Consider the following 69,256-nt stretch of genomic DNA (forward strand, 5'->3'; position numbering starts at 1 on the left):
CATTTATATCTCTTTGTGCACTGTGGTCTTATACGATATCTGTGAACTTAATGTAAAATTAAAATGTAAAATTAAAAATTTAATAAAATCATGAGTTTATTATTATATATATGGGCAGAACCATCTCGATTAAACTAGTCAGTACCGAAAAAACCACGGAAAATGCTTGCTTAAAGGGTCCCAGTAGCAACTGTGACAACTCAAGAAGAGTCATTTGAAGTTGAACAAGAATCATTTCACCAAGAAGTTGAAGCAGCTGTGTCAACTGTCAATGCTGCTTCATCTTCACCAGCCCTGCAACAATCAGATGTTCTTAAGCTGCAACGGGAAATAGAGCTACTGCAAGTACAATTAGCTGACTTGAAAGAAAAACTAAGTGAAGTTGAAAACGAGGGGGATATTTATTGGCATGCCAATTTTCAATTGACAAAATTAAAGATGATGAGTCTGCGGTTCTATTTTATACTGGATTCCCAAACTATGGAGCACTCATAAGCTTCTATAATTTTATTGAACCAATGCTGGCAAAGATGCAGTACTGGAAAGGAGAGAAATTGTCGAAAGAGAGTCAGCATACCAAACAGATGATAACAGAGGTAAGCCGGGGCCTTCAAGAAACTGTCATTCTTGGATGAATTTTTACTCATACTTATGAGACTAAAGGCTGGGTTATTTGTACAAGATCTTGCTGATAGATTTGGGATCAGCAAGAGCCTGGTGTCCAGAATCTGCATTACATGGATTAATCTTAACTATGTGGAACCGAAAGAACCTTTCCCATCTCCAGCACAAGAACTTGTTTACAAGAATATGCTGCAAGAGTTTGCTCAATATGCAAGAACTAGGATTATTTTAGACAGTACAGAACTGTTTATTTTTTCTTCTGTGAATAATAATGTTAATTATTGTCAATAGGCTCTTCGAAATGTTATGTTTGAAGAATAGAATTTTGAAGCTCCTTCCCATAAAACATAGTTTAACTCGCGTTTTATTGTCATGCCAATCACTTCTCTTATTTACACAATGTACAATGGTACCTTATCTTGATTTTACAAGCCCAACATCATCTTTTTTCCCTGAGTACTAACAACATAATATTAATATTTCTTAATGTAAGGAAAGATTACACCTAAATCAATTTGAGCATTAAATTTGAGCTGGTGAAGGTGAAGCAGCATTGACAGTTGACACGGGTGCTTCAACTTCTTGTTGAAACAATTCCTGTTCAACTTCAAATGACTCTCCTTCAGTTTTCACAGTTGCTACCGGGACCCTTTTAGCAGGCATTTTCCATAGATTTTTCGGTACTGACCAGTTAAATCGAGATGGTTCTGCCCATATATATAATAATTAAACTCATCATTTTATAAGTTTAAAATTTTACATTTTAATTCTACATTACAATTTTATAATTTTACATTCAGTTCACAGATATCGTATAAGACCACAGTACACAAAGAAATATAAATATCACCTTTTTAATGAGGAGAAAAAAATCCCCCCCCCCAAAACAAAAATCCCAGCATAAACACTTCAATACCGAAAATCAAAGCAGGCATTTTCTTTCGGTATCCAAGCAACAAAACAACCGTACAAACATTATAAACCTTTCACCAATTTCCAGCGACCTGCCCACGTTTTTTCGCATGTCTTCTGTTTTGAAATGTTCTGAGCACAAAAAAAATTGATTTTGTGATGAAGAATCCGTCCTTTCCATGCTGGCGATTCAGGAGATTGCACCATCTGACTCCTGCTGGAAGTCATTCGGAAACTAGAAGAAATGCAGACCTGTTGAATTGCCTGCTGTGTCATAATAGCTATTAGCACAAACAAAAAGCGGCACAGTGTCTTCCTCTTCCTTTCGAAGAAGAAGGAGGAATATCCTGCGTAGGGAAAGTATCGTTCATTGTCGAAATATCTCGATGAAAAGGACAGTGCAAAACCACATTTCACTAAACTCTCACTAGAACTCGCAACGCGACTCAACACTAACCTCGCTATCATGTTTGCGCGGTTACACATTCAATATGGCGCCGGGAACTGTAAAAAGGACTATTAAGCTTACATAATTTTGTTATGCTTTTGCTCAAACAGAGTATATTATCTCTTGTTATTTTTCTGTTCGTCCATTAGTTATGTCGCTTTTGTGCGAATATTAAACTCACGTATTTGTTATGCAGGAATGTTTGTTTGGTACCAAACAACGCGGTGTCAAATGAATGTGAATAATGTATAATTTGGACATAGTAGCGCCATGCATATAACAAAAGTGTGACGAATCAGCGTTGTGTGCACAACGAAATGATGTTGCAAAAGAAATAAAGTATGCAAAAGAATTCAGATCTCATCATGCGGTGTTTGTTAATCGTTGTGATATGAACAGTGTGATTCAATAGTTGTGGAATATCAGTACAGTATGTCTACAGAAAGGGCTTTTGAATCACTCTTGTCACAAAATTACTCTTCATTTATTATGACAATAGAATGTAAATGGTCTCAGTATCTATCATACTGATAATGGAGGTTATGAGATATTTGATTCTCATGCAAGGGACGAATGTGGTAGAAGCTATCCCTCAGGAACATGTGCACTATTAGAAGTACCCTCTGTTCAGGGCTTAGTACAGTATTTCCAGACTATATGCTCCCTCTGTGACAATTCTGAACTCAGAGGAGTGCAGATAAGTACATATAAAATAACTGCAGTGAACAGTTTGAGAGAAGAACACAACTGCTCTTGAAAACAATGCTCTGCTGTAGGGCTTTGTGCAATGTGTTACTCAGTAACAAAGTCTTGTAGTTATTAGAATTCTTCTAGAACCCTATGTTGCATAGCTGACCGAGGAAATAAATTATATTGTAACATGGGCATCAACAGGCATCTAAAAAGGGAAGATTTATGCATGAGTCTTAATATTTGTGGAGTTGAGATATCATTCCAAATTAAAGCTCAAAGCTATGGGATGTTGTCCAGTGGTTTAAACTATAAAAAAAAAGAGTTGGAAAACTTAATTTTCAACAACTACAGTGGAAATACAGGGTTTTTATAGCAGCTTGCAAGTTACTGTAAGGTATTACTTGTATTTTTCAACAAACAGTCAGAGCAAAGTACATGTTCTCCTTATTGACCTATGAGATACTTGTGAACTTGGAATACAACAAATGAAAATAAGTGGTAAACCATCATTAGAACAAGCTATTTCTAACATTAATATTGTCACAAAGAAACTTAAAGCAGGTATTGTTTGCTATGAAATACAATTTTTGTCTTGCTCATCTAACATGGACCTTCTCACATGCAAGATAAATTTTAGAAACAAAATCAAATCCAAAGTTAGACAACAGCACGAGAGTGAGACAATCCCAACTATTGATATCTACATTAGTTAATTCAAGGAGAAAATCAGGGAAGGTGCTTATTAGGTATATAATTAGGTACATATTAGGTATATAATTGTACAATCAATTGAGTATAAATTATTGCTTATTGTATTACTTTTTTATTGCTTAATTTATTACTTTTTATATTCCTTTTTCCCTCTTTTGTAAATCTTAAGTATAGTATGCTAGCTTTTAAAAAATATTTTCCTAGTGAAATCATGGGGTAGTGACCATCTCAAAAACAATTGCTACTATGGTCACTATACACTTCTCCCTTTCCTACAATATGTAAAATTCTGTTCTCTGTATTTTCTCCTTTTATTTTATCTCACTTGTAGTTAATGATATAAATAGTGCAAAATAAAGATGATGATGATGATGATAAGGTATGCTATGCATACAATGTTTTCATAATATATCTTTTTAACACGTGCATCAATTGGCATGTACTTATCACCCTTGGGAAGGGGACTCCTTAAATAAAAGGGATAGGGGTGCTCATTGTACCTTTTAGGGCAACCTCGTTCCCAGGGCCTTTTCCATTAGCTTGGGGCCAGCTAAGGGAAAAGGACCTGGGAACGAGTTTGCCTTTAGAGGTTAAAAAAGGTGGGTTTGGCACCTCTTAGGCTGTTTAGCCTCAAAAGGTCCACAGTAGCAGCTTCTGTGATGCCTTTTAGGGCATTGCACCAAAAATATGTGAGAGTGCGTTGTTGTAGAATTGTGTCTCGCGTGGGTGAAAAAAAATTTTATGCCACGCCCACAAACCAGGACCTTGGTACCTCCTTATAATTTCTTTTAGAACCACTTCGCACCACGAATGGTCAACACTCATAACAGCACGTCTCCCTGTAGCCCGACTTACGATCTTGGATCGTCTTGTTTGATTAGGGTTAGGAGCTACAGTGTATATCTATTATCAATAGAGTAAAACCCTTCATCATATAGCTAGTAGCGCCCGCGAGCAATTTGAAGCAAATTCTGCGTTTTCATTGGCTACCCTAGTGGGTACGATTAACCCATCTTGCTAGCTCGGGATTGCCTGTATTGACCCCGTGCAAGGAAAAAAAAGGGCTTCAAGCAGACTCATAAAGTTCGTAAGTTTTAGAAAATGTCGGCGATGAAGTCGCAAAAGGCGTCAGAAGAGAGTAAAAACACAGAAAACATAACGACTTTCGGGGGTTTTATGTGCTACAAACACAGTTGGCTTTCTTTCCCGTCTCTCGAAATATACACGTCATTCTTGACTCTTAACTGACCAGGTTTGTTCGGTCAAGGTGAGGAGATATTAGCTTCTTTCTTTTTTGCGTTTTATGGACTTCCAACTTCGTTTCGGTCCATAGAAACGCAAATCAGAACTCGGCTTATAGGTAGCCATTTTGACCTCACGCTGCGGCATTAACGGATGATCATTTATTGTTGCATTTTTCTGTTTGTCCCAGGAATATATTCTTTTCCCCCCTGAAGTTTATTTATCAGTTATGTCACCTAGTGTACAGTTTCACGTATGATCGCTATCTCTAGCGCGAAGAACATATCTTTGTTGTAGAGTATTTTAAAGGATTGCTATTTCGAGTATTTTTAGGTTTACCTTTTGTTTTGATGAGTCTCACCTTTTTGCGTCTACGTCGTTATTTTGGCAGATCTATAGTTTTAATCTTTTATTTTTAGTGTGTGCTTGAACTTGGCTCAGTTCTTACCGTGCTAGACATTTTGATCGCTTGTTATCGTTGAGAATAATTAGTTTCATGGGTGGTCATTTTTGGGTTGGTAGAACTGACCTTGAGTTTTACCCACACTGAATTTGGAAATTCCCACGGTCAGCTTACCCAGACATGTCTGTAATTTTTACATTAAATGCGAGGGCACTCCTTGCTGAAGTTAGAAGAGAAATAGCTGTGGTAGTAGAAGGTAGTAGCAACAATAGAAGAGAAGAGAATAAAAGAAGAAAAGTAGAGAGTCTTGGTGCCTCTTGTTAATTCGCCAAGCGAGTGGTAAAAAGCCCCCAACATCTTGAAAAAATTACTCGTGTTGGGCAGATCAAAATGAATGATAGTCGGCAAATGGGAAGCGTGTGCTTTTGTTTTATAAAGCAAATATTTTATTTTTGAGAATAGCTTTCGGAAACCTCGAATGCACATAACTGATTAATTACGGAGAATAAGAACTGGTAATGGTAAGTAAAATTTGAACCATTCTTCTGGTGTTTTCTTCGCTTTGATGTCAGCGCGCGTGACTTTGAGTAAGGAGTCCTAGATTAAAATTTAGATTTTATCAATTGACCGAAACAGGCAGCAGCCAAACATCTTGTGTCAAACATGATGCCAACCATGAGAAAAGAGCGCAAGCGGTAAATTTCTCAGTACAACTTTCACTTTCCTAGACAACACTTCAGAAACGTACACATTCTGCTAAAAATTAAGTGAAAAAGAAAAGAAAAAAAACTTTGCCCTAAATCCAGAATTGAAATAAATTGTCTTCATTTGTTTATACACACTCAAGCTGGCATGCTCTAAATAAGATAAACTCTCGAACAAATCAGCAAAAGTTTTTTCCGCAAAATGATTAAAAAAAATGAGAGGCTGGCCTTTTAGCAGGTTGGCCAGTAATGTCAGACCACTTTAACCAACAAATCCAGATTAAAACACAAAACGATATTTGTGTTGTTGAAAAAATTGACATCAAAGGAAGCTGCAGTGAAAGGTGAAAGATAAACGTTGGACTGCATCGAATATTCAGCTGCGAAACCAGGATGATAAGAATTTCAATTTGGTTTTGGGTTCAAGTGCACTTTGGCTTTCATCGATGATTGGTATATTGGTGAGTAGAACATAGTCTCTACATTTGAACGGTTGACACCAGAGTGGGCGGTCTCCCTTGGACACAAATACCCCAGAGAAGAACTAAAAAGAAAATGTAATTAAACTCGTAAGTTTATTACATTGCAATAAGACACTATTTCATTAATCATAGATCAAATATTGTCCGTTAGCTTACAGATATATCTTATTCCCATTGCTTCGGAGAGTTGTTCAAAGTAACACTATCGCTTGAAGGTGCTTTATCTTCCTAACTCAAAACGATAAAACAACGGCGAAAGAGAAGACTACAGCATATTACACCCAGAACAAAAGCGTAATATCAATAAGGAGACTGCATTTTGTAGTAAGGTTTTTTTTTTATTACAAGCATATTTTTACTTTCAGATGCAAAAGAAGCCGTTTCACTCGAAAACACACGTACAAACAATATTTGTTTTTTTTTTATAAAGAACAATGATGATTTATTGAAGTCCAGAAAAATAGAGCAAGAATCAAAATTAAACGTGATTCCAGTACTTTGAAATTTTATTATTCAAGCATTTCAGATAGAAGAGATTGATATATCAATGTTTTCAATGAAATGTAAATCCTCGACAGAGCTTGGCTTCCTCTCGGTGACTTTGAGATGTGATTTTCTCTGTTACTTTCCCTTGAGTAACATCAAAATCGACGTCCTCAATGCTTGGTATTTCGGCCGAAATAAGTTCGCACATTTGGGGGAAATTATCATTTTTCCTTCTCAGCTGGTACGTTTTTTGGAACCCTGTTTACTAGCTCATTCGTCATTCAATACTTAAAACAATCACATCTTAACTTGTTTTACAGGAAGAAACAAAATTCCGTTTCTCTTAGAATAGGAAAGACAAGCTGGAGCTCGTGCAAAAAACATGCGTTCATGAGCAAGAGTTGTGCGCCTGTAAATATCACATCAGCAAGGAGTAATATGATAACACATCTAATCAACTTCTCATGTTCTTTCCTTGTGATTTTCAAAACCTTTCAGAAAAAAGAATCCACGGGACCCCGTTTTTTCGCTTTATAACGTACTAATCTTGCCGGTAGATCAGTATTTCCGCTGAAAATGCAAATGTTTGAGTTCGATGTCAAGAATTGTACTTTAACAGCTGAAAGCCTTAGCAATCTCAGCAGTTATTTGTGTTAAATGGAACTTGGAATTTTTCCTAAAATTCACTCTGGGGTGATTCCAACACTTTGTATATTTGACTGCCATGTAAATTTTGTATCTGGCAAAAATATTTCAAAACACTTTTCTTCATACGTATTATAGATTTACTTATTTTTGAGAGTTTTATTGGGCAAGCGAGTTGTCTGCAATGCGTGGTGGTGTATAAGAGAAAAATACTCCAGTCTTATGTTAACCTTAAGGTTGTGTCATGGAAATTCATCAATCGTGAAGACAGTAAAGGCAAAAGAAAGCGCAGAAGGAGACGTTTCAAATCTTCAAGTTCTTAAAATGGAAACTTGCCAAAAACTGGGCTTTGCCTTTTTTTCATTGCACAGATCCTTTCATCAAATCAGGTAAAAAAAATAACAGTTTCGTATCCTACAATGACTGGGAACAGATAGTGTTGATGATGGTCTTTAAAAATGTCATCAAGTATTGTTGTATTCTTTCCAGTTTTCTTCTTTATTTTGCCGCTCAGAATCACTCGTTAACAAATGTTATTTGAGCACATCATGATCATTGACGTCACTTCAACTCAGTTCCTAGATGGATCACGGCAGGCATCGCAACATCTATAGCATTTTAATACACGGTAAACGGATATACTATCCAAAATTGGCGAGCGCAAATCTTCATAGTCATAGAACTCCAGAGCACAGGCGAAATGTTTTCGGAAATTTTCTGATATGGGTTTATAATTGATGTAAATAAGACCAATTCGAAAACATGTTCCCCAGTTGCATAATTACCACGGTGAGTAGTATTATTACGAACCAACAAAATGGCCAGCTCTCGGTATCGCACAGGCCTGACTTTTTTTCAGGCCCAACTTTTGCTACTACTTAATTAGTGTTCATTTCTGCAAATATTGATTTAATATTCAATTCTTAATCCGTGGTTCACATAAATGATTTTCATACAATCACTGTCAGAAAGAACATCTGTTTTATCGTTCCCTTTATCATGTCTTTTTTAGTCTAAACGTTTATTACAAAATGACCATAATGTGAAGGAACTTGGATTCAATTTGGATTGATTTTGAATAAGCGTACATGCAAATGATTACATAAAAAAAGGTTAGGAATTAATGGAGAAAAAAGAAAGAAAACTCTTTATTCGGATATGAAGGTTCGCCATCCTAGATCGATGCTTCTCATTCACACTTAGCTATGAAGTTTCTAAAGCTGGGAATGCAATATTTTTTAACGAATGATTTACAAAGAAATAAATTAGTACATTTAGATTATAACTTTGACATAAATACATTTCTTCCATTCGACTTAGCTACGTCATCAAATTGACACTATTTATCTCCTTGCTCTTTTAACTAGTTTCTAGTAGGCTTTGCTTGACTCCTCATGAAATACTATCATTTTTAGAGAGAGGAGTCGAGCTTCAAGGTTATGGCAATACGATTTACAGGGGAGAATGCTATTCGCTCTTTGTCAAATTTCACAACTTAAAGTAAAATGAAAAGACAACTCGTCATGAGGTTGTGTACCCAAATAGGTAAAGTGTATGTACGTAAAGCATAAAAGGAAATATCTTAATTACACACAAAGACGTTTGTTTGAAAAGATAACGCAATCGATTGCGTTTTCTATTCCAATTATTTGCTTATTTCAGCAGTATGAACTCAGTCATTTGACATCTAGCACGCGAGCTTATCTATCTTAAATAGTGGAGTCTGGAAGCCGTTTCCAACCTTGCACGTAATAAACAATCCCAATCAAATTCTTCTAAAACTGAAGTATTTTTTTTTTCTTATCATTTTTCGACGCCTTTTCAAATATGATGTAACAATTAGAAAACGTATTCCTACAGAGGGTGTTGTTATCGGAAATATGAGCTGATATGAAAGGAAAATGATAATCCTTTTCGAGAAACTGTTTTGAAAAATTTCAGTTTATGGAGCTGAATTCTTGCATCATATGAATAATATTTTTTTTTTTATATTACATCTTATTTTCGGTGAAACCGACGAACTCTTCTTAAAAGCATAGTAGATGCAAAATTTATTTAAAAAAAGGAGATAGTATGACTGATTAGATTCGAAATCCTCTCAGCTGCTTTTACTGCTAATGGAATATATTACTTTCTAAGTATGGTTGGTTAACGATTCTCAGACTAAAATTATTGATTTCTGATCTTTTTTTGACTTTTGAACAATTTCAAGATAGACAAATAGCTTACCTAAAAGTAAACGGAAATTATTTGATAGAGGCCAGGTTATTTGGCAAGTCAACTGTTCCAATGTCTCCGGTCTTCCGATGCACTTTCTCAGTACAAAGGCAAAAACTATCATTAAGACCTGTATTCGACACCTTTATTGGCTCATTCGCTTTAAATCCTTGTTCTCATTTTAGGTAAGAAAATTAGAATGAATTATCCCTTTTCCAATAAGAACAATTTTTTAAGACATACTCCTGCGGAAAGATTACAGTTTTCAATGGTACATCTGATGACAAGAGTAACGAAAAGGTGAAATGAGTCTCAGCGGATACTATTCCATTATGAATAATGAGGACTTTTTTCATGCACGTTAATCAGTTACTTAGCTTCTCCTCTTTTCGGTCGTTGTGGCAATGATATAACACTAGAGACATGCACTGCCAATCATTATCAAAGTTGAGGATCAATTTTAAGTTTCCTTATCGTGTTCTTAGATCATGCTTAAAAGGATGACACTTACTGTGAAACTCAGATGTCGAAGAAAGACATTTGTGGCTGTGGATAGTAAACGACGATGCATTTATTAACTTCAAAACATTTTGGTTTCACAAAGCTGCAGCTGTTTGTTGATACAACGTAGCTTTGAGGTTTTTCCAGTGTTTTGAGGTAAAAGCGAAATTTCTTCAACTGATGAAAGTGATAAACTAAAAGTAAAGGAGATGGCGACCGTAAACACTTATTCCAAATTAACAGGGGAGTTACATTCAGTCACATATTTTTAATAGCTAAAGAAGGTAAGGAGGATAATTTCTGTTTTTGTTGAGTATTGCTATGTACACGCTTTCACCTGCCGGATAAAAAGAATACGCTAAAGAGTCATTTCAGTTGTTCCCCCCAAAAAGGGAAAAAATTGACCGAAAGTCAAGAATTGTACCAAAGACTTTTCATTTAAGCTTGAAACGCTTTTAGACGAAAGAAAATTGTCATTCAAACAGAGAGATCATTGGAATTCCCACGTTTACACGTACGTCAGGTGGGTGACAGTTCATTCCAGATGAAATGAATTTTAGGGTTTAACCTCAAATAACTGATTTCTCTTGTTTTTCTCGAAATTTGGTCAGAGGTATAAATTAAAAGTGGTAAGATGTTATGAAGCAACTGAAGAAGAAAAATTTTTATTGAAAGGCTGGTTGATCAAATTTGAGATTTTATTTGGAACGGATGTTTCATGAAGAGATTGTTTTTGAACTCCGAATACGTCAAAATGCAAGTGAATTCTCAACAGCTTTTTGCTTAACATTCATTCTAGATCGAGTCGCTGTCTGTGTCACAAACGCTTCAAAACTAGGTATTTCATCGGGAAAATTACGTCAAAGACATGGAAATTGAACAAAAAAGACGCCGCCAGCCAGCTTACGGTTGAATTACATCTGAAAGCTTTGCTCGATGGTAGCACTAGTGGACACAATCTGTGACAAAAGAGCGAAAGGAAACGTTGCTTAATATGACGTAAGGCAAACTTTTCAGGTTTTTTTTCTCCATTTATCTTGAGAATGGTGAAGGTTTTGAAGTATTTACCAAAGACGAAGGTCGTGAAATTTTGGCACTCAGTATTGTTGACTTTTTAATGAGGGTACGTTCCCCCTTCTTGCCTTGTTTTATAGCAGAGACGTGTTGAAGTGATTCTTAGAAGTTATCACGATTTTAGACACTTTTAGGGAAAGCTGACGATAGTGAACAATCATTTTATTCAGCACACAGTAGCAGTCAGTGCATAATTAATAGTGTGATTAATCATTCTTTGCTCAAACAAATATATAAAGTAGTTCTTAATATTGTGCAGACGATCCCATGGTTTGAATGAATACAAACGAGTTAGATTAACCTCATGGAATGCCACAGAGCTATCTTTGTACTGGAAAATCTTAACAACATACCGTGGCTTGATTTATTTCCAACTCTGTGGAACCTGTACAGTCTCAGATTTTGGACGGTGGAGAATTTTTTAGGCAGAACTATAGATGCAGCGATCAGGTGACCGGCCAGACAAAGCGACTATTTACTGATTCACTCCTGATATAATTTTGTGCCATTCTTTTCATAAATTCCAAAGCAATACATTTTATGTCGATTTCTACTGTCAGTGTTCGCTATTACAATTAACGCTTAAAAACAAAATATCAACAAGTGATCTTTTCCCTAATGAAAAGGTCATATTTACCAAAGTTGGCATCCAGAGTAATTAATTGGTTGGCCGTTCAGGGTAAATTAATGGAGGGGCACTTTGTAGAGTAGTTTTCTCCAAGAGAACTATAGGCGAGAAAATTAATTGCTAATTCCAGCGGTAATCATCAAATGTTTAGAATGTCTCTATCCAGTAACAACTGAGGGAATTTCGAGACTTAGGTAATGTTACGATGATGTTACGAAACATAGAATCTAGTAAAAGTTGTTTTTTTAGATACAAGAGAAAAAGCTGCCATTTAATCTCACATTAAAGTTTGTTTCTTGAAATCAAAATTAAGCGAGGGCTATGAGACTAAGTGGCTAGCGTTACTTTTTTTTCTTGCAGAAGATGGCAAGAAACTCAACAAAGATTTCAAATAGCACAGGTCAGTCGAGCTGTAGTCAAGAAATACTGGACGGCGAGTCCTATCACTATGATCTAAACATCTCAATTATTGTGATAAACACACCGTTTGCTATATTTGCAATCCTTAGCAATCTTTTGGTGATAAGCACAATCTGTAAGTCTCACCAACTTCGAGTCCCTGCCAACGTTCTACTTTGTTGTTTGGCCATAACAGACCTATTAGTTGGCTTAATTACTCAGCCTCTATTTGTTACGTGGCGCCTGATGTTACACTACCAATCAACCATCTGTAACTCCGAAGTTGTTCATTCTCTTTATGAAGCTTTCCTTCACCTGTGCACGGGTGGCTCTTTCCTCTGTCTGGCATACCTTAGTACGGACCGATTCTTGGCGGTTTCCAAGCCGTTATATTATCGTGCTCACGTCACAAAAGCACAAGCCGCGCGTAATATGATCATACTGTGGCTTGTATGGATTGGTATCGTCGTTCTCCGCTACTCGGGTATTGATGAAGAAACCAATCAAACTATTACCTCGGCCATTGCCGGAACGCTGGTAATATATCTTCTTGCTGCTCAGATAGCCTTGATTATCAGCATCAAACGCAACAGTATTCATACCTTGCTTTCAGAGGAAAACACCGCTAATACCGCTTATAAAAGAGAAGCAAGAATTGCATTAACCATTGTTTACATTTTCTTAGCTCTCCTGGTTTTCCTCCTTCCTGCTGTGGCTGTGCAAATTGTTTTGGGATTCACCAGCAGTAATCAGAGTAAAACCGAATTGAACTTAGCCATTTCAGCTCTTCTGATAAACTCCTCTGCAAACCCGCTTATCTACTTTTGGAGAAGCCGAGACATGCGTAAAGCAGCACGTCTTCTTTTCCTTGGCCCTGCAACCAATAATGGAGCAACCGGTAACAATGGGTCTTCCGATAGAAACAGCGGTGGCAATAGTGGAAGATCTCTTGAGGATGCTGTGTAGAAAAACTAAAAACACTTACTTTTAAAGAAAAAAAAATTAAACAACTTTCGATAAAGTATATATATATGTGTAATTTCTCCAATGGCTGTGTTTCAGCGTAACCCAACAGACAAACTCCAGTACAAGTAAATTCCTGAACTTGAAATTTTCATACGTACTCTGATGAGGGAGATGGTGTACGATATATCACATGTTTCATGCCGGCAATATGTAAACCGGCACTTATCAACAAATAATCCACTCCTTATGCGCACGTATTTAACACACGCTACAAAAATCAGCAATGGCCCGCAAAGGTAAACCTGAGGCTCAGAATAATTGAAAAGACTGAATTGAACGTCAATAGAAACTTACTGGATTGACAAAAAATGAGTGAAACAATTCATGATATGTCGGAGATAAAACCTCTCCTGCTCTATTGATATGTATGCAAGTAATTAAAAACGGGTTGATATGTAAGTAAACCCTGTCACCTGCTGGTGTAAACCATGAAGTGTCAAATGACTTGGGAAAGTCGGTGCAACATAAGCATGAATAGTGAAAATTTATTTTTTTGTTTAGGAAAACGTAAATACGCCTAATGATTTTCAAAATTGTGTTTGCATTTAAAGTGAATAATAGAGGTCACCTGGCAACATTTTCTTTCTACTTTAATTGTTCCATTAAATCTATTTAAGTTGAATACGACTGACGTGAATAATTAGCATATTAAAATTATGTTTAGTTCCGTATATAGGTGTTGTGCATCCGGTCTCGTCGATTGTCGACTGCTAAATGGCAAAATTTACATGCGTATTTCGAAAGGGGAATTCAACGATAACTCTTTTTGAAAAGTGAGGTCTAAATTGAAATGGACGGAATACAACCTGAAGTCCTTGTTGTGCTTCTTTATCTGTCGTTAATTTACGAAATTATCGTTGGCGTGAGGATACGAGGACAACAGTCATATGAAAAGATGAGGAAAGTGTCGGTCAGACTTGGAAAGCCGTCATTCGGCAACAGTCGGTTGACGAACACAAGACCTGAAACTCGACCAGCGGAGAATCTCAATCAAACATATCGACATTTTGTACAGATGAGGATTTTGGCGAGAGATTAGACAAACATCAAGTCTGAAAGTCTCATTTATTGGAGCCTTAGTATTGGAAGATCTAGAAAAGGAATCACAGACTCAGCCATCGAATATTGATAGAGTCGCGCTTTGAGCTTTGGAGTGACATCCATACTAATGAGTCAGCACACATGGAAAACTGAAAACTCTTACTGAAAGATTTATTGTGAATCAAGGCTCGCCTTCTCATAAGAATACAACAAACTATGGCTGTGTGAACACATCTGCATTGTAAGTCCGGATTAAGAAGGCCGCTTTATATATGTTTGTACATCTTTCTATTACTTGATGTCATTTAATATCACGAGCAGTCTTTCTTTTCAAAACAATTCGTAATCCAGCGTTCTCTAAATATATTTCACTCTGGTTCTAAAGAAATGGATAAAGAGTACTTATCGGCATTAGTCGTACACCTTTAGAAAGCAAATTACCGAAAAATACATTTTTTCTTTTTAAGATAAGCCAACATCAACAATCCGCCCATTATAACATATTTAGCTTTCATGATCACAGTAAATAAGTCAATATGTTAACGCAATACATGTCTGAATCTTTTTCAGTGTTCACCTGTTCATGCATCTACTGAATAATTATGCAAGATCTCTCAAAGAAGTGCATTTATTTGTATTCTCCTGAGGCTATTTATTCTACTCTCACTCAATATTCGCTTAAAGCTTTACCTGTAGGGGTATAATACATGTATTCGGAACAGAAGTTTAACATTGCTCATCACAAGGGATTGAAACATACCATGACAACATTTCGTAACATGTATGATTCACTTCTCTCCTCCCCCCCCCCCCCCCTCACCCTTTCTTTTAAGATTTCCGTCTTCCTTTTTTGAGCAGGTGGAGAAGCTAACTTTGACTAAAAGAATAAAACAAACCGGTGATAGGTTTGGTTCGGTGAACAACGAACAAGAACTGTGCTTAATAATATTGAAAAAGAAGTGAATTTTTGCTTCTCCACTTGGTAACGGTACAGTTGTGAACTATTCAGCCATTTTGCCACGAATATATCGAATTAGGCTCACCAAAAGATCGCTATGAGACATCATTAAATAAGCTAAAAATCTACAGGAGTCAAAAGTACCTTATTTATGAACTTTATAGATTCAACATTTTCTTCCTGATTTATAAACTGCTGTCAATCTTGTTTTAAGCGCAGTTAGACATACATTCAATAAGCGCAGCGTAATTTGCAAGAGTCTAGCAAAAAATCGGGGAACAATTTCAAGGTTTAAAGCTTATTAGCTGCTTAATTTTCCCTATTTTAGCCTCTTAGAACCCAGAGGATATTGGGTAAGAGTTTGATAAAATGGATACAAATAAACCTTCTAAACTCTACGCTAGTGGAGTTGTAATTTTATTAAAATACTTTAAGAAATGTCAAACAAATGAGTCTGATTGAAATAGTTCCGAATCAAGGTTCAAACGACCTTTGCCATCCTCCTGCAGCGCAGTTCTCAGGCTAGGAAATGGCCGGAAGAATGCTTGGAAGGAATTTTGTGGCCAAGAAACCTCTCAGTTTTAGGGAAGCGCTTTCTTCTTACCAGTGTATGAAAACGGCCGGAGTATGTTGGTACCAAACATTGACTCTGCCAACTTATCACATTATCCTAAATTCATGGAAATTTGGGTCCTCTTTTTCAACCTTGGAAGGTGAGCGTGAGCCTTTTCCTTCCTCTTGTGAAGGGTCAAACCCAAAACACCCCAAACTCAGCAAGCAACGTTTGAAACTAGCCTCTGCCCCAAGCCTCTCACGGCTTTGCAGCTCATCGCTTAAGCACAAGCAAAAACACTAGCCACACAGCCTACTCGTCTTCTGGTTCTGTTGTTCTTTGAGGTGTTCTAGTTTTTTTTTTTTTTTTTTTTTACCGACTATTTTTGCTCCGTGGAGGCGCGGTGACCTCATGGTTGGTGCGCTCGACTCCTGATCGAGTGGTCCGGGTTCGAGCCCCGGCCGGGACATTTTGTTGTGTTCTTAGGCAAGACAATTTACTCTCACAGTGCCTCTCTTCACCCAGGTGTTTAAATGGGTACCGGCAATTTAATGCTGCGGGTAACCCTGCGATGGACTGCCATCCCATCCAGGGGGAGTAGAAATACTCCTAGTCGCTTCATGCTACAAAAACCGGAGTTAAGCACTGGCCTAATGGGCCACTAGGCTCGTAAACAGACTTTACCTTACCTATTTTTGGTCCTCGTTGCAAATGGATTAATGGCAGTTTGTATCGTCAAATATTTTTCAAGGCCTATATTACAAGACATTGTTGGTTCACTTAAAGAGGCTTTGTTTTCGTTATCGCTAATGGCGACTGATAACATGGCTAGAAGCACTTTCCTGCTAAGGCTGTAGGGTTTCTTTCGCACGAATTCGGCGAATATCTTCTCTTTGAGGGGTAAGGTGATTCCTACAGGGCTCTCCATATCCTCAGTACACTTTTGATTCTGGTATTGCTGAGAATCACGAGATCCCTTGAAAGTGTAGACAATTCATATATTTGGATATCTCAATTACAGAAACATGTTTTAATGGATTTTTGCATAATTATAAGATTGCGCCAGGTGTTTTTGACAGCCAGTTAGCATGATTGATCACTAATCAATACCTTTCTTTGCAAATTTTTGATAACATGGTAAAAGCCGCAAGTGTTTAAGTGGGTCACTCCAAAGGGATTTGAACTCTTCTCTTAGGTAAGCAATCTCTTTCAAATTTTACACTTAAAACTCTTCAACTCTGAGCTTTGAACTTCGCTCCGTCCTCACCCTGGGATTTTCACAGCGTTGTATCTTAAAAGGATTTAAATTGCTGAATCGTAAACGCTTTTTATCACCAAGCAATTCATTCGGCCGTTCAAAGTAAACAAAACAATGTTTTTAACAAATGATGTCGTTAGTTTTAATTCCTGTTAACGAAAAGACCAAAAAGTATGTAGGAATTTTAATATCGCATTAATACTTTGGACATAGTAACAATCAACATATATGTTATTAACCAAGCGTGAGGTCAAGAGGGCTGGATATTGGCCGAGTTTTTTTTTTTTTAATTTTTATGGACCGAGACGAACACGAGGTCCATAAAAGTGCGAAAAAAGAACGAGGCTAATATCCAGCCATCTTGACCCACCGAACAAGCTTGGTTAATAAAGGATTTATCATATTTCAAAAAGATTTCGCTTTATTAAGAATTAAGAATCGCTTGTTTACATCGAGAGCCGGGAAAGAAAGCCATGCTAGAATATGAAAAAAATATGAAATATAAATATGAAGGTCTACCAACCCAGGTTAAAATTGTCTTTTACCGCAATAAATAGCATTTTCCTTCTTAGAAATTGTTTTCAATTTCATAAGAAATCATTTTAAGCGACAAAAATTACTGTTTAAAAAAGAAAAAAACAACTGTCATTTCAAACGCAACATATTAGTTAAACAAAACCCAACATGAAGATCTGTGAAATTCTAACAAATTATAATTAAATGAATGAGGTAAACAAAACGAACTGTAATAGCACCTGACTAACAGCAATATGAAAATTAAAAATTTAACATTAAATATTTTGAAAGTCATTCAGCTGTTTGCTTTACAACATTATTGATATCGCTAGGTTGTAACGGTGAAGATATTGGAGGTAAACTTCATTACCTTGCAGTACAATTACTCTATGAATATAGGAATAAATGCCGCGAGCTTGTAGTTCTGAGTTGATTGTTCAAATGTTGTGCATGAATTGTAAGATACTCACCTCTCCGAGGATTTGATTTCTATGCAACCTGCAATGTGTGCCAGACAAAAACTAAATTTATGAGGCACTGAACATTTCAAAGTAAAATCCTTCAATAAAACCTACACTTAGCGTCCATGCTTTTTGCTCCGACAATCGCGTTCGGAGAGTACGTGCTCAAAACTAGTTGCCAGACCCTTTTAGTTCCCTTTACTCAGCCATTTTGAATTCTTCGGTGGGTTACCGCTGTACACCCGTTCCCCGTTTCCTGTTCCCCGTTTCCCATTACCAATTTTAGTAACATCCATTGTCATTGATGCCAGGAGGTCTAGTCTTCTTATTGGTTTGTGGTTTCAGGAGGCGAGATAATCTCCTGGCGTGGCGCGAGTTGTTTACAAACCTTTAGGAGCTAAAATCTCACATTTGTTTTGATGTATAGTTTGCGACAGTTTTCTTCAAACTAGCGCGTGTACGAATTTTTCCCGATGGACACCCGCGAAGGTAGAAAGTAACCTCATTCCAATCCAAGAATGTAGCTGCTAAATATCTCTCTCGGCTTTGTCTTCAGTTTGAACGTTGATCAGTTCAAAAATAGGTTCGCAAACACTCTCAATTTTTCCTTTCCTTTCCAATTTACCTCACTTATGAGTTTGCAGCCTATTGTAAACGAGCTTGTAACTTGCTCGACCTATAAAATTGTGTCACCAAAATAATTTTTATGGCTGTTTAAAGAGAGAATGTTTTTTATCAATTGTAGCCAGAGTGAAGCCGCTCCCTTCTCTCCAAAACAAAATCGGGAGGGTGAGGGGGGAGGGAGACGGCTGTGCACAGGCTATGACAATTGATGTTAGTAACAACACCTGTTAAGGGGAAGATTATAAAAGTACATTAGAATTGTAAAGAATATTTTGATTTTTAAAAATCATCTCGCTTAGCAGTATAGTATAAACTATTCTAAACATTCGTGGATCTAAAACAAATCTAAACTAGATGAAATATTCCACCTGATGCGCGTAAACGAATTGGTGTTCCTTTGAATTTGTCTCTTGATCCTGCTCTGGAAAGAATTCCCTGGTTTGTGTGAGACAACACAGACAACAGATCAGCTAAGGGTATTATAGTCCTTTGAAGAATATTGAGCCTTTCTGATATTACTGTTCTTTGGATCAACGTTTATCATTAATAGTGAAAGCTTTTTACTCAAAAAAGATTAGAAAGAAACCAGATCTTAGTATCTAGTATCTAGCTTTATTGCTAATTTCATCCTTAGAAAGGCTAATAATGTAAACACCAAGTTATCAAAGAGTTGAATTTGGACAAGGAATCCCAAAACCTTAAACAGTTTTCGATGATTGAGGAAATACTATCACTACAACTATGCATAAGCAGTTAAGACTCTTGGTCATCACGCTTTTCGTCTTTTGTCCCAGTCCTTAAACCCACTTATATAAAACGCTGTTTATGTTGTACCTCTGATTATAGGAATTCGCCGCTGCCAGATAAGTGTGTCCTTTGTACTCAAATGATGTCATATCATACGCTCCATGCGTGGAAATCTCTTGGTACTTAGTGAACTGTGCTCCAGAGGCCTGGTACACAGTGGACTGAGTGTTGTGTTTCTGGCTGCTGTCGTAGTAGTTGGCCACACCTAAAAAGGTATGACCGCTGATCACGAATGGATGCCAAGCCAAGGCCCCACGAGTAGGAATGGACTGGAACAGAACGAACTTTGAGCGATCCCATTTGTAAATAAACGAGTCAGTGTTGTAAGAACTTCCAGAGAAGTGGCAGGAAAAAGCGAGAAATGTGTGACCATTGATGGTGACACTCTTCACGTCAAATGCACCGTAAGATTGAAGAGACTGTAGTTTGACAAAGTGTCTTCCTGACCATTTGAAGACAGTGGACTGAACAGAATGCTTTTGTTTAGAATTGTGATAGTTGGCGAAAGCGATGAAAGTGACATTGTTTATTTGAAATGCCGTACACCCGAAGGCACCTTCAGTTGCTATCTTTTGGAACTTGTTGAATTTGCCGCCGTTCCATTTGTAGATGACTGATTTTATAGAGTAGGTACTTCCGTCATAATAGTTTGCAACTGCAAGATATTTTTCATCATTCAATGTGAAGAACTTGAAGTGTGAAGCTCCTTTTGTTGGTAATTTCTGGAATACCAAAAACCGCTGTCCATTCCACTGGTAGACTACAGAGTCAAGTTGGTATGTACCATCCCAATGATTAGCCACAGCAAGGAAATGTTTGCCAGCGATAGAAAAGTACTCAACGCCATGTGCACCTCTCGTTTGCAGGTTCTGGTACAAGGTGAATTTATTAGTCGTTTCATCCATCTTATAAATCATAGAGCTTGTCTTGTGTTTGTGGATATCTCCACGATTGTTCCCAAAGGCGAGGAACAGACTTCCATTGATGGTAAAATGTTGAACAGCTGCAGCTCTTCTGGTTGGTAAGTCTTGAACTTTCTCGAAGAAATGGAAACCAGTGGAACATTCTTTGATAAAAGCAAAACAAATGGTTGTCTTATTTTAAAGTGGCCAAAGATGTTTTTGATTTTGTTAATCACCATTTCTTCACATACTGCAGCTTCCAAATTCTTTCTTTTTTCTGAGAAGTAAAATGGCATTATCGTTTCATAATCTTTCTTATATCACTTAAAATTATCATAGTCATAAAGAGCCTGGTCAAAACATGCCCACTTTTTTTGTTTTACTCTCCTGTAACTTGAAAACGAGCCCAGTGACCTCAGTTCTTTACCACTGTATTGCAATCAGCGTGTTAGAAGAATTGAAGAATTATACCAAAATTCTGTATGAACTTAGGCTGAAAATTGGATCTTTATCACGTTTATTATAATAACAAAACCAATGACAAATTATTCCTACCAACTTTACACCCTTCTTTTTTCGTGGAGGAGGAGGACGAGGAGCCCTAAAAATAATCATTAAAAACGGTATGTCAAAGAATACCAGAGCGTGTTATTTTCCCCGAAAAAATCTATTATGAGATGACATGACTCTAAAGGGACAAAAGGACTGTCACACTTTTAAGTGATGATATTTAAGCCAATAATCTTTTTTTATACCTGGTAATTGTAGTATACTAGGACAGCGGTTGTTTATGTAAAAGTATACATCCGGAAAAGTGTGAGCGCGGGAAGATTATTAAAGAAACGTGTACTGTGTGTACTGTTGTTGTTCGCCTTCGTGGCTGCCTTTTGTGGCATACTTCTTCATTTTTAGACACTACAAATTGGCGACGAGGATGTCGAATTCAGTAGAAAGGGCGCTTCCGCCTCTAGATTTAACAGGGTCTTCCTCTCAGGTCGCGGAACGATGGCGACAGTGGAAACGATCGTATCAGTATTACATCGATGGCAAGGGAATTACGAATCCTTCTCGGAAAACAGCTCAGTTACTTCATTTAGCAGGTATGGAAGTACAAGATATTTACGAAGATATTCCAGGTCCTGGACCACTGAATGCTAACGAGGATAATGAGTATGTGGTGTGTCTGCGAAAGTTGGATGCTCATTTTCGAGCCGAGGACAATGTACCGTACGAGCGTCATGTCTTTCGTCAACTTACGCCGACAAAGGGAGAGACCGCCGATTAGTTCATGGTTCGTTTACGTAAACAAGCTCGTCATGGTAATTTTGGTCCAACTTTGGAAGAAAATTTACGGGATCAATTGATTGAAAAGTTGCCTAATGTTGAGCTAAAGAAGAAGCTATTGGAAGTCGTTAATATTACTCTGCAAGCAGCAATGGATAAAGTTCGAAAGTGGGAAGCCTCACACGAGCAGGCAAGTCAAATGGTCATGCCAAGCCAAGAACCTGGAGCAGGTACTCATGCAGTTGAAGAACGTCCTGGGCGTGGAGACAAAGGGAAAAGCGTTTGTTTCAACTGTGGTAAAGAAGGTCATTTTGCTCAAAGTACAAATTGTCCAGCCCGAGGTCGCAAGTGCAGCAAGTGTGGTAAATATGGTCATTATGCAAGCACTTCGCAAGAGAGTCGTTAGTTTGGCACACGAGGGGCACCAAGGAGTCACAAAGACAAAGGAGAGACTTAGAACAAAAGTCTGGTGGCCTGCTATGGATCGTGATGCCGAGAAAAGATGTGCAGAGTGTTACGGGTGCCAGATGGTTACAAAGAACGTTCCACCCCCACCATTGAAGTCAACACCGTTACCCAACCAACCATGGGAAGAAGTAGCTGTGGATCTAATGGGTCCGTTACCTTCTGGGGAACATTTGTTAGTTCTCGTTGATTATTACAGCCGGTGGATAGAGGTTGATGTTATCCGAACAACTTCCAGCAAAACCATCATTCATTGCTTGAATGCCCAATTTGCAAGACATGGGTTGCCTAAAGGTCTGCGTACCGACAATGGCTCAAATCTTGTATCTAAAGAAGTAGAAGATTACCTGAATGAAATGGGGATTGATCACCATTACACAACACCTCTATGGCCAAGAGCTAATGGTGAGGTAGAGAGGCAAAACAGGTCGCTTCTGAAGTCCATGAGAGCAGCCCATGCAGAAGGAAAGAACTGGAGAGAGGAGCTAAACAGGTTCCTTTTGGCATACAGGTCCACGCCACATTCAACCACAGGAAAGAGTCCCGCCGAGTTATTGTTTAGGAGAAAGCTGACAACTAAAATGCCTGAGCTAGTCAATGTTGAAGAGGAGGAGGTAGAAGTGAGCGACCAAGCCGTTCGTGATCGGGACAATCAGAGAAAGCAGTTTAACAAGGACTATGTGGACAAGAAGTTCCATGCCAGAGATCGAAATGTGAAAGAAGGAGACAGTGTTCTGCTTGAGAAGAAGAAAGAAAATAAGCTGTCACCTTGCTATGAGAAGGAACCATATCAGGTGATATCTCGTTATGGGGACCAGGTGGTGTTGCGATCGCCTCAAGGTGTCCAGTACAAACGCAGCCTTCAGCATATTAAGTCCTTTAATATGCCAGATCTAGGAGAACAGGAAACGCCACAACAGGACGCTAAACCACGGACTGAACCTAAGTCATTTGAGACGCCACCTGTGGCAGAGGATCAAGTACCAATGGCTGAATCACCACCAGAAGATGTACCTTCTACTGTACCTACAGCTGAGCAGCATGTGAGAAGATCCGGCAGAATTACGAGCCGTCCAAAGGCTCTGAGTGACTACGTTCTGTACTAAAACTAGTGACATTGGCATTTTCATATTACTGTTCGTTGTTATTACATGAGTGACATTGAAACGTTGTTTTATAAGCTGAACGACCAAGGCTATGTTTATGTTTAGCGTGATTTTTGTCTTGAACATTTGGAATCGAATTGAACTTTTACGGTGTCTAAACAAAGTGGAAGTTTGTAATGTTTCTGTCTTTCGAGGTCAACCATCTAAGCGAAGAAAGAGAGGGAATGTAGTATACTAGGACAGCGGTTGTTTATGTAAAAGTATACATCCGGGAAAGTGTGAGCGCGGGAAGATTATTAAAGAAACGTGTACTGTGTGTACTGTTGTTGTTCGCCTTCGTGGCTGCCTTTTGTGGCATACTTCTTCATTTTTAGACACTACAGTAATCACATGTTCCCGGCATTCCTTTCTGCCCCCTTACTCCTGGTGGCCCTTTTTGTCCAGCAGATCCTTTCTCACCCTCGACGAAAAAAATAAGTTTGCAACAGGAATATGCTCCTGGTTTGCAAGCAAGACTTATGGTATGTAGACCTGGGCACAGACTTAGGGTTAAGGTTACAGATTGTGTTTCAGTATGGAGACGAAACAATTTTTATGCAAACTGTCCTCAGAAATCAGCTGTCCCCGTCCCCCCTCCCTCCCCCCCGCTGAACAATAACAAATCCTCACCAGTGCTTATCAATATCAGTTGTTGCTGGGTTATATAATTTAACTGAACGATTCCTGGAACTTACTTTGGGGCTAGAACTACCATCCTTTCCGTTTTGTCCTGGTTCACCCTTCTCCCCCTGAAAAAAAATATAAAAGTTTAATGTAATAGCAACGTACTTCTTAAAAAGCGTTAAACTCAGCTAAGTACGGGAAAATGTTTCCCTTTGCCAAATTCATTCTAAATGAATCTAATTATTTTACCATTTCAATATTACAACCAAGTAACAACTCAAGGGTCAATCAGATCAAAGCCAGAGAAAAACTACCCAAAAACTTTATTTTTTGTGGTTGACAGGACAAAGATCCCCACATCTTTAGATTAGATATGCTAGATATAAATTTTACCAACCTTTATGCCAGCTTTTCCATTCACACTACACATGCTTGATTCACCTTTCTCTCCCTGAAAAATATAAAAATAGATAAGAATAACCTTTGGTAACCATGGAAACAGTTGGATCGATTTTTTTTTAAAATTTGTCATATTCTTTGTTTAAAAATTTATAACCTTTGGTCCAACAGGCCCATCGCGTCCATCTCGTCCTATGTGGAAAATGATGGCGATCAGTACAAATTGTGAAAACAGAAAAAACCAAAACAGCAACCAAAGTCACTACTCAACCAATTACATCTTCGACAGAAGACTTTTTAATTTCAAATTTGTGAATGGGTTCATTTCAATCGTAACTTGAAAAAGTGGCAACATTTACGTTCCTGACATTTTCTTGACAATCACCACAATACTGATTGTTTGATTTTCCTCCCTAAGTTCTCCTAAGAGACCAAACACTAGTGGGAAGGGGGCTGGCGTTGAAATATTTTCGATGTGTCACAATGAAATTTATCTATCGTATTCTTAGGTTCTCTAGTTTTATTATTCCCCCCCTCCTCATCAATAGTCAATTTTCCATAGTTTCCCCCTTGAAACCTTAAAACCGGTGACCACTGATCCCCCCTCTATTCCCACTAGAAACCTCCTTCCCCAGTTTCATTCGTGGAGGAATCCACGATGAAAAAATTTAGTTTAACTTAAATAACTACATCACCGTTTACTCCATCACGTCCATCTTTTCCTGCATGAAAAACAAATAAGGGTTTATGTCAGGCGGGCAAATAACCAGTTCATTTTTACACTGAAAAGTAAATAACTTGATAATTAAACCACAATGAAACTTTCGCTCACTCACCGTTTTGTCCATCTTTTCCGTCCTTTCCTGTCGAGTATTTAAAACAAACCAAAAAATTTTTAAGGTTCTCGACTTTCTACGGGAAACACGCCTGTACTAAACAAAGAGAGATTTTTGTTTGAAGTTTTACCCACCATCTTTGCAGTATCCAGCCTGTGGAGCAAAGCAGTTTAATTTAGTCGCTGTTCCATGACTCTGTAGAAAGTGTCTTTTGTACAAAGAAAAGTGTGCACAATAGTTGTGAAATCGAGGGTTTTATGGGAAATTACACGCCTGAGTAAAACACAAAAATTCCCTCTTTCGCTCATATTTCGATGCGAATAAAATCACTTTAAGCCGGGCTATTGATTACATTACCTGGTAAGCAGATTTGTTCTGTGATTTCACAAAGGAACTCAACAAAAAGGCAAGAGCCAACACAAAGAATAAGCGAAACATTTTCACTCTCAGCGCCCTCCGATATGAAATGGCAAACGAATCAATCAGCATAAAGTGAACAACTTTCCAACTCTGTTTATTTTTCCTTAGAACAGGAAAGTTCAGGATGTTCAACAGCTATTGTTATCAAAAGTGTTTATAATGCATTGTGAGAATTCGTAGTTTGTGAATTATGATATGCTAACTGAGCGACTTTGATGAGTTTCTCGCATCTCCTTTAAACATCGTTATCTAGTACAGTGATCTGGTGAGGAGAATTTAAACCCTTATCATCGGGGACGAGTCATTTGATCTTTGGGAAATTCTCTTTAATGGCTGTTATTTTAAAAAGTAAGCATTTCGATTTGTGGAAGGAGAAGCCATGAGTGTAATAAGGAAGAATTCAGCGTGCTTCTTATCATTTTCCGGAATTTTTCAAAAATGAGATGGTTGCATATATAGACTGTGAGTTGACAGAAAATTGTCATTTGCTGATAGGAAAAACGTATATTCATCAGTTCAATATAAACACGGTTGAATGAAAACAAAATAAATGATCACGAGTTGTGGAGGATTTAGGAAATAAGTGACCTGTCAACTTTTTTATAAAAACCATTCCCGTGTGGCTTAAAATGTTTGTAACGTCACCATTTACTGCGAGCGAGTTTGAAAGGAAAAATAGCGGTCGACTAAAACCGTACGTGAGTAAGCTGTACAGAAATTATGCAAAAGGCACTGAAAAGACTTAGTTGTGCAATTATCTTTATAATTTGCAAAATATTATCTGTAGCAAATTTTCATAGTTTTCTTTGAGAATAATCATTTTTCCTTTAAGAGCATCAATTGAATCTTTTCGAAATCTAACGGTATTTAAGAGACCAACATTTAGTATTGAGGTTTTTCTTTAATAACTTCTCGCCTCGGTGGTTTAGTCCGTTCAAATGATGACGTGTAACTCTATGTCGAGTACACCTGTTGATATTGAATGCTATATGCGTAGTTTTTAATAAAAATATCAAGGGGGGGAGTTTTACGAGGCGGTGTTAATAATACTAAATAAATCTATTTATCGGCGTAACAAGGTGTAGAGAAAATAGCAATTGTTTTGAAAATATTATTCTCCTTTTTTTACTACGTAGCAAAAGACATGACCTTTTGAACAACAGTTATCGAGTAGGGTCTCATGGGGAAAAATCATTTCTTGTCGCTGGTAAGGTTACTTCATTAATAGAGTGATAAGTAAAAATATTTATTTTGGTTTCCATTTGGTCCGTTCGACATCCTTGCACGTTGATCAAACGACTCACACTCCCTCATCCTGTGGTGATCCCGTGTCGCACTATGCTGACGTGTCCAGATGATCAGAAATAGAAATCGCTTATTGCATTGTTTGTGAAATGTTCGATCACTCAGTTTGCTAAAACTGTTCAAACTGAACTGATAGATGATGGGCTCATGAGTTTTAGAGCTGGGATTGTACTGAATCAATTACCACAAAACATAATTAATTGAAAACGTTTCTGAGGGCAGAAAATAATTTTTAAGGTCGTTTGTTCACCTTTTCTACTGTCACAGAACAAAATATATCGTGAATGATCAGAAATACAGTGATATTCTGAAAGCGATACGTTCGTTTTCGGTCGGAGTACCAATATGACATAAATTTGAGTCTTCAAGCCTATAAGATAGGTGCTATTTTCATTTTGTTCTCTGGCGAACCCAAAGGGCTCCTTGTCGCACTTCGCAGAATTTCCATCCAACAAACAGGATCGTTTACTGAAGGGAGTCCTCGGCAATAAATGCTAATAACACAGTAATGTTGGTGTTTACTGCTTAAATGTGTAAACAAAACGTAAAGTACAAGAAGTCGTCTCGTAAAAGAAAAACGAAAACACTCGCGTTCTTTGGCAGAAAAAATGCACTTCAATATTTATTTTCAAATTTATTCATTTTTCAAATTTATTAATTTTTTGCCTTTTCACCTAATCTATCATTGAAAGATTAATAGATAATTCAACGTATGGCGAGGTGACCTTTAGAAACCACTAGGTTTTTAGCTGAAGCTACCTCACACGTAACAATATGCTCACATAGATAGTGCTACAAGTGTGCAGCTTTGCCAATTCAGTAATTATTTTACTAAAACGCTCATATCTTTGGACCTTGGTAAAGAGTTGTGATTTTTTTCAGATTAGTTCGGCAATGATGCACGCGATAATTATCGGCTGTTCTGGTGCCATAGCCATGAATTTGACTGTTTGTCTTGTATTCTTCCATTTGACTTGTATCGAGAATGATATGAAGATCAACTTTGTATTCATGGTATTTTTTTCAACTCTAAATAATGATAAAGTTATATTTTCATTTTTTAAATATATCAAATCTTTAGAAATTCACGGACTGGCAATCAGTTCAATCACTCGATAAAGTTATACATTCAATCGACGAATCCATGAGGGAGGACCTCAAAACACGATGTCAATTTGTAAAGTTTTGATTTGTTTGACTAAAATTCGAAACATTTTGAAACGGGAAGGATCTTTCCCATATGTTATTTATACTTCAAAAACGAGTAGCACGAGATGGAAAACCTTGGTCTGGTAAGCTTCTCATTAGGAAGAATTAACTCCTTCTACATATAATAATAATTGCTTTTCACGCTGTCAGAATGTCAGGAAAACAAGGAACACTACTCAGTCCCCGATACCCTACGTTCACAAGGAAGTTAGAGAAAAGCTAAAGACAGGTGCGTCGCTCGCCATAGTGCTGGAATCTGTTCTCCCTCTGATTTAATGTGCAATTAAAACGCTCACAACCTTTGGCAAATACAGTGTACCTCCATGATTTATTTGACTTGTATAGAATGATACTGAGGTCAAGTTTTCTTCATGGTCTTTTTTTCTCACTCCGAACTTTGATCTAGTTTCATCTACATTTTCTAAATGTATCAGTTGTTTAGGAATGCTAAGACTGAAAATCGACATTTCATGGTATCCAAGAAGCTACCGCAACGTTTTGTCGCAAATTTTCGGTAAAGTCGCACTTCAATCGAAAAATCGATGAGAGAGAACTCCAAGACACCAGGTAAGTTTATTTAGTTTTACGAATGTTTGATTTATGTTATACAAATACTTAGAAGCTCAGTTTTACTTAACTTAAGTCGGCCGTAAGAAATATACCTTACCGCCTGGTCAATGCATTCGTCAAGGGGTGTATGTTTGTAAGCAGAATCTCTACATCAAAGGTGATCATGAATTTGCCACTCAAATTGAAGTTAAACCTTGGATATCCTGGATAGAGGTGAAGTTGTCCGAGGCATAATGTTCAAACGGAATGTGGGGTGTTAGCAGATTGCACAGATATTTAGCCAGCTCACAGTTGTATGTTCCAATCAGAAGACTCTTAAACTCGCATAGCTTCCCACTACGTGATTCAACTATAGATCTGGACATTTGTATTGCATAACTTGACGGTATTCATCCCTAAAAAGTCGGTATTCCGTCGAGGCTTTACTTGCAAGCTAACTTAATCTAATAACTACAACAGTGCATAAGCAGCCAAGACTCTTGGTCATTACGGTTTTTGCTTTTTGTCCCTATCTCTACACCCACTCATCGCCAGAAATCGGGGACATTTCGAGCCCGTTACGAAATGTCAGCTGTAAATCGTCTTACAGTCAATTCAGTATGCCGGCGGTGGAAGTGAAGGGAACACGTAACTTTCTATCTTCGTAAAACCCCACGAGAGAAAGGCCTGGTACTTTCTATCCCAGAAAGCCAAAGGAGAAGTCAAAACAAGGAAAGTGGCGGCCAAATTGTGCAGTTACTGGGACTTGTATCTTTCGTGTTCTTCCTTCCTAAAATTGGGGTCATCAAAAATGGCATATTTGGCTTTTGAGCTCTGTGAAAATAAGAAGAGTTTCCCGTCTCGAGGAAAATTTGTGAGCCAACATATTCGACCGTTTACGAGCGATTTAGTTTGAGCAAACTTCTGCAGAATGCATATCGATCTACGCTGTTGCGAATCTTCACAAGGTTGTTCCCACGACAAAAGAATTGTAACAACTAGTCGAAGCAGATTTTAAGAGTTTGTATGGGAAAATGGAGTTAGAATTATGAGTTTACTCGTATACCTTGAGAAAAGGTAGGCTTCAATTGAGTATTTCTTTTTCGTAGCGATGGACGCTTTAAGCGATGCAGGCTGCATTTCCAAGTACGCAGCGAAAGAATATCCCATTCTTAGACAGCTATTTTGAAAAAAACGATCTTTTCCCATACATTTTCTAACACTGTTTCGGCGCCATTTTGCTTGTAACAAGATAAACGCCTCCGCCATGTTGTCCCAAATTTCTGGCAATGTTGTACAAAGCGCCGTTTATGTTGTTTTTCTCATTCTTGTGGTTCGCCACTGCCAGATAAGTGTGTCCTATGTACTCAAATGATGTCATATCAAAAGCTCCATGGGTGGAAACCTCTTGATATTTGATGAACTGGGCTCCGGAGGCCTGGTATACAGCTGACTGAGTGTTGTGTTTTTGGCTGCTGTCGTGGTCGTTGGCCACACCCAAGAAGGTATGACCGCTGACTACGAATGGATGCCAAGCGAGGGCTCCACGAGTAGGAATGGTCTGGAACAGAACGAACTTGGTACCATGCCATTTGTAAATAAACGAGTCAGTGTTGTAAGAAATTCCAGAGTAGTGGCAGGCAAGAGCGAGAAATGTGTGACCCTTGATGTTAACCGACTTCACGTCATTTGTACCGTAAGTTTGAAGAGACTGTAGTTTGACAAAGTGTCCTCCTGACCATTTGAAGAAAGTGGACTGAGCAGAATACTTCTGTGTAGGGTTGTGATAGTTTGCAAAAGCGATGAAAGTGTCATTGTCATCATTTGAAATGCCGTTCATCCCAAAGCACCCTCTGTTGCTATCTTCGGAAAGTTGTTGAACTTGACGTCATTCCAATTGTAGATGACTGATTTTACAGAGTGGGTACTTCCATCATAATAGTTTGCCACTGTGAGACATTCTTCACCATTCAATGTGAAGAAAGTGAAGTGTCCAGCTCCTTTCGATGGTAATTTCTGGAATATCAAAAACCGCTGTCCTTCCCACTGGAAGACTACAGAGGCAAGTTGGAATGTACCATCCCAATAATTAGCCACAGCAAGGAAATCTTTATCAGCAATAGAAAATTAAAGTACTCAACGCCACATGCACATCTCGTTTGCAGGGTCTAGTACAAAGTAAATTTTCTAGTCGGTTCATCCATCTCGGAGCGTGTCTTTTGTTTGTGAATCTCTTCATGATGATTCCTAGAGGCGAGGAACAGACTTACATTAATGTTAAATTGTTCAACAGCTGCAGCTCCTATTGTTGGCAAGTCTTGAACTTTCTCGAAGAAATAAAAACCAGTGGAACATTCTTTGATAAAATCAAAACAAGTGGTCGTCTTAGTTTACATTTTTTAAGTGGCTTAAGATAGTTTCGTTTTTGTTAATTACAATTTCTCTTCGGAAGTCTTCCAATGACTTCAATCCTTTGCCACTGTATTGCAAAAGTTGTAAAATAAATGTAAAGATACAATTTTAGGCCATCTCAACTTTTTCACCTTTGTTAAGGGTTTAAAATCGCGGATTTTTTTAAATTTAAACTTAGCAGAAAGATAAATATTGAGGTACAGATTGCAGTTCAGTGACTAATATAGGAAAAAAAAAACATTTCATGTCTTTAGATACAAACAGGAAAAGGTCAATTTAGGGGTGGGGGTGCTCTAAAAGACTGTGGTGTTGCTATTGTAAGCTAAAATGTCATGAAAATGAAATATATGATAATCAAATGATTGTTAAAATAAGATCTCCCGTACCGGACGTAATTTGCCCCTATTTCTACTACCCTTCAGCAGATTATTATGGCAGACGAATGGCAGACAAATCCTTCAGCATAAAGTGAACAGCTATCCAACTCTGTTTATTTTGCGTCAGAAAAGGAAAGTGCATGATTTTCAACAGCTGTTGTTGTTGTTCAACAGCTGTTATTTGCAATGCGCAAGGAGAATTCGTAGTTAATGTATTATGATATGCTAACTTGTCGACTACGATTAACCTCTCATATTTCCTTAAAACGACGCCATGAGGGAAGGGGTGAAGGGAATTAAGAATGTCATCAGTGAAGGTAGTTTGTTTGGTCTTAGAACAAATTCTCATCAGTAACTGGAGTTGAAGATAATTCATATTTCAATCTGTAGAAGGAAAGGTGTACATGGCGATAATTCAGTTCGTTTTCCCTCGTCTTTCGAGATCGCGTATTAAATCATATAATGGTTGATTAGGATACTGCAAGTTAAAAGAAAATTAGGGATTGCTTACACTGAATTGGTAATGCACTAATTTTCATTCATAACAAAACACTGTAAAAAGAAGTTTGCAAGTTGTATGAGATTTGAAAAATAGGGACATTAAGACCATTCCCGTTTAGCCTACACATTTGTAACGTCACCAGTTACTGCAAGCGAATTGAGAGGAAAAAATTAAAGCGATTGACTACAACCGCACATTGATATACCTTACAAGCGACTGATAAGTGTTGCCTCATTGACCGAATCGAAATATGGCGTCCAATTTGAATTACCATTGTTTTGGACTTACTAGCCTCGTCTTGACGTGGAAACACAGAGGGATTATCACATGCGTGAGAGGCTAGTAAGTCCAGAACAATGGCAATTCAAATTGGACGCCATATTTTGATTCGGTCAATTATCATTCGAAATTTGCAAAATATTATCAGCTACAAATAATTATCCATTGTTTTTTCTGTGGAAAATAATTTTTCACAATGAAGCACCGATCCAATTCTCTTAGAGTCTAGGAGACCAACCTGGAACATTAAGGTTTTCCCTTACCTCTTGCCTTTTCAGCCTCCTCAGTTCAAAAGATGACGTGTAAGTAACCTTGTTGATATTTTGTACTTCTAAATAAAAATAGTATCAGTAACACAACGTTACGACGGCAAGATAATTCGCTTTCCAACCTGACAAGTGAAAATGGTAATTGTTTTAAAATTTAATATCCTTTTTCTTTTATTATGCCGTAGGAGTTATAACTTAGGGCCTACTCGTACTGACGACAAAATTGTTTATTTAGACAAATTTTCTGTCATCACCAACACTTTACAAGTGCGGATGGTTTGTCGCGACTGGTTTGTCGCGACTGGTTTGTCGCGACTGGTTTGTCGCGACTGGTTTGTCGCGACTGGTTTGTCGCGACTGGTTTGTCGCGGTTAGCTCAATGGATAGAGCACTGGACTGTTGCGCGGGAGGTCGAGGGTTCGAACCCCGGCCGGACCAACACTCAAGGTCTTAAAATAACTGAGAAGAATATGCATCCTTTCTGTAACATCAAGAAATGGTTAGATATTCTAGTCTTCTCGGAAAGGGACGAATAAATGGAGGTCCCGTCTGCTGCAGGGTTAGGGGTAGGAGACGTTAATTTTCCACGCACGAGTATACTGTGTGATGGATGTCCTCCCCTGGGGTGGGTTGGGTGGCTGCTTACAGGGCCGTTCTGAAAATCACTTCTGTGAGAACGCACCCTGTCTAAAGATTATTATCTATCTATCTACAAATTTTGGCCGAGACGGACAAATTTTCAAACGCACCGCCGACAAAATTTGTCCTGGGTAAAACCATAGAAAAATGGACTTAGAAAACAAAATCGTGATAAATTTGTCGATCATTTGTCGTAGACGCGAACACCAGTGTAGTTATTGAAGTGAGTTTAGTTTACCAAAAGATTGCAGTAATTGTCTTTCTTTGCGAAACTCGCGGATTTTACAACTTCAAATAACTTAAGACGAATCCTGGTAATTGGAGTATGAATCCATAGGCAAATTAAAGCGGCCAGTCTTGTGAGCAGGTCAGGCGCTGGATGCAGCCGGAGCAAGATACAACGGCGAAGTGATTTTCTAGTCGGTTTTCACGCTGAACTGCTAGATAAATGATTTATCATCACCCGTGATGATTTATCATCACTCGTGATGATTTATCATCACAGGTTTATTACGAATCAACTTAACGGCCTGCTCCCAGTTGGCTTGTTAGCTCAATCGGTAGAGCACTGCACTAGCATCGCAAAGGTCAGTGGTTCGAATCCCGTACAGGCCTGATTATTTTCAGGTCTGATTTTCGCTATTGCTTAAATAGCGCTCTCTACTGCGAGGATCGTGCATCATACGTTTCTATAACCGCAGTTCAAAATATATGAACTTTCATATATTCATTGTATCTGATTTATCATCACGGGTTTATTACGCATCAACTTAACGGCCTGGTGCCAGTTGGCTTGTTAGCTCAATTGGTAGAGCGCTGCACTAGTATCGCAGAGGTCAGTGGTTCGAATCCCGTACAGGCCTGATTTTTTTCAGGTCTGATTTTCGCTATTTCATAAATAGCGCTCTCTACTACTACTCTAATTTGCTATTTCTTCCCAATCCCCAACTATTTGGAATGATATCCTTCTGACTTTCCGTAACAGCCCATCCTCGGAGACCCAGAGGCAGTGAGTCGATTTCAAGTTAAGGGCAGAAGAGCCCCTGGGGACATTGTCTTACAAGACTAGTTACAAACGGTCGCAGTCGTTCTGGCATCTGATTGGTGCCAGAAAATCTTTGTGTTTTTCTGCCCAATCAGAGTGAAGTGTTGTTTGAGTCCTTTCATTTGTTTTAACGCGCACATATACAAAGTTTCAGTCTCAGCACACAATGTAAGAGAAATCGATCAGATTGTCCGCGAAATCTTACCGGAAATTATACTGAATACTTTCGCAGGTATCACAAGAGAACGTGTTTAAAAGTTTGCGAGGTTCGTATGAAACATAACGGTGGCAGAAATTGATGTCGCTTTAAACGTTAGATGAGATGTAAGCTTAAATCTTTTTAGATTTTTTGTACAATTTGTTGTGACTGAAACTTTTCCAATCCCGTGAAGTTATTTCGTCGCACGGGCCACGCAGGTATGTCAAGCAACTGGCGTTTACGCTCACGTAGCTTTCTGTACGCGCCAAATTTACCCTGTTTCAAAAGAGACTTAGAAAAAAAATCCAAATTTTGAAAACAAAGACTACTAGTCTCTGCGGAGTTCTATTGTTATCGCTATTTTTTTCATTGAACAAAGACTGAATGCATAATTAATGTATGGGGTTATATGGTACTCTTGCCAATCTTTCAACTGCTGCGTTGAGTGTTCAAATTCTTGGGCTCGAAAGGCCACCGAATCTCCTCTAGTCCCTTGGTCATTGTCATTTCACAAGCTCAGTACAGGGTTAGCAACCCACATCTAATAAGCAAAAGTTTCCACGTTTAGCTTTCTTTTTAATTTTTCAAGCGAAGATTAGATTAGATTTTGGCCGAGCGTGCACAAAAAGTTGCGTAAGCGCCAGTTGCTCGGCATACCTGCGTGGCCCGTGCGACGAAATAACTTCACGGGATTGGAAAAGTTTCAGTGACACCAAATTATACAAAAAATCTTGAAAGATTTAGGCTTACATCTCATCTCACGTTTAAAGCGACATATCAATGCTTGCAACCATTATGTTTTATATGAACCTCGCAAACTTTTGAACTCGTTCTCTTGTGATACCTGCGAAAGTATTCAGTATAATTTCCGGTAAGATTTCGCGGACAATCTGATCGATTTCTCTTACATTGAGTGCTGAGACTGAAACTTTTCACCTCGGGTAAAGCTTCGTCGCACGGCCCAAACAAACATAGCGAGCAACAGAGCTTGTTGAATATATGCGTGTTAAAACGCACGAAAGGACTCCAAACGACACTTCACTCTGATTGGGCAGAAAAACAGAAAGATTTTCTGGCAACAATCAGATGCCAGAACGACTGCGACCGTTTGGAACTAGTCTTGAAAGACAATGTCCCCAGGGGCTCTTCTGCCCTTAAACACGAAGGCGCGCTATAAAAGGAGCCTTTGGTCCCATTGGACCATTTGTCAATCAACCGTCGTGTGATGTAGAAATCTTAGAGGCAAGTCAGCTTGAGCTACAGCTACTCCAAAGCAGTGAAGAGCGGGCGCATTCCTCAAAATTGTTTTATGTCTTCTTCACAATACAAGAATTTTTGAGATTTGTATTTCCTTTCTCCAATGGAAACTGTCTTTATTTGTGGCGGTAAATTTGAGATCGAAGTAGGTGGCTCGCACGTTACCTCTTGCCACCATGCTGGTGGAAGTAAATAATAGATATCTCATTAGCTCCTTTTGTTCGTCTACCAGCATTTAAATTTGACCTGCACACGTCAACGGTGAGTGACAAATGAGCCTAGGTCTTCCCAGGGAAGACTTCCTTATATAGCGCGCCTTCGTGTCTAACTTGAAATCGACTCACAGTCCTTGGGTCTCCGAGGATGGTAACAGCCTTACCATTAGTAACTTCAAAAACAAGCTTAAATTGTACTTCTTGAACCTGAATTAAATTTTTAACTACCAAAATTGAAAATAATACTGAACCTCTGATATACCCGGACCATTGTTTACTACTTAGATTAATCTACTGCTCTTTGTAAATTTTTGAACATTATACTGAACTTCTAATATACCCCGATGATTGTTTATTACCTAGATTTGATTAGATTAGATTAGATTAGAATACCTTAGATTAGTCTACTGTTCTTTGAAAAATTAGTCTTAGTCTCTGACCATAAGCCATTTAAGCCTCTGGCTTTGGACAATCTTAGGAATTCACTTGTATGACACAAACAATAATAAAGAATAAAGTCAAGTCAGACGATCATAAACAGCTGAATTGATACGCGTGAGTTGTCTTTTTGTGGTGAATGAGAAGAAGAAAAGAAAGGAGTGTCTGTTGGTTTGGATTTAACTGACAATTATCTTTTTAACATATAAAATGGCCGTTGCAAAAACCAACAAAAGATGACAAAATATCAAAAGCAAAGTGGCATGTGTTAAAAACGAAACACTGTCTTTTGATACTTTGAGGCAGGAAAACTGAATCTCACGAGAAAAATGGAGATTTATAGACGCTGAGTACACAAGAAATGAACTTTCGACAACTGCAAATGCCTTCGAAAATTTGTTTACGGGAGGAATAAATCGAATAAACCATGTAAAAATATTAAAACATAGCGTAAATGATGATAACAAAAAAGAGCATTCATGACATAAAATCCTTTGTTTGATTACAGGAGTTCTGCTGCTTCAATAACAGCAGCGCGGCTTCAGTCGTAACATAGCCATGCTTCTTAAACATACAAGAAAACGGACTGAACATTTGGAGCCATATTGTTTGAAAAGAAGAAGGAAGGAATTTTCGTTCCATACAAATTTTTTAATTAGATATTTAACCAGAGCCAAACTGTGATTCAAAATTGTCGACATTTTGTCAAAATGAATTACGATTCCCTTACAGAGCTCAGTAGCCCTCTTGACCGGTTCGCGGCAAGTCGGTGATTCAAAAATAGTTCAAGATTCGAGTGGCCATCATTCTCTTTTCGTCAGTATGTAGTCCCTAACCGTGGATCAAACAGAAAACAACATGGAAAAGACAGGGTCACAGTTTTTCGGTAAATTTAAATGCTTTGATCAGTTACTAGGCAGTAACGCTGTGTTTCTGCGGCGGGACGTGGACACAAGTTCATTACGTTTATTGAGTGATGATAATTCAGGTCGGCAGATGATGAGTAGTTTTTCTTTTAGACAGAGGTTACATCTTTTGCTTGCGCCATTGTAGGATGATCTTGATGAAAGGATACGCCATAAATTAAGGGGGTGAACGTTATTTTCCTTGGGTCCAGAGATGTTTGCTGAGTTCAGTAGAGTTTCTGTTTTAACGGTGAGTCGGAATGATACAGTGTTGTTTCTGTATCTAGTTTTAAGGTCGTTTTCTGTGATTTTCTTTGATTCCGATATATGTTTCAATAGTGTTGTTGTCCTTACGTGTGACGGTGGTAGATTACTGATGTTTGGAGGCAGTTTTCGTTAAGTGGACAAGTGTTCTTTTGTCGGCAGTTGCAAGTTTTGTTGTCTTTTGTGTTGGTGCCATCTTTGGTGTCATCGATGTATTTGGATTAATTTAAAATGCGTTTGTTGTGATTGTCGATGATCTGTTCAGTGTTGTTCATGCAGCTGTAACTGATCTACTGTTCTTCGGTTAAAGATTTTTCTAAGATTGTGGTCTTTAGGGAAGTACTTGTCTACTAGAGCACAGATTCCTTGCCCTAGGGACAGCGGCCTTACTGAAACATACCCCGGACTCTAGTCATTGTATTGTTCTAACTCAACATATATTGTGCTCTACTTTTATGTATCGAGCATTGTAACACGGAAAAATCGAAAGGCAGACTTCCTAGATCTATTTACTTCCGTGTCTATTTTTCCTGTTTCTATTGTCTCGTTTCATTTATTATTGTTTGGTGTATTCCTCCCAGATATTTTTTTATACAGATTTCTGGTCCCCTGACGTCAACCAGTCCTAAGTAAAGTTGCCTCGTTGATGGAGAAATTGAAATTTACTGCGCAAGCATCCAGGGCATCCGGTACGAAAATCAATTACACCAGGGTTTTTAACAGATGGGGGTCTTTTGCTGTAGACATCTTAGGTATCGGTGCCTTTCCCGTAGAGCCCATTCATTGTGCGCCGTTCCTGCAGTATCTGCTGTATTCATCCAATTCAGTTTCTCTCATAAATTGCGCCTTCTACGCGTTCAAGTGGCCGCACGACGAGGGAGGTTCGGTTAGTCTTGTGTCCTCGCATGACGGGCTCCTCTCACCGAGAGGAGCCCCTAGAGGCAAAGCACCTTCACGATTGGCAGAGAAGACCGTTATGAATTATCGTTTGTAGCTGCATAATTTAGTTATGGTCGTTTTAGCCTTCTTGGGTTATCTTAGTTTTCTCAGTGGTCACTCATGCTCCCTAAAGATATTAAGTTTGGTGCGACCTCACTCAGAAGAGCCTTTAATTAGAGAAGAATGGGCCAAAATTGGCCAACTAGGCTTCGTAAAACTCACTTTTCTGAGTATTGGAAGTGTTTGCTTCTAAATCAACGCACGGCTTTTTAAAGATTAAAGATGTATCTACGATTTGCACCTAAAATTAACGATTTTTACGAAGTAGAAGTATTATCCTTTTGAACTTGGAAATACACCAAATTCGGGCATTTTTAGTATGAAAGTAATTTTTCAGAGCGATTTTTTGAAAACCCTTACTAGCCTTGAAAAATCAACGCGTGGCAAATAAAAGATTAATATTTACTCTCACAGAATTCTTTTTAAGTTTGAAAATTGGCCGATGGGAACCTTTATCCATTTCAGTTTGGAAAGTTGTAGTCGAAATTGCGTCAAAAAATGGCGCTCTTTGAGCGAGCGAGTCATTGTCTTTAGCCTAACATAACAATAACAATACATCTGTCAAACGGACGTAAAGACAGCAGAGTGACAATAACTCTCAATAAAGAAACGACAACTTTCAAATTAAATTTACAAGACATGTTTCGACATTCTCATGTTATCTTCAGTTGCATATGAGCTTTTAACGTTGTACATTTGAATTTATATTAAGGTACGTTATAAATTACGTGTCAGGGCTTACGTTACAATTTAAATATTTAATTAAATACGCGAAAAATGAAAATAGCTCGCGCATAACTGGACCAAAAAAATTATAATAATTAGAAATAAATAAATAAAAGACAAAAGGAACAACATAATTAAAAGGAAAAAGACTAATCTAGATGCTTCAATTGCTGATTAAGAATGGGTTTTTCTCACTTAATATGCAAGGCTTTTTTGATCTTAATTTGGAATTTTGAGGCGGCAGAATCTAAGATCGTGAAACATTCTGTACCGCAAGAGTCAAGACAGGCCCTTGATGATTGCAGGTGCCTGTAAATATGCGAAGACTTGTCCGACAAGAAGTGCTCACGAACTCGTGTACAAATGTGGCGAGTGGTCTCATCAATGTAACTGGCATTACAGCCAGCACATTTTTGGTGACCACGATGGGAGCAAGGTATGAGCTGTAATTTTGTTTGAGGTTTCGTTTGCGAGTTGAGTTTTGGAGTTGGCTTACGCTGAGTCCGAGAATTGCGAAGTTGTTCAAGTTACCGAGAAAAACGACAAAACTGGACCGAGTGGAGCCGACAAACAGAAGCAAAAGGACGTTCTGTTGATAGAGATTAAGAGAAGAAAACGTAACGCAAAGACGAAATTGACAAAACTCAGACATGAGTTGGAAAAACTATGCTTAAGAGATTCAGAAATAACGGACATAGAAAGTGTGATTGAACAGCTTTGGGCAGCGCTAGAGGGCGTACAAGATATTTTAGAGGAACTGACCGCGTTCTATGTGAAATTCGAAGAAGAAGCTGCAAAAAAGAGAAGCATTTGAAGAGTCCGAAACGATCGAAAGAGACGTACAAAGAACGATTAAAACGGGTCAAAATGCGATCAAAGTCCGCGCGTCCAAAACCATAAATATAGGATCGCTACGGGCAATCGGCCCGAGAGGATCAGCTGAACGAAAGTCACGGTAGCCACGACGACCGAAACCGGTATTTGAAACCGTTAACAGTTCCGACGTTCGATGGTGACAAGAGAAAGTTTAAAGATTTTTGGGCCCTTTTTACAAAAGAGTCAACAAAGCCAGTACATCACGACAGCAAGATTACGACAATGCCTTGTAGGGAACGCTTTGGAAGCCATCCCTGGTCTTGGAGTCACCGCCCCCGAATACAAAAGAAATATTAAAGACGAAGTATGGAGGTACGCACCGGCTTCTGCGAGCTTACTTGGATCAGCTAGAACAGGCGCCGTTGATAAGAAGCAACGATATCCACTCGCTGGAGAAATTTGCTGACCTTGTTAGAGTTACAGTGGTAAAGTTACAGGCCGAAGGAAGAGAAGGTGAGTTACGAAATGGAACTCTTCGCAGCCTGCTGGTAAAAAAGTTGCCTGATCGTCAGCTGGAGAATTATAGTCGCTGGTTAAACGAACGCGCCAGACAAAGATCAGTCATAGCTTTCAGAGACTGGTTGAAAGACGAAGTGAGATTCCGAATAGAGGCAGCGGAAATGGTGAACGAGATTGAGTCGAAACCTGTCGAGCACGCCAGATTGACGAGAGTACCTAGATACCAGGATCAAGGCAGGATGCGAAATTTACATAATGTTGCAGTGGGGAAAGAGCCGCATGGTGTGAAGCCTCCATGTTCACTCTGTCACAGTTTCGATCACGGGGTTGTGGTATTGCAAGGAGTTTTACGACAGAGGAGTTCATGACCACTGGAAAATCGCGAAAGAAATAAAGCTGTGTTTCCGTTGCCTAGCCTCTGATCATAGGGAGAAAGATTGCTTAAGAGCCTCCAAGTGTGGTAGAGATGGCTGCTCTCGAAATCATCACCGTCCTCTTCATAGAGGTGAAGTTTTGTCGGAAATTGGACCGATGACAACGTTGCCTTATGTAACTGACGCAATATAGCTGCATTTAAAAGTGCATTAATTTTGTTGCACGCGCAGCCTCGTAACATCAGCGCGCGACCTTTAATTTAGTTGCACGCGCGTTTCGCAAGTGCTCACGAAAGTGCCGCGACAGCCCGAAAGCTGTATAATGGTTACGTTGTTTTCTTTTGTCATCAGTTGACGCAAGATCTTTCAATTGAAAGCGAAGTTCTAGCCGCCGTGCTCAAATCTTTTTTAATTGTTCTAGTGATAGCGGCACCAAGGTAAATATTTTTACGCCTTTTTTAGATTATTTAATTAAGCAATTTGTATCTTTCCTTCTTTAATTGTGATTTCTTGTTTTGTCAAGTAAGTTAAGACCTAAAATTTAGTTTAAGCGAGAGTTGCTTAGGACATCGTTGTACCGTTAATTGTAAATTGTTATTTTTTCTTTTTGACTTGTAACTTTTGAGTCACATGAAATGTATTTTTATCAGATTATTTACACGATCTCATCTGTAATTTGTTCGTACTTTATTTTAGTTCTCACGGTGTTCGTTTAACAAAGTAAGAAGTTGAATAAATTGTTACGGACATCAGTTTGTGAATGTTGTGATCACTGGAGCAATACCTTATGCTGACCATGAGAGACGCCCAGATGTTCCACGGGAGGAGGCACCCGCTGTAACCTTGACCAGCTGTAATGAAGGAACTTCGACTGAATCTTATTTTTTTCCGAGCTTTCCCTGTGTGGATGAAGGCCAATGGTAGAAAAGTAAAAATAAACGCCATCCTAGACGACGCACCGAACGAAACTTTCCTAAATGAAGAGGTTGCTGGGGACTGTAAGAGCCTTTCGAGAAAGTTCAGTTCATGTTCTCGGCGACAACGTGGAAACGTTTCAGTCCATGCCATTAAAAATTGAAATCGAAAGCGTAGATGGCAGGTTGTCAAAGGAAATCGGGGTAAAAACATCCTCAGAAAGTCACAGGCAGTTACTGAGCTGTGAACTGGAACAAACATGATAAATGGCCTCACCTGACCCAATGCAGTTTTCTCAAGCCGACAAATGATGGAATTGTCGATTTTTGATTGGCATTGATAACGCTGAACTCTATTATTCGCATGTTGATATCCGAGGATAACTTGGTGGACCTATCGCCCGCCTCGGATCACTTGAGTGGAGTTGTAGAGGTGCGCCTGACGAAAGCGAAACCGCGAGGATACGATCTCACGTTATTCGTTCTTTGCTCACTAGAGAGCCTATTTGGAGCGAGAGAAAAGAGACCTGTTGTGATGTCGACGACAGCTTAAAGAGATTCTGGGAAATTGAGAAGTCTGGTACAGACCACGATGACAGACTCGTACTCACCGAAGAAGAAAGACTAGCTTTAAACAAAGTGAAAGATCCCCTAAAGTACAAAAATGGAAGGTATCGTGTAGCCGTTCCTTGGAAAGAAAACAAACCCGATCTTCCTGACACTAAACCTATTGCACAATCTCGCCTACGAAGCACCGAAAGAAATTTGAAGAAGAACAGCCGTGTCGCCGAAGAATATCAAGCAACCATCCAGGCCTATGTTGGTAAAGGATACTTATTTATTCGTTTATTTATTTATCAACAATATTTTAGCAGAGATGCCCAGTTCAGCATATGCTGGTTTAAATGGGGCTCAGCATAAAACATATTACAATACAATTACATATGATACAGTATAAAACAAATGTCTAATACAACTACGAGAATATTTACAAGTTAGTTAATTAACTAGAAGTTATTCTAAAGTAAGCTTTAAGTGACTGTTTCAAGTACAAAAGATTTTTAGAATTCCGTATTTTGGATGGTAGAGAGTTTCAAGTTCTTGCTCCATTATATCGGAGAGAAGACTGGCAGTTTTTGCTAGAGGTAAACGAATCAGATCTTTTTTCCTGGTATTATAATTATGGAAGTGTCCAGAGAATTTGAATTCGTGTAGCAAGTATTCTGGGGTTAGATTGTTAAGGAATTTATAGACTAAGAAACAGTTTTGATAGCTTCTGCGCGCCTGTAGGCTGGGCCATGAAAACGTGAAATGCAACTCCCTCTCTTTAATTTTCCTACATTCAATGAAAGGTTCCCTCAAACGAACAGCTGCCAGCTAACGTATGGTATTTGCAGCATTTTCCAGTCGTGAGAATAGATAAATCGAAAACAAAAGTACGAATCGTATTTGACTGTGCCGCTAAATTTAATGGTACTTTCTTAAATGACATGATTCATCCTCGGCCGAAATTACTGCAAGATCTTTTCAAAGTCCTCGTCCATTTCCGTCGAAACCCTGTTAGCATCGCCTGCGACATCAAAGAAATGTACCTCTAGATAGAGATTAAGGAGCGGGATCGATGTCACTTCCGACTACTATGGAGAGATCTTGACCCTAACTGAGAGCCAGATGTATTCGAGTTTAACCGTGTAGTTTTTGGGAAGAATTCAACCCCTATGGAGTCGCAGTTCGTCGCACAGGAAAACGCTCGAAGAAACCAAGACCGTTATCCCCTTGCCGCTGATACGGGCCTTAAGTCAACCTATATAGACGATTCTACTGACAGCGTTAAAAACGATGATGAAGGAGTTGAGCTATACCGTCAATTGAAGGCATTATGGGGAAACGCCGACATGCAAGCCAGGAAATGGAGGCTAATTCACCGAAAGTTGTTGAAGCGATTCCATCAGAAGAACGCGCCACAGAGGCTATGATTAACAGCGGTCAAGACCCGATAACGTGGACACTGGGTGACGAAACTTATTGTGAAGCACTATCATGAGAGAGGAAATCATGCTGCTGGAGTAAACTTCACTCTTTGCCAGTTGAGTGAGAGATTGTGGATTATCGCCGCACGCGAGGAGATTTGCGGATGGGATCATGAATTTAACGAATGTAAGAGAAGAAGAAACAAGCGAGCTTGTCAGATTATGGCCCCACTCCCGAAAATGAGGCTCGGTTTCAGCTTCAGACCCTTCCCCCAAACAGCCGTAGATTTTGCAGATCCTTTCTATACTGTTCAAGGACGCGGAAAACCACAACAGAAAAGGTGGCTGTGCCTTTTTACTTGCTTGGAAACACGAGCAGTGCATTTAGAGATGGCATGGGGACAGGATACCGACACGTTCTTAAACGCCTTTGCCTGTTTTGCCAGTCGCCGTGAGGTTCGTAAAGAAGTGACAAGCGACAGAAGCACAAATTTCGTGGGCGCAGTGGGCAAGTTAAAGAAACTACTCCGTCAGCTAGACCGAAAACATCTTCAGACCAAGACAGTCGAACTTGGAGTGACATGGAGAATCAATCCACCAGCTGCACCACATTTTGGAGGAGCCCATGAAGTAATGGTGAAAACTACTAAGAAAGCCACTTACACCGTTGTGGGAGAACGGAACGTGAATGAGGAGGAGCTGATCACCGTTTTCGCAGGGGTGGAGTTCCTTCTTAATTCCCGTCCGTTGACTTATCAGAGTTCAGATCCACGAGAAGATATTCCATTGACACCTAACCATTTAAACTACCATGGATTTTAGAACATTAGGAGTACGATCTTTAACACTGAACACTGAACTTTTAAAATTAAAAACATGTTCAGTGTTAAAGATCGTACTCCTGATGCTCTCAAATCCATGGTAGTTTATCAATTTTTTTGTGCGGGACGTAATTCCCGTTAGATTGGCGAAACTAGTCGCCACTTCTCTACTAGGATAAGGGAGCACACGGAAAGCGATAAAAGCTCGCATATTTTTAAGCATTTCAACACATGTCCTTCTTGTAAGAACAAATACTCCCTTTCTTGCTTTAGTATTCAGGATTCTGCTAACAACTCAATTGATTTAAATAAGATCAAACCTGAACTTAAATGTAAGGAAAGACCGCAGATTTCCTATGTTTTTGTTTTATTTCATTCAAACGCGACAAAAACATAGGCAATTTTTTGGTCAGAAGTTCATTCCAAACTAATGACCAATCCGGCACTTTTAAATGCGCTCGCGCACGATGCAAAAATTGTCCTTTCATTCACAACGCTGACAAAATACCGGGACCCAAGCGATCCATTAAGATCACCAATCACTTCACGTGCACCTCCGCCAACGTAATCTATTGCATAACCTGCATTTGTTGCACAAAGCTTTACATCGGCGAAACAGGAAGATGACTAGGTGATCGATTCCGAGAACACCTTCGCGACGTAGAAAGGAATGACAAGGATGCATCAAAACCAGTCGCTAGACACTTTAATTTTCCTAATCATTCTAAGGAACATATGGAAATCTGCGGTCTTTCCTTACATCTATGTAGCACGGAAAGCCGCAAAACTCTTGAACAAAAGTTTATCTTTCAAATCGGCACTCTTAATCCCACAGGTATCAACGAACGCTTTTCATTCCACTAATTTATTCATGTTTTTCTCGTCGCCATGTTCCCACCAATAGCGTAGCTCCGCTTCAAGCATATAAACCCACACACAACCCACAATTCCTGCATTCGCTCTGACGAAGGGCTAACGCTCGAAACGTCCGCGTTTTTACTCGTCACAGTGGCCAATTTACAATTTCAACTTAGTTGATATAACCAAAATACCTTGTTACCCCCACCGACGCAGCACCACAGTTTCTTTAGAAACTTCAGCCTTTATTCCTTTGTTTCTTACCTCCACCTTGACAAGTTAATGAGCTAAGGAAGTATTCCCTTCGGAGGAAAGTGCGCGTGTTCTTCGACCAATGAGAGCCTCCCTTTTTACGCTTCGCCACTTATATTACAGATCTAAAACATTTTCACCACTGCAAGTAAATGTCGCGAGAACAATAGACATTCTGCCCGATGGAAGGCTGATTAACTTAGGGAAGAGCAGCCGGCTGTAATAGCAGAGTCGGGTTCTAGTGTTTGTCCCGTAGCCATGTTAAAATGATATGAGAGTTCCTCTCAGTTTAAATTTTCATTTGATTCAGATAAGTATCTTTTTAGACCCATATCTGCTTCTGGTAATTATAAACGTCTAGTCTCAATCACTAAGCCTATTAGCCTTTCAACCTATGGGGAGTCTTTCAAGAAATCATTTCACGGGATCATACCAGACATTTCCAAGTTTGCCGTAAATGGCTTGAACCCGAGGGTAACATGTAAAAGTTTTGTGTGATCGTCCGGGTGAGCGTAGTCCTTAGAAGGACTGTTGTCGGTTGTGGTGACTGACCTTTCGACAACTTGTGCGGAAGTCATCATCAGAGTCAAGTGAATACTTGTTATGAGTAGAATGTTCTTATTGCAGTTCGTTTAAAGTGATTGGTCAGTTTTGCCGTCATGTTATTGACTGTAAGACTCAGGTGGTGTAAGTCGGTCGTGATTGGTCTGTTTCGATCCGTCGGTAAAGTTAGGTCGTTTTGTTCGGTTCGTTTGTAATGTTTATGTCGTGAATGAGTCGTTTGTATGGGGCCGGTTGTAGTTGACGCCTGTTTAGCGGATTCTGTTCTAAGTTGGTAACAAAAAAAAAAACAACACGGTGAAGGTATTTGTTCTAGTCGGATAAGCTGACTGTCGAGTCGCATACTAGTTGCACACGTCGTGTTAAAGTTCTGATAGTTGTGGTTTTGTGTGATGTAGGGTTGTAGGATGACTCGTCTTGTAATCTGTCAGTGTGTGTCGGTTTCCTGTAAACTGTCGTCCGTAGTGAGTTGTCGTTACGACTTACCAGACAGTCTACAAAACGAAGTTTGCCATTTTCTTCGACTTCTCTGGTAAACTGTATGTCAGTGTTTTGTCCGTTAAGGTGGTGGTGGAATTTGTCGATTTCGTCGTTTCGTACGGCGGTGAATGTGTCGTCAACTTAACGTAGCCAAAGCGGTATCGTTTGTCGGCAAGTCGAAAGGGCGCGCTCCTCGATGTTCTGCATCACAATTTCTGCTATAACACAGAAACTGGAGACCCCATGGCTGTGCCGTGTAACTGTTTGCAGTGTTTACCGTTGTACTGAAAGTAAGTTGACGTCAGGCAAATGTTCAGCAAGTCCATAATGTCGTCTGTCGGCAGCGATAGTGGGTCGGTAGATTGTCGCCCACAAACCCATCACCACACTAACTAACGTCAAAGACATGGACGAACCGAGGAACAGACAGGGAGTGATTTATAAGATCAATTGCTCCGACTGCCAAGCCTCCTTCATCGGAGAGACTGGCAGAAACCTCGCAACAAGACTGACTGAACACAGACGGGCGACGAGGAAAGGTGATGTCACCAATCACATTACTGAAAATCATCGACTTAAGAACCACAATATTGACTGGGACTCTGCGCAATGTCTAACCCACAGCACTGACTACTTTCAACGACTGACTCTGAAAAGCTGGTTTACTAACTTAGAACAGACTCCCCTAAGGAGTTGTCAACTACTACCGGCCCCATACAAACGACTCATTCAAGACATAAATATTACAAACGAACCGAAAAGAACGACCTAACTTTACCGACGTATCGAAACAGACCAATCGCGACCGACTTACGCCAACTTGAGTCTTACAGCCAATAACATCAGGGCAAAACTGACCAATCATTTTACACGAACTGCAATAAGAACATTCTACTGACACCAACTATTCACTCGACTCTGATGACGGCTTCCGCACAGGTTGTCGAAACATCAGTCACTACAACCGACAACAGTCCTTTTCAGGACTACACTCACCCGGACCATCACACTACACTTTCACATTTCCAAGTTTAGTACCCATTCCGCCTGATCAGGCAGAGCTACTTCGGATGCAAACTCTGGTGTCTCAGTTAGAAGTATTCAACATCACGGTCGCTCGGGCTTCAGTCCCCGCCAAGAATAATTACGTTAAAGACTCTTTATTTAGTAGATTAGAGGTTTCTAAATCATTTTCACTTTAGCTCAAGCCCTTTCTTTCTAACTCTATGGTGGCTTGGCCTGCCAACGCACCCAGATATAAACTCTTTATGTACCCGGCTGAGTAGTGGAGGCAAAATCACATTAAATATCTACCTGAGCTTTGTCCCCAGTCTGAGTCGAAACTCCCTTTTTCTTTTTTTGTTTTTGTTTTTGTTTTTTGTTCGCGAGGAATCCACTAAATTCTGAAAACTTTCATAAAGATTCTCTAATTCTGAGCTCTTTTAAGAGGTAAATTTAATCGTAACACAACCGAAATCTTCCATCCCTCTCTCAGGGTGATAAGCTTATTAAAACATGATATAATAAGCCTGAACCTTGAATTTTTTTGTATTTTAATGAGGTTATTATATCGTATAAGCTTATCACCCTATCGTATAGGCTTATCACCCTAAGAGGGGGATCAGTGGAGGATTTCGGTTGTGTTACAATTAAATCTAACTTTTTCCCTTAAATTCTCTTTATTATTCTTGTGATCCTTCCTCATTGGCAGCTAACTAGCAATCAGTTTTCTATAGTGCTCTCGTTATACTATGATAGCGGAGACTGATCCCCCATCCACCCAACCCCCCCCCCCCTCACACACACACACACCCGTCTGGAGCGTGTGACTGATCGGTTATTGCTCTCATTTAGTCTCTTGGTCTCAGCTTTCTTTTCATCACGTTTTATCAATAGGAGTCAAAAATATTAGAGAGGAACCAAACCTAAGTTTCATGTCCAATGCAAAGCTTTATTGCTAAATTTCATCCAATTTCGAATATTTTCATATCCTGGCCAATGAATTACTGATACAACCCTAAGTTATCAAACAGATCAACTCCTCAACATATCCAAAATCCTGAACATTTTTCGATTATTGAACAAATACTATCACTACAACTATGCGTAAACAGCTGATGCGACTCTTGGACTATTCGTTTTTTGTCCCCATCTCTATACCCACACGTACACAGCGCTGTTTATGTTGTTTTTCTGGTTCATGTGGTTTGCCACTGCCAGATAACTGTGACCTTTGTACTCAAATGATGTCATATCATGTGCTCCATGGGTGGAAATCTCTTGGTACTTGACGAACTGCGCTCCTGAGGCCTGGTACACAATGGATTGAGTGTTGTATTTTTGGCTGCTGTCGTAGTAATTGGCCACACCCAAGTAGGTATGACCACTGATTACGAATGGATGGCAGGCACGGGCTCCGCGAGTTGGAATGGACTGGAAAAGAATGAACTTTTTACCATTCCATTTGTAAATAAACGAGTCATCACTGAAAGAACGTCCAGCGTAGTAGGAGGCAAAAGCGAGGAATGTGTGACCATTGATGTGAACAGACGTTACGTCATATGCACCGTAAGTTTGAAGTGACTGTGCTCGGACAAAGTGTCCTCCTACCCATTTAAACACAGTGGACTGAACGGAATGCTTCTGTTGAGTGTTGTAATAGTTGGCGAAAGCGATAAAAGTGACATTGTTTATTTGAAATGTCGTACATCCGAGGGCACCTTCAGTTGCTATCTCCTGAAACTTGTTGAACTTGACGCCATTCCATTTGTAGATGACTGATTTAGTAGAGGTGGTACTTCCATCATGATAGTTTGCTACTGCAAGATATTTTTCACTACTCAATGTGAAGAACTTGAAGTGTCCAGCTCCTTTCGTTGGTAATTTCTGAAAGACCGAAAACTGTCGTCCATTCCACTGGAAGACTACAGAGTCAAGTTGGCGCGTGCCATCCCAATGACTAACCACAGCAAGGAAATGTTTGTCAGCGATAGAAAAGTACTCAACTCCATATGCACCTATAGTTTGCAGGGTCTGGTACAACGTGAATTTTCCAGTCGTTTCATCCATCTTATAAATCATGGAGTTGGTCTTGTATTTGCGAATATCTCCTTTATAGTTCCCAAAGGCGAGGAACAGACTTCCATTGATGGTAAAATGTTGAACAGCTGCAGCTCCTTTGGTTGGCAAGTCTTGAACTTTCTCGAAGAAATGGAAACCAGTGGAACAATCTTTGTTAAAGAAAAAAAGTTGTCTTCTTAGTTAACTGTTTCTGGATATGAACATTTAAAAAATAGCTCAGGGTGGTTTCCTTTTGTTCATCACCATTTCTTTAAAGAACTACAGCTTCGAAATTTGAAAGAAAATGCTCTATTGTCATTCAACAATCTTTTTTTTTTATAAAAAAACGTTCATTGCAGTCAAAACAGCCAATGATTCGCAAAAAGAGCTCTGTAACCCCAATCCTTTGCCACTGTATCGCAATCAGCACATCAGAAAATATATTTTGCAAAGTTACGATAAAATAAATGTAAAGATGCAATCTTAAGTAAGCTCAATTTTGTCGCCTTTGTTAAGGGGCTTGAAATCGCATTATACAGATTTTTTAATTTAAGAAGCAAATAGTTACAATCTTTGTGCATAATAATTGACTGAGGGGGAAGGAGAAAGGGAGCAAACTGTGTCCAAAACGGGAGATTTTGCAAAAATTAACAGCAGCTTGAACAAAACTTGGGAAATAACACCTGACACAACGGAATGCGTACAACATGGTCCAACATTTTTACCCATTCTAAGTAGCTCAACATCACTTCTTTAATAATAATAATTTAATATTTATATTTGACGATAAAAACTTGCGACAAAACGTTGCTTGATAACATTGTAAAATTTAAAAACGATAAAAAGCTATAGAAAGCTAAAATCGACGACGTTTCAACTTTAACGTAACGTCATTATCAAGTCAAGAATGAATAAAAATAAGTTCTATAAATACTAAAAACGAACAATAGGAGAAAATAATTTGCGGTTTAAACAACAAGTTTAGCACGTATGGAATCCGTTTGCACGTTCAGATTAGGTTTGAATTTCTTAATATAAAGCATTTCAAACACTAAACAATCAAATTTGCTTTGACAGTTTCTCAGAATCTTAAAATGACTATCATGCAAACGATCCCTCCTACCATGCGCTTCATGAAAATGCTTGCCAATTGCCGAATTTTTGTGTTCAGCACCCGTTGAACAAGGTGTCGGGCCGTATAGCCGACATAATCTGCATCGCACAGATCACATTCAAAATGATAAACAACGCATCGCTGGTTAACAATTGACGGCTCGGGTTCTTTAGGTTTTAGGTCTTGTTCTAATTTCTTGCTTACAAAAACTGGCTGCAAAACGAGGCCAATCTTATTACTGAGATCACACAGCTGTCTCCGAACAGAATTAGCTGAAACCGTATCTTTGATCTCGTCACCATTTCTCTCCGCTGTGCCTACAGAAGGTTTACGAGAAACAAAATTGGAAATAATAGAATCTATAAGACTACAAGGGTAATCAAGACGGCTAAAATGGAGCGCAATTTGGCGCATTCTTCATTAAAAGCCTCCTTCTGAAATGCTTTATATTAAGAAATTCAAACCTAATCTGAACGTGCAAACGGACTCCATACGTGCTAAACTTTTTGTTTAACCCGCAAAATTATTTTCTCTTATTGTTCGTTTTTAGTGTTTATAGAACTTATTTTTATACATTCTTGACTTGATAATGACGTTATGTTAACGTCGAAACGTCGTCGATTTTAGCTTTCTATAGCTTTTTATCGTTTTTAAATTTTACAATGTTACCAAGGAACGTTTTGTCGCAAGTTTTTATCGTCAAATATAAATATTAAATTATTATTATTAAAGAAGTGGTTTTGAGCTGCTTAGAATGGGTAAAAATGTTGGACCATGTTGTACGCATTCCGTTGTGTCAGGTGTTATTTCCCAAGTTTTGTTCAAGCTGCTGTTAATTTTTGCAAAATCTCCCGTATTGGACACAGTTTGCCCCCTTTCTCCTTCCCCCTCAGTCAATTATTATGCACAAAGATTGTAACTATTTGCTTCTGGGACATAACTCTTCGGAAACCATAGTTGGTAACTTTATTGAGGAAGGATCATGTATTATGGGCAATGTAAGGGGACTGAGTATCTCGGATAAGTGTGTAATATGACTTGTACATGTTCATTTCTGCTGATGAAAGGATAACCGATCATTATAATATGACTTAGACAGAGTTTGCGCCCTTACTGGTCAAAAATTTACCATTAATTGTGCCAGCAAACCCATTGAAACCCGAAACATCTTTTTTTTGTGAGATATGGTGCTACACGGGACGAACTCCGAGCTTTTGACTTGACAAGGGCAATTGTTTTTGACGAAATCAAGAGAAAAAATTCCGAAAACAACGAGAAATATTGTACTTTTGTACATTTTTCAAATTTTCTATTGAAAACGCAATTTAACCAACTGCTCCAGCTGTTTTAAGCCTTAATTTTTCGCTGCGTGATAAAAGTGGAAGAACTTTAGAAACTCGCGACTACATTTTCACAAAGTAATCGCCGAGAAGGTGAACTTTCCATGTTAAGCTTAAAAAAATTGAAACGGCAAACAGGAATTTTTCATTCAGGAGGTTATTGAAAATATTATTCATATGAAAACGAATACTTCTTAAGAAGTTTTAAATCACTGGCCTGCGGCTCGCGGTCTTTTATTCCTTCACCCCCCCCCCCCCCCCCCAGCCGCATCTAAAAATATTTAAAGAATTATACTAAACCTATGCCGGGATCTCAGTCAAATGGGATGTTTATTATTTACGTTTATCATTCAACAAAAATAAGTGATAAATTATTCGTACCAACTTTACAGCACTCTCTTTTCGTGGGGGAAGACAAGGTGCTCTGCAAAGAATTATTAAAAACTGTATGTCAAAGAAGACCAGACCGTGTTATTTCCGAAAAAAGAATATCTATTACGAGGTGACAATACTCTAGAGGGACAAAAGAACTGTTACACTTTTAAGTGATGATATTCGACCCAATAATCTTTCCATACTTGGCGATCACATGTTCCCGGCATTCCTTTATGTCCCTTTTCTCCACGTGATCCTTTTTGTCCGGCAGATCCTTTCTCACCCTCGGTGAAAAAAATAAGTTTGCAATCAAGAGATATGCTACGTAGGGCTGAGCACACTTAAAGACGGTATTTCTTTCTTTGATTATGATTCGAACAACTTGGAGACGTGAATTTTTTTTAATCATATTTTAAGCTGTGTTGGCCGAAAATATTTTTAATGTAGACCTTAACAAACTCTACCCAGAAAGCAGCAGCTGTCTCCGGCCCCTCCCCTCCCCCACTCGCTGAGCGATGTGCTAACCAGTGCTTATTAACATCAGTTTCTGTTGGGTTTATAGTTGGTCTGAACGATTCGTGGAAATTACTTTGGAGCTAGAACTACCACCCTTTCCTTTTTGTTCTTGCTCACCCTTCTTCCCTTAGAAAAAAATCAAAATTTAACATATTACCAACATACTTTATTACTGTGTTAAGTGTCCCTGTCCTGGAGCCAAACGTGGTAGTCAACCGATTTGGCTGAAACTTGGCACAAAAGTTGAGTGTAATGAGATATTTCAAAAGCCACTTTAGCTCACTTCTCTGACTGTTTGTTCTGAAGTTTCGGGGGGGGAGGGGTCCCATTTGGGGCCTATAGAGTTCCAAAAATTTATCCTTCTAGGTGGCATTTTGAAAGCGCTATAAAACTCCAGTGGTAAATTGTGCTGCCAAATGAATTTGATCATTGACTCTACTATAGTGGAGCTTTTACTTCGTAAATATAACTTTGTTCTCAAGCGATTAGACAGTGAGAGGCCTGGGGCTAAAGTTAGGTCAAATTTGAGGTCAAAATCACTACCCAAAATTGCCATTTTTCAAAAAACCATAACATCCACCTGCCTTCTTGCATAACTTTCATACCAAATCCAGCATGTACTTTAGTGACCCATTTATCAAAATCAGTTGAGAAAAATTTGGCTTATCACGGTTTGTTAAGTTTTTGGCACAAACTCTCCATGTCCCTCTAAGGCCAAGCAAAATGGAATTTTGAGTTCATGCTATTTTGGAATTGGAATGGAATTTTGAATTCATGCTATAAACAGACTAAAGTCTTGATATAAAGCCTTTATTTTGTATTTTGTTAAGTGAAAATGAAACATTAAAGCCAAATCAATGCAATCATCTAGAAATACCTCGACTCATAGCTTATAATTACTCTAAGAAGGCCTCTGATTAGCACTGCAAACACCCAGCGGTTTAGCAAAATAAAGGTAATTTTTTTTCTGTGAAAACCTAGTACCTATCATAGAGCACAAATGAGAACGTTCTGACCTAGGTATGGCAATATTTTTTTAAGAGGATTGAGTTTCTTTTTATCTATGTTTGTAGGCCATATTTCAATATACTCCAAGCATGCAAAATCTCTATATTTTGTCAGACCGTTTTTTAATTGAAAGTACAGTGACCTTAACCCGGCCGGCCTTAACTATTAAGCTCAGAATAAAACGATCGTTTAAAGATGATCTACGCCTGACCTTTGAATAGACTGTGAATAGCTCTTGCAAATACCCATCACTTAGCGAGCATGACCATAACCTTACGTGCCGCAGTGAGCACCGTCCAGGTGACTTGTGATCCATCAGAGATCTTAGGTACTTTAGAACTGAATAAATGGAACCATCCAACGAGGGAGAATCCACAGTCAGAAGAGATGGATGACGAAAAATTATTGTTGCTGTTTAAATGAAATATTCCACTCGAGACGTGAGATGATGCCAATAGGGCATTTTGCACGTGAAAGTAGTAGGACTGGACCGAGTTTCCATTCCTCCCCCTATTCAAGTGTAACTGTTTATGTCCCTATCAAGCATTAAAATTATAGCGATAAGAAGTTTTAGGATAATTTTTCGATGGCGCTTTGTTCCTTTGGAGGGGTAAATGATCGGTGCGGTGCCGCGTCATAGGCTCTGCACGAAACAAGAACAGAACTCTGACAGGAATGACTCCTTTGCTGTCTTGCGATAATGACATGACTACTTGGTAAAAACAAAAGTACAAGGGTTCAGGTGAGTCCGGGGCGAGAGGAAGATCGGGTGATACCAAAGCTACAAGTAAAGGCTATTAAAAATGTCAGAAAGGGCTCATACACGCGCATAAATGTAGCAAATGGCTTTTTTAGTACCACTCTCGCTAAGAGCGGTCCTCTAAACTTCCCGTCCACAAAAATTGAAAAGGGTTTGGGAAACATGTTTCAAAATAGTTTTATGGTTTTCCAATTTTCTTTTGTATGAAGATTTCAACTTTCGCGAACTCTTTGCCAAGGGAAGATTAGCTAAGGTGTTGCAAAAGCAAAAACTCAGTCAACTACAGTCATTGTGCGAGTTTTTTGACGTCGAAATTATAGGTACTGCTAATCGTATGGCATCGTGTTATGAACGTCTTCTACAGTTAGCAAAATCCTGTGATTGCCGAAAGTGATGGTCAACAAACCCGCGTTACTCAAAACTCAGTGAAGTTTGGGAGACTTGGTCCAGTCCTCCCACTGTCACGTCCAATATGGTGGGTCAGTCGATACAATAACAATCCATCTCGAGGTGCTGCATGGCATGTTTCATTTGAACTGCAACACAATTCACAGCTCTCCTAACTGTAGATTTCTTATTTACGAAGTAAAAGCTCCACTATAGTAGAGTCAATGGTCAAATTCATTTGGCAGCACAATTTACCAATGCAGTTTTATAGCACTTTCAAAATGCCACCTAGAAGGATGAATTTTTGGAGCTCTATAGGCCCCAAATGGGGACCCCCCGAAACTTCAGAACAAACAGTCAGAGAAGTGAGCCAAAGTGGCTTTTAAAATATTTTATCACACTCAACTTTTGTGCCAAGTTTCAGCCAAATCGGTTGACTACCACTTATGGCTCCTGGAACACTTTCTCAGACAGGGACAATTGAACTCAAATAAATACGGGAGAATGTTTCCCTTTGGCAAAAAACTTATTCTTTCACCATTACAACATTCCAACCAAGTGATTGATTACAACTTAACTGTCAACCAGATCAAAGCCAGGACAAAGCCAGAAAAAAATTACCCAAAAACTATCTTTTGCGGTTGACAGAACAAAGATTCTCACATCTTTAGCCACCTTATATATGCGAAATATAAATTTTACCAACCTTGATGCCACCTTTTCCATTCCCACTACACATGCCTGATTCACCTTTCTCTCCCTGAACAATGAAAACAAATAAGAATAACCTTTTGGTGACCATGGTAAGTTTGATTTATCATCTTTTACATTGGTCTTAATTTTGGTTCAAAAAATTCGTAACCTTTGCTCCAACTGTTCCATCGCGTCCATCTCGTCCTATGTGAAAAATATCAGCGATCATTACAAAATGCGAAAACAGGAAAAACAAAAACAGTATGCATGGTTACTACTTAACCACTTTGATCTTCGACAAGGGACTTTTCTATTTCAACTTTGTAAATCATTTCAAATCGTAACTTGATATAGTGACAACATTTAAGTTTTTGACATTTTTTATAATCAGCACTATATTAGGCCTTTAATTTTCCCCGCTAAATTCTTCCATGAGACCAGTCAGGGGAAGGGGGGCACGGCATTGGATATTTTTATTGTCACTCTTAATACCCACGACCGCTGATCCCCCTTCCGTTTCCCCTAAATGTCTGACCTCTTGATACCCTCATCCCCAAGACCACTGATCCCGGTTCCATTCCCCTTAAATGTGTGATCTCTTGATACCCGAATATCTACGACCACTGATCCCCCCTCCGTTCCTCCCCTCCGTTCCCCCTAGAAAACATGATTTGTCACAATATCAGTCTGGCTTTCGATCTTTTCACTCAACTGTAACCGCTTTGCTGGAAGCCTCTGATAATTGGGCCTTTAACATAGATCGTGGCTATATTAACAATGTTGTCTTTTTAGATCTAAAAAGAGTATCTGACACAGTCAATCACCCTATTTTATTATCCAAACTATATTCATATGGAATCAAAGGAAATACCTACGAATTTCTTTCTTCCTACTTAGACAATCGTACTCAAAAATGCGCTGTCAATGGTGTCCTTTCTAAAAGTTGCACTTTAACGTGTGGGATTCCCTAGGGGACAATACTGGGGCCTTTGCTGTTTCTCTTATACATTAATGACTTACCTAATTTCTTATTAGATTCGCCATCAAGAATGTATGCGGACGATACTCACCTAACTTACGCTGACAATGACACCTGCTCAATTGAGGCTTCATTAAATCGGGACTTGTTAAATATAAACCGTATGATGCACGATCCTCGCAGTAGAGAGCGCTATTTATGCAATAGCGAAAATCAGACCTGAAAAAAATCAGGCCTGTACGGGATTTGAATCACTGACCTCTGCGATACTAGTGCAGCGCTCTACCAATTGAGCTAACAAGCCAACTGGGAGCAGGCCGTTAAGTTGATTCGTAATAAACCCGTGATGATAAATCAGATACAATGAATATATGAAGTTCATATATTTTGAATTTATCATCACGGGTTGATTACGAATCAACTTAACGGCCTGCTCCCAGTTGGCTTGTTAGCTCAATTGGTAGAGCGCTGTACCAGTATCACAGAGGTCAGTGGTTCAAATCCCGTACAGGCCTGATTTTTTTCAGGTTTGATTTTCGCTATTGCATAAATAGCGCTCTCTACTGCGAGGATCGTGCATCATACGTATCTAATACCGCAGTTCAAAATATATGAACTTCATATATTCATTGTATCTAAATATAAACCATTGGCTTAGTGCCAATAAATTGACTCTCAACATGACGAAAACTGATTTTATGTTAATTGGGTCAAGACAAAAATTAAACAGCCGAGCCGTTCTTCCTGCCTTGGAAATTAATGGCACCCAATTAAACAGAGTCAATTTTACCAAGTCTCTTGGTGTATTAATTGATGAAAATTTAACATTAAGTAACCATGTCAACGCTAAATCTAAAAAAATCTCTTCTGGTATTGGATCTATTAAACGAATAAGTCACTGTGTTCCTCCTGCAAGTTTACAAAATATCTATTATGGGTTAGTCCAATCGCACTTCGACTATTGTAGTGTTGTTTGGGGTAACTGTGCTAAAACATTATGTGACAAATTACAGAAACAGCAAAATCGGGCGATCCACGTCCTCACTCATGACGCCAACCAACTCCTTTCAGAATTAGGCTGGGACAACTTAGAAACCCGACGTCAAAAACTTAAGGCTGAGATGGTCTAGAAGTCCTTAAATGGCCCCACACCCAATTATTTGTCCTCGAAATTCATTCAGAGGAGTGATGTGGTTACTTACAATTTGCGCGATTCTGAAAATAAGCTAGCTATTCCCTTGCCACGTACTAACTATTATAGAAATAGCTTTGGCTAAAGAGGTTTTGCACAACAGCCATGTTGGATGGCAGGAACAATGAAAATATTTTGCATGAAATAGTAAAATATTTCCCATGGGTAAAATAATCTATTGTTCCTGCCATCCAACATGGCTGCTGTGCAAAACCTCTATAGTGGTGCATTCCTCTGGAACAGCCTACCGTCAGCTGTTAGGCAAGCAACATCTTTGGCTAATTTCCGACGATTGTTAATTAATTCCGACACGGCATTCATGTAAAACAGGCTTTAATTTATTTTACCTTCAGTAATAGTAATATTTTAAATTAGACACACAGTTTATACATAGTATACATACTATACATCGCTTTCAGTAATTAGTTGTAGCTTTTATATTAAATTGTTAATTCCTGATGTATTTTACCGTGTATAAATAAAGATGATGATGAAGATGATAATGATGATCCTCCGAAAATCTTCTACCCCCCTCGTTCCCTTAATGCGAAAAATGATTGATTGGTTCATACCAATTTCATTTGTAGAGGAATTCACATTGAAAAAGATATTTTTCACCTAAATCAAACATTCAGTTTGAATAAAATAACTACATCACCATCTCCGAGTCGGAGATGTAATACTACTTACCCCTCCCCCCCCATTGGAAGTTAATTGGTAGTAAATTTTTCACAGTCCCCTTGATACCATAGTACCGGCGACTTAAGATTCCCCCCTTCGTTCCCCTTAGAAACCGTGTGATCCTCCGAAAATCTTCCATCCTTCCTTTCTCCAATTTCATTTCCGGAGGAATTCACATTAAAAAAAAAAAGAGACATTTTCCGTCTAAATCAAAGATTCAGTTTAAATAAAATAACAACATCACCGTTTAGTCCATCGCGTCCATCTTTTCCTGTCGGAAAAACAAATAAGGTTTTACGTTAGGTAGGTAAATAACCAGTTCATTTTTATATTGGAAAGAAATTAACTTGATATTTAAGCCATAACGAAACTTTCAGTCACTCACCGTTTTGTCCATCTTTTCCGTCTTTTCCTGTCGAGTAATAAACACAAACCAAAGTTAGTGGGGTAACTCGACTTTCTACGGGAAATACGCCTGTACTAAACAAAGAAAGATTTCTGTTTGAAGTTTTACCCACCATCTTTACAGTATCCAGCTTTTGGAGGACAGCAGTTTGATTTTGTCGCTGTACTCTGTGGAAAGTATTTTTTGGACAAACAAAAATTGTGCACAGAAGTTATGACATCAAGGGGTTTTATGGGAAATTACGCGCTCGAGTAAAACATAAAAAATTCCCTCTTTCTTGCGATGCGATGCGAGTAAAATCCATTTGGGCCGGGTAATTGATTAAATTACCTGGTTAGCAGATTTGTTCTGTGATTTTACAAAGGAACTCAACAAAAAGGCAAGAGCCAACACAAAGAATAAGCGAAACATTTTCACTGTAAGCGCCCTCCGATATGAAATGACAGACGAGTCAGTCAGCATAAAGCGAACAACTTTCCAACTCTGTTTATTTTGTCTCAGGACAGGAATTTTCAGGATGTTCAACAGCTTTTGTTGTCAAACGTGTTTATAATGCACAATGAGAATTCGTAGTTTATGGATTATGATATGCTAACTGAGCGACTACGATTAACTTCTCACATCTCCTTAAAACATCGTCACCTTTAACAGTGATCGTGTGAGGAGAATTTAAACCTTTATCATTGGGGACGAGTCATTTGAACTTTGGGAAATTCTCTTTAGTTGCTGTTATCGAAAAAGTAAACATTTTGATCTGCGGAAGGAAAAGCCATGAGAGTCATAAGGAAGAATTCAGCGTGCTTTCTATCCTTTTAAGGAATTTTAAAAAAATGCGATGGTTGATATGTCTACTGTGTGTTGACAGATTATTGTCGTTTGCTAGTACTTAAATATAAGAGGAAAAACGCAAATTCATTCAAAATAAACTCTGTGGAATGTAAACAAAATAAATGGTAGCGAGTTGGGGAGGATTTAGGAAATAAGTGAACTGTCAACTTTTTGTCAAAACCATTCTCGTGTAGAGAATGGTTTTGAGAATGTTTTTGTCAAAACCATTCTCGTTCATAACGGCGACATTTACTGCGAGCGAGTTTGAGAGGAAAAATAGCGGTTGACTAAAACCGTACTCGAGTATGCTGTTCAGAAATTATGCAAAAGCCTTTGACGAGACTTAGTTTGCATGATTATCTTTTTAACTTGCAAAATGTTATCAGTATTAAATTTCCATAGTTTTTTATGAGGATAATCATTTTTCATGAAAGAGCATCACTTGAATCTTTGCGGAATCTAACGGTATTTAGGAAACCAACATTTAGTATTAAGGTTCTTATTTAATTACTTGTCGCCTCCTCGGTGGTTTCGTCCGTTGCAAATGATGACGTGTTACTCTATATGGAATAACCTAGTTGATAGTGAATGTTATATGTGTACTTCTCAAATGAAATTATCAAGTGGAGTGTATGAGACAGCGTTAATACTATGAAAAACAGGCCTGCTTTTTGGAACTAACAAGCCGGTTAATGAAAATGGTAATTGTTTTGAAAATATATTCTCGTTATTTTATTACATGGCAAGAGACACGACCTTTGAACAACATTGATTGAGTAGGATGTCATTGGGAAAAGATCATTTTTTGTCGATGGTAAGGCTACTTTTTAATTAAAGTGATGAGTGAAAATATTTATTTTGGTTTCCATTTGGTCCGTTCGAAATCCTTGCACGTTGATCGAACGACTCACACTCACTGTTCCCTTATCCTGTGGTGATCCCGTGTTGCACTATGCTGACGTGTCCAGATGATTAGAAATTGAAATCGCTTATTGCATTGTTTGTCAAATGTTCGATCACTCAGTTTACTAAAACCGTTGAAACTGAACTGATAGATAAAGGGCTCATGAATTTTAGAGCTGGGATTGTAATTAACTGTGACATAAAATATTTAATTGAAAAAGTTACCGAGGGCAGAAAAGAATTTTCAAGGTCGTTTGTTTACCCTGATCAACTGTCATAGAACAATAAAATGTTGTGATACAATGATATTCTGAAAGCGATACGTTCGATTCGTTTTCGGTCGAAGTACCAATATGACATAAATTGAGTCTTCAAGCCCATAAGGAAGGTGCTATATTCATTTAGTTCTCTGGCGAGCCTAAAGGGCTCTCGTCACACTTCGCAGAATTTCCATCCAACATTCAGGATTGTTTACTGAAGGGAATACACGGCAATAAATGCTAATAACACAGTAATTTTGGAGTGCACGAAGCCGTCTTATTATTTGAGAAAAACGAAAACACTCGCTTTCTTTGGCAAAAAGAATACAGTTCAATATTTTTAGGTCTATTTCTTTTTCAAATTCATTGATGTTTTTGCCTTTTTGCCTAATTAATGAACAATTTATGGATATTTCAATATATGGCAAGGTGACCTTTAGAAACCACTGGGCTTTTAGCCGAGGCCACCTTGTTCTTTGGAATCAGTAGGCTTACATGGATAGTGCTACAAGTGAGCGGCTTTGTTAATTCAGTAATTATTTTACTAAAACGCCCTCAGTTTTTCTTTAAAATTGGGAAAACTTGACAGGGAAGTGATCTTTGGACCTTGGTAAAGAATTGTGAAATTTTTCATATTAGTTCGGCAATGATGCACGCGATAATTGGTAAAGTTACACATTCAATCGAAGAATCGATGAGGAGGACCTCAAAACAATTTGTAAAGTTTTTGATTCCTTTGATTAAAACTCGAAACATTTGGAAACGCGAAAGGTCTTTCCCACATCATAGTTATACTTCAAAAACGAATACGCACGAGATAGAATACCAGGGTATGTTCTGCTCCCTAACTTCTTCCACACATAACAATAAATGCTTTTCATGCCGTCAGAATATCAACTTGTAACTCTCTATGGTTTCTAAACATACATTACTCAGATAAGCTGGAGGTTTTCATGAACATGGTTATGTAACAGGGAAAACTCCTACTCAGTCCTACTCAGTCCTCGCTACAAGGGAGTTAGGGAAAAGCAAAAGACAGGCGCGTCGCCCGCCTTATGAAGAGCGCGCAAGACGCGGTCAAAATTATTGTTTTTAGCACTGGAATCTGTTCCCCCCTCTTATTTAATGTGTAATATAAACGCTCGCATTCTTTGGCAAATGCAATGCACTTCCATGATTTATTTGACTCGTATAGGACGATACTGAGGTCAAGTTTTACTTTCATTCTCCTTTTTCTTCCGGATTTTGATCAAATTTCATCTTCATTTTCTAAATGTATCAATTGTTTAGGAATGTTTACATTAGAAATCGACATTTCATGGAATGCAAGGAGTTACCGCAACGTTCTGTCGCGAAATTACATCGGTGAGATGCACATTCAATCGACAAATCGATGAGAGAGAACTTTAAGACACTAGGTAGATTTGTTTAGTTTTGCGAGAATTTGATGAAGGTTCTAAAAATTTGGTAACGCGATAGACGTACCTTTTTATGAAAGTGAGAAGTAGAAATAAATACCATGTTCCCGTGTTGCGCTATGCTGACGTGTCCAGATGAACAGAAACAGAAATTGATTGTTGTTTCTCAAGAGGGTCTGAATGAGGGGGGTCCACTTGCCAGTTGTCGGTTAAAATTCAGTCACTTTGTGGGTAGTCGGTTAAAATTTTCGACCTTTGTCGGTAGTCGGTAGTATTTTTCGCCCTTTGTCGCTAATCGGTTTACCCCATTCACACCCTCCTTTATGTCACCTCCTTCAATCATAATCCTCTTGGCCAAAAGTTTGTCTTCTCTCGCTTCTTCTCGTCATTTACGTTTTCTCATCACTTCCCACTGGTCGCCTTTCTTTTCGGAAGCATTCATCAACTTCTGCTTGCTGGTAGATGTATCACCTACATCCGGCAACGCAGCACGACAGGTTGACCGGTCCAATTTGTAACTTCTTGGATGATGTAAATAGAGAGAGATAGATAACTTTATTTAAGTCTCAAGTCTTTTATAGCCGAGCACCAAGGTAGTTGGGGAGACTAAAATATAAAGTAAAGTAAAGTAAAATCTATTCAGCTAGTATCTAGTACAAGTATAAAAAAATTAACATTAAAAATTACATCTAAGAACAAATCTATTAATTGATGCTCTCAACATAATGTCACTGAACAACGATTAACAACTAACTACGTAGATAAACAGCAAGAACAACGCGTGCATCCGTTGTCCAACAGAGAAGTTACATCGAGTTTTCGAATCATGCACCTAAAGTGGTGCAAATATTTTGCAGATCTGAAATTTACAGGCAGTTTTCCCCATAACTTTGGTATAAGGTAGCGCAAAGAATGTTGACCATATGTTACTGTATTATATCTGCGAACGCTAAAATCAGTTTGTTTTAAAAAATAAGAAGTACTAGGAGTATTAAAAATATTGCTAATATAAACTGGACATAATTTGTGTTTGACTTTATACATAAGGGTGCGTACATCCTGCAGGCGTCTGTTCTTTAATGTTGGTAGCTCGGCTCCCTTGAGTAGTTCTGAATAGGTTTCGTGCTGATCTTTATACACTGCCCTTAAGCCTCTCACTTGGAGTCTTTCTATCTTGCGCGAATCACTGGCTTTACAGAAATGCCGAAATAAATGACAATATGTTAAGTACGGTAGAATCGCTGTTTTGAACAGCACTAGTTTGTCGTATAGGAACTAGGTTTCTAAATCGCATGAGCACACCTATCCTTTGACTGGCCTGGCCTTTTTACAGATTGAACTAATATGGTCAGTGGAAGTCTCGAGTCTAAGAGAACACCTAAGAGTTCAAGCTTTCCGACTGTTTTTGTTTCCTCATTGTTCACACGAACTGTGTATGTGGCATCGTTTTTGTCTTCACTATATATAAACAATGTTCATAGCCTGATATTTCTTGAGGTTCCCAGCAAGAAGATTGGAGTCGTACGAGTTAGTGGTGGTGCGCCCGGTTTTTCTAAGCTCTGAGGTAACACTAGATTGGTGATTTCCGATGTGGAACATCTGATGGTCGTCTGCATACATCGACAAGCTTGACTTAGCAAAAAGGGACAAGTCATTTTGAAATACATTCCAAAGCAGTGGGCCCAGGACAGAGCCCTGGGGGCAGCCACGGCTGACTGTCTGGGACGAGCTTACATGAATGCCAATTTTTGCTGGAATGCCATCACAGCCAGTAGCCTTGTGGCTGCTAAAAAGCATTTAACAATGTCAACGGCTCCATCGGGAGCTGCGATTTCAACGTCACAATTGTTATAGTCATACACAGCGCGGCGCTTCACCCGCGATCCTCGAAGGCAAACTAAAGCCGACCGAAGGAGGGCATAGTATGTCTTTGCTCGGATCCAGAAAATTGTTTGCAAGTATCGTTTCCCTTTCTTGGCGGCTATCAGCTCGGCCAATCGGCTTTGGTATGTTATGCATTCCATCCCCATCACTCCCGTAGTTGAAGTAGTTCAAGCGGCGTGAACGAGCCATGCTCAACATCCAACACTCTCCTCGAGTACAGCCGCTTCTTGTCGTTTTCATGGATGCGATAAATCTGCTGTGGTTCCTGCTCCTTGTAAGACTCGGCATTTGGGTGGCAAACCCTCAAATCGAAGAATTCCGAGCTCTGGGGATGCCAGAAGCCACTCGCCCGAACGTCCAATCTTGAGTCTTGTGCTCTATTAGACCCTCTGCTGAGTTGTTCCTCAGTGAAGTCTTGGAGAACTGGCTGGACCTCGACATCGGTGCACACTATACTCAAAAGGTCGGCCTCGAGGTCTCTCAACTCATTGTGCTGTTGGATAACAAAGTCCCCTCGTTTGCAAATCATTGCGTGGTCTACTGTGAGGTTTTTCCCACACGCACACACGGATGGAATGTCCTCGAACGGCCAATCATGGCGTAAATTAACAGCATCGCGAAACTCTCTCTTGCTGAGATTGAAACCATGTTCTTGAAGGGGAAGAACTGTGAGCCATACAGAGGAGCCTTTTTCTTGCGCTAGTTATAGAGTTCGCTTGGTCTTCTGTGAAACAATTTGTTTTAGATTATCTGCAATCTCTGAAAGCTCTTCAGCTTTTCCATGTTTGACAGCCTGACGCTCTGACACGATGAGGGACTCGTTGGGTAGTTGATGAGTTTGAGCCATAATATGTTCGACGAGAGAGGATGTCACCTGAATAGATGAGGCATGTTCACGTGCCGCCTCGTGGCATGGATTGCTCAAGCTCAGGCCGCCTAGGCGCACTGGTAGTGCTAGAACGTCCCTATCCAATATGCTACACTTGCGCCCTACGATTGCTGGTATAAGGACCTGGGAAATAGCCTCTTTAAGTGGCTCTTGAAGATCTTGAACATCAGGGAGAGTTCTTAGGAAGTACGTCCAACGATGCTTTAAACCAAACGTGTAGGCGTCATTTCTAGCTTTTCGCGTAATCTTGCGTTTTATTTTTCACAAATTTTAGTAGTAGTAGTAGTAGTAGTAGTAGTAGTAGTAAAACTTTATTAAAAGTGTCAAAAGCCGTCTAGCTAGGGAAGAATCCCTTATTAATTTGGGGACACTAAAAAAAGAACGAAAAGACTAGGAGCAATTTACAGTTGTATATTTTATAACTGAGAGAGAATCTATTGTTAACCTGAATTACGGGATTTGTATTAAAAATATATAAAATTCAAGAGGAGCAGAGGCTACAGCGTGTGCAGCCATCATCCAGGAGCTCACTCATACTGAGTTGGGGTATCTTGCCTTTGAACGACTTGAGGGTCTCGACCTCCTTTATACTCTTGGGTAATTTTGTCCATAGCTTGGGCTCTAGAAATCTAGCCATACGTGACAGTTTCATACCTGGGTATAGAGAAATCGGCTTGCCTCAATTGTAATTACTATTGTGTACTGTGAAGATGTTACTTATATATGCAGGACACAGTTTATGTTTTACTTTATACATGAGGATGCACAGGTCCTGCAAGCGCCTATTTAGTAGAGTTGGCAAATCTGCCCTCTCTAATAACTGTTCGTAACTAGAATTGTTGTTCTTGAAAACCGCCTTAAGTCCTCTTTCTTGTAGTCTTTCAAGCTTTCGTGTGTCGCTTGCTTTGTAAAAGTGCCACACTAGGTGACAATACGTGAGGTATGGTCAAACCGCGCTTTTGAACAGTATTAACTTAGATTTCGTAGGAATTAAACTACGTAATCTCATTAGAACGCCAATTCTCTGGCTAGCTTTTTTACAGATGGAGATTATATGCTCAGAGAAATTTAGCTTGGAATCTAACTCTACTCCTACAGGTTTAATATTATCTTCAGTTTCGATTTCAACATCATTCACACAGATGTTACTCTCATTTTGAGTGAAGCCTAAGTTCAAAACCTGATACTTCTTACCCGCTAGTAAGTCAGAGTCAGACCACATTGTTGCTAAGTTGGCACTATCCTTTAACTGGGATGTGACAGCTGCCTGATCTGTACCTGCGTGGTAAATCTGGTGGTCGTCTGTATACATAAACAGGTTCGCTGTAAGGCAGTAGGATAGATGATTGTAGAAAACATTCCATAACAACGGACCAAGCGCGGAACCCTGAGGACAGCCACGACTCACAAATCGGCTCGAACTAACATGACGGCCGATCTTTGCTTGATATTTCCGTTCATTTAAATAGTTATTTAAGAGTTGAATAGCACTTTCCTGGAGACCGTACGCTTTGAGCAGAAAAATATTGTGGCTTCGAATCTGGACGAAGAATTCGAATCCAAAAGTGGTTGGTCGTTGGTACCTGAGCATCTGGTGGAGACCCGAATCATATCACGAATGACAAAGGCACGGAAACCGGTGTGATGGCAACTATGCACGCATACTCGTGGAGAAATCACAGCGACATTGATGATCCAACAGATACCATTCTTTATGGTCCATCGACATCAAATCAGGTAACAAGGTTTGAGTAGGTTTATATTTTCAATTTTGGCTCCCAAAGAACCATTATCACTAGGGCATCAAGCAGTGTCAAAATTTCTAGTGAAATGATATCCACATATAAACCCTCTTCACCATACAACAGGGCTTACCGTACTTCGACATATGAATCGACTTCCTCTATTTCCGTTAATGTCGGGAGAATCAGGCCGTTTTTGCAATAGAATACTCCTAAAGCATTTAGGAGGACAGTACGGTAGCCTGAGCAAGGTAGAAGGACCCTAAGGCATGGGAAAGTTTAAATATGGAAAGTTTAGTGCTAACAGATATCGTTCCTACTTCTTAAAAGTAGGTAAAAAAGTAGTAGTTAAAGTAAAAGTAGTAGCTAAAGTAAAGAAGAGGTCAACATTTTTGCAATACTCTAGGCCCCAGCCATCCTATTTCCAACAATAAGAGAAATGCAACATTTTTTATTTGTTTATTTTTTATTCAAAACTTTATTTATGTGTCTAGCCTGACTAGCAAGGAGCTAATTGGTGACACAGTATAGTTATACAATAAACATTATCTTAAAATTTACTAATTAATACAATAATTATACAGTAACTTAAGTTATAATAAAACATTATACGATAAAAATTATCTTAAGATGTACTAATTAATACACTAATTATACACTAATACACTAATAATACACTAATTATACACTAATACACTAATTATACACTAATACACTAATTATACACTAATTAATCCACTAATTATACACTAATTATACATAAGCTATGATAAAACATATTCGAATTAAAGTGTCAAAGATGAATTTAAAGGTTAAAAAGTATATCTTGTAATGTAACAATAAATATACCAATTATACAGTGGCTTAAGCTATAATAAAACATATTCGAATAAAAGTGTCAACTGCTGCGAAGAATCCATTACTCGTTAATTAAGAATCCATTGCTCGTGCATTGCTCGTTAATTAGAATATTTAGATCTAATCGTCTAATCTTATTCTTAAAAGCTTCCAATGTGTCCGATCTTTTAATGTTCATGCTCAGTTTTGACCAGAGAACTGGTCCTAAATATCTAATGCTGCGTTTACCAAAATTGACAGTGCTAAATCTAGGTACTATAAAATCAGCATTCCTCAGCGCATAACCAGATGAGTTCAGGCTGAAAAGGTTAGTAATATACTTTGGACACCGGTGATGTTTCACTTTGTACATGAGAACAACCACATCCTGGAGCCGACGATTGCGTAGCGTTGGAAGATTGGTTATCTTTAGAAGTGTCATATGTTGCCGTTTTACTGCGGTAGAGAGCTCGTAGTGCTTTTTCTTGTACACGCCCCGATTTGCGTGCATCTGATGCCGCACAGAAATGCCAGACAATATGACAGTATGTTAATAGAGGTAATATAGCAGTTTTATAGATCTTGAGTTTAGCCGACTGTGGTATAATATTTCACAGACGTAGTAGTACTCCAACTTGTTTTGATGCCTTTTTCGTAACCTCGCCGATGTGTTCTTTAAATCTCATTTGGCCATCTGTGGATATCCCAAGTAGTTCTATTATCGGATAGCTTTCCACAGATGTGTCCGTGATGACAATATCGATATCTCTGTTCATGAATCTGGGTCCGAATCGTACTGCTTGGTATTTAGAACAATTAACTCCAATGACCTAAGATTTTTGTCAGCATATAGGATTTTTCGTGTCTTCAGCAAACAAAAAAACCTTAAGCTTTTCAGAGCATTCTTGAATATCGTTAATATAGATTAGGAAAAATAGTGTGCCCAAGACGGAGCCTTGCGGTACACCACGGGTAATATTACTTCTAGCAGAAATATGCGAATCAATTTGAGTTGTTTGGGTTCGGCCTTGTAGGTAAGAAGAAAACCGTTCATTGATGACGCCACTGAAACCATAGTGATCTAGTTTATGCAAATTTTATGATCTACAGTGTCAAAAGCTTTCTTTAGATCAATAAAAACTCCACACGAAAATAGGCGTTTGTCCATGTTTGTCTGTATGGTGCTCACAATATCCAGGATTGCATGCTGAGTTGAAAGTGTTTTACGGAAGCCATATTGAGATGGAGAAAGCATATTATGTTGTTCAATAAAAGATTCCATTCTCTTGAAAATCAATTTTTCAAAAATTCTGTTAAAATTAGATAGTAGAGAGATTGGCCT

General features: G+C 38.8%; 4 protein-coding genes and 1 pseudogene across 13 annotated transcripts; 2 read left to right on the forward strand and 3 right to left on the reverse strand.

The window, feature by feature from the left end:
- The first annotated feature begins 6,126 nt into the window (after positions 1-6,126).
- On the forward strand, positions 6,127-14,801 carry LOC111335063 (trace amine-associated receptor 7d-like). Of its 10 annotated transcripts, none has more exons than XM_088729582.1 (3): positions 6,127-6,198; positions 12,131-12,170; positions 12,855-14,801. In XM_088729582.1, exons 1-3 carry the CDS (start codon positions 6,184-6,186, stop codon positions 13,133-13,135), a joined length of 336 nt encoding a protein of 111 aa, XP_088585708.1. In that variant the 5' UTR covers positions 6,127-6,183; the 3' UTR covers positions 13,136-14,801. The 10 variants fall into 10 exon arrangements, with proteins under 10 accessions (XP_088585708.1, XP_088585675.1, XP_088585692.1 ...); XM_088729590.1 differs by lacking the exon at positions 6,127-6,198 and adding an exon at positions 11,060-11,191; XM_088729592.1 differs by lacking the exons at positions 6,127-6,198; positions 12,855-14,801 and adding exons at positions 11,198-11,592; positions 12,280-12,397.
- A 4,065-nt stretch (positions 14,802-18,866) lies between these two features.
- LOC111345747 (uncharacterized) lies at positions 18,867-25,557 on the reverse strand. Its single transcript, XM_088729454.1, has 9 exons — positions 25,426-25,557; positions 25,203-25,221; positions 25,069-25,095; positions 24,928-24,954; positions 24,390-24,424; positions 24,231-24,284; positions 23,905-23,958; positions 20,871-20,916; positions 18,867-20,479 (listed from the first exon to the last, which is right to left on the reverse strand). Exons 1-9 carry the CDS (start codon positions 25,555-25,557, stop codon positions 19,404-19,406), a joined length of 1,470 nt encoding a protein of 489 aa, XP_088585580.1. The 3' UTR covers positions 18,867-19,403.
- A 3,191-nt stretch (positions 25,558-28,748) lies between these two features.
- LOC148742217 (uncharacterized) lies at positions 28,749-35,708 on the reverse strand (annotated as a pseudogene).
- An 8,352-nt stretch (positions 35,709-44,060) lies between these two features.
- LOC148742218 (uncharacterized) lies at positions 44,061-44,492 on the forward strand. The gene has a single exon (XM_088746874.1). It carries the CDS (start codon positions 44,061-44,063, stop codon positions 44,490-44,492), a length of 432 nt encoding a protein of 143 aa, XP_088603000.1.
- Positions 44,493-48,572: 4,080 nt separating this feature from the next.
- On the reverse strand, positions 48,573-59,639 carry LOC111345750 (uncharacterized). Its single transcript, XM_088729426.1, has 9 exons — positions 59,484-59,639; positions 59,266-59,320; positions 59,133-59,159; positions 58,992-59,018; positions 56,065-56,099; positions 55,909-55,962; positions 52,735-52,815; positions 52,538-52,580; positions 48,573-49,872 (listed from the first exon to the last, which is right to left on the reverse strand). Exons 1-9 carry the CDS (start codon positions 59,613-59,615, stop codon positions 48,797-48,799), a joined length of 1,530 nt encoding a protein of 509 aa, XP_088585552.1. The 5' UTR covers positions 59,616-59,639; the 3' UTR covers positions 48,573-48,796.
- Between the last annotated feature and the right edge of the window lie 9,617 nt (positions 59,640-69,256).

This window comes from Stylophora pistillata, chromosome 1 (genome assembly GCF_964205215.1).
Source record: "Stylophora pistillata chromosome 1, jaStyPist1.2, whole genome shotgun sequence".
In the NCBI taxonomy this organism is placed as follows: domain Eukaryota; kingdom Metazoa; phylum Cnidaria; class Anthozoa; order Scleractinia; family Pocilloporidae; genus Stylophora; species Stylophora pistillata.

What these genes read in the sequence shown, in the direction of transcription:
- LOC111345747 (XM_088729454.1), bottom strand. Translation starts at nt 25,557, where the DNA reads ATGCTGATTGATTCGTTTGCCATTTCATATCGGAGGGCGCTGAGAGTG. An exon ending in TGGACGTGATGGAGTAAACG is followed by an intron (nt 24,425 to 24,927) that starts GTGATGTAGTTA and finishes TTTTCCACATAG; the next exon opens with GACGAGATGGACGCGATGGG. An exon ending in ATGGAAAAGCTGGCATAAAG is followed by an intron (nt 23,959 to 24,230) that starts GTTGGTAAAATT and finishes ATTTTTTTTCAG; the next exon opens with GGGGAGAAGGGTGAACCAGG.
- LOC148742218 (XM_088746874.1), top strand. Translation starts at nt 44,061, where the DNA reads ATGGCATGGGGACAGGATACCGACACGTTCTTAAACGCCTTTGCCTGT.
- LOC111345750 (XM_088729426.1), bottom strand. Translation starts at nt 59,615, where the DNA reads ATGCTGACTGACTCGTCTGTCATTTCATATCGGAGGGCGCTTACAGTG. An exon ending in AGAACAAATCTGCTAACCAG is followed by an intron (nt 59,321 to 59,483) that starts GTAATTTAATCA and finishes TACTTTCCACAG; the next exon opens with AGTACAGCGACAAAATCAAA. An exon ending in AGCTGGATACTGTAAAGATG is followed by an intron (nt 59,160 to 59,265) that starts GTGGGTAAAACT and finishes ATTACTCGACAG; the next exon opens with GAAAAGACGGAAAAGATGGA.